A 70,939-nucleotide genomic window follows, 5' to 3' on the forward strand; every position below is an offset into this window, starting at 1 on the left:
TGAGCTATAGAAGCTATGGCAGTGGCCTTGAATGAATGAATGATGCAACCAGTTACAAAGTTCTTTAAAGGAACTTTGAGATCTCTTCCTCTGGGGCTCTGCTAGCCCCTGCTCATTGCATTTGGCAGACAGGGCTATGCACTGAGGATTGATAGAAAGTGATCCTGTGTGGCTCTACTTCTCCTTTGTAGCTCCCCTGACTGGTCTTTGAAGGAGAGGAGGAAGAGGATAGGACCGAAAAGACAACAATGGACTTTCCAAAAACAAAGTGGCAAAATTAAAAAAAAAAATAAGGCAAACCAGTAGGGGGTGTTAAAGATAAAATTACCGCACAAAAGTCAATGAAAATGTGGTTTTAGACAATTACTGTGTGTTCTCTGTGTCCCTTGTAAGCGGATTGACCTTTAAAAATAAGATTATTCTTGATTGTTTTTTAAATCTTGTTTTCTGTGCTTCTGAGCTTTTTCCCCATTATCTGTACATTTCCTAAATCTCTAAATGTGCCATTAAACAAAATAGTAACCATGATTTTCTGTACATTTTAAAATATTTATAATAATGAGTAAATAAGTCATATTACCATAAAATGAAATATTACACAGCCACGAGATAGTATATTTAAATGAATATTTTAAGACATTCAGAAGTACTCATTATATAATCTTATAAAAATAGGATAGAAAACCATGCATAGAGAATGCTCTTCAGTTGTGTCTAATTGTGTTTCAAACAGGGGTTGTGGGATTGGGATTGTAACTAGCAGTGAGTTTGCTTATGTAACTCTTTCTCATTTCTGAAGTCTCTTTAGTAAACAGGCCATTCTTAAGATCAAAAGCAATTTACACAAGTGCTCAGGCATATTCTTAATAGGCTCCTTTTTGATGCAGGTAGAGAACAGACATCATCTTTACATTTTAACATGGAAATACCTTGTCTCTAATCACCTAGTTTATGGCCTAAAATACATGGAATCTGAAAGAGAAACTGGCGTCTTGTGTTGGCAGGCTTTGTCCCCTACTCTGCTTACATAAACCTGGTGAGACATGCACAGGGCTGGTTTCTGAGGGGCCTAACCATGCTGGCTCTCCTGGCTGCTTTCCTCTCCGCACTTGCATGCACATGCAAGAGGCACGTGGCCTGAATCTGAGCCGCTCCTTCCGGGTCAGCTCCCCAGACACCTGCCTAAGCAAGGGGCAACCCCTGAAACAGATCTCTGGAGGAGGGCAACATTCAAATAGCTGAACCTATCTGGTTGAGATCGTTCCAAGTCCAGATGCTGTGGTCAAATAGAAATATTTTCTGTGTTCCCAAAGTGCTAGAAGCTCAACATCAGAATCATTGTGTCCTGCGCCACTGGGACATATCTTCAGAACAAAGGCCATGCCTATTCCTTTCTAGAGTCTCTTAGATGATTTCCCATGGCAGAAATGATATCCTTGCAAGAGTTTCATAAATATCTGTTAATTTATTTGTCACCTGCTGCAGAATATTGTCCCTGGAGGAATAGTTCCAATATGGTAGACAGCAAATCCACCATAACATTTTGTTGCCATGTGCTATGTCTTATTCTTCAGTGTGGGGATCTCCAGGTTTCCATTTGGTGATTCCACAAGCCATGTAACCCACTTTAAGTGGCTTTTTATATTTTTTGAAGTCACTTTTTTTTTCCCTTTCATACCAGCTTTTTGGAAAAACACTGATTACCTGAACCCATCTATAGAAAAATGGCTGTGACTAGCCCCGAGTGGCTCTCAGGCTTGTGTATTCTTTTCTCATCTCCTTTGACAATTGATGTTCAGCTGGAGTTGAGAGCTACTGATTTAAACTGTGAATCTTTGCCTCCAGGACATATTTAGTATCTGTGATTTATCTCATGCCAAAACTCTGGTCAAGAATGCAACATCCAATTATAACACAGATCCCACGGGTAAGACCAACTTTAGGATCTTCCACGGGGCTTCCAGAAAGGCGCTGCAGTGAGAATCAAGCACCACTGGATATTTTACATGTGTGCAATACCCCCATGCCCTCCAGAGAAATACTTAGGAAAAACTTCTTCTTCTTTAAATGTAGGGGTTGTAGGTAGCATCCAGAGAAAATCACAGGATAGGTTTGCTACAAACATTCAACCCTTTACTATCAGTGAGATGTGGTCAGAAGGGCAGCCTTGAAAAGCACAATGAGTATGCCTGAGGATTGTCTGCTGCTAGTGTTGATAGAAGTGTTGTTGCCAAGCTGACAGCCTTTACCTCGGGAGTTCTGGGACTCACAGGTGTATCTAGCCTCCAGCCTCCCTCCATCACCATCCAGTAACTGGACTCAGCACTGCTCCCTGCCCCTGCCTTCAAAGCACAGGGATCTGATTGTCCACACGTTGACAATGATCCAGGTGTGGGCGGGAGCCAGGAGGTGAAGAGATGTGGAAAAATGCATGCTGCAGTAGCAGAAAGAGAAAGCAACAAGAGTGGGCGAAGGAACAAGGAAAGTGGAACACTGTCCCTTTGGCAAGAAAGATGAGCACGAAGAGACAATAATGTCTTGCAGCTTAAGATGAATATTGAAAGAACCCTACTGGGCAGAAATCAGTTTTCAGGAGGAGGTTCGTGAACTTTAGAGCTTGAGGACAGGATGTGGATGAAATAATTTTACAGCATCTTTTCAAACGTAGGTTAGTGCCCTTTTATTAGATTAAGAAAAAGATCGAGAGGCTGAGAGAGTATAGGCAAGCCTGCTGGGAATTGGCATAAATCCTGGAAGGCTTTCAGCTACCTCCACTTTCTTACTTTCTACCCCTGGCCTTACCGCAGTCCTATTGCTAGGCTTGGGCCCCCAAGTCACTGTCACTCCACCCACTCCCGTGCCTTCAGTCCAGGATTCTCCTGTTGGCTCTTCTTGGAGCTAAGACAGCCACAGATCTGGCTGAGCAACGCCATTCAACAGCCTGGGGATCCCCCACGCGGGCGTGGGACAGGGCCCTGGCTTTGGGTTATCGGATGGACTAGTGGCTCCCCAGGGAAAGAAGCAGAGGAACCTCCTCCTAAGCCTGGGAACCTTACCAAAGATTTTTAACAAAGTCATGCTTCAATACTGTTTGAATGATGGTGGAATCTTCCTTAAACGCTCTCAAATTGGAAACATCAGTATGTGTGTCCTTGGATGTATGTGTGATGCCTGTGCGCACACACACACACACACACACACACACACACACATACAACTCTCCTGAGAAATGAGTGAACTAAGATTTATAAGATAAATGAATATCATTATCCAGAGCAACATGGAAAATTCTATTTTAAAAGAGTTTCTTCTTTAAATTACATACTTGGGATAACCCCCCTTTGTTTGCTTAGAAGGAAAACATTTCTATTCTCAGAGCTGATTATTTTCCAGCAGCTCTGAAGTTAAGGCAACAGCGCACCATGATGGGAAGAGAAGTGGCTGGGGTTTGACTTTGCACTGAGCAGTAGCTCTGACCCTGGGGAAGCAGATGTAGCCTGTCCATCTTAGCCCACCCTGTAAGTGAAGGGGTCTGCCCAAGTCTATCACTGGCATGAAATCCTCATTCCTTAAACAGAGTCCTCTGCAAGACCCTGACTGCCTGCAGCCAAGAGTTCTATCCACAGCATGGCCCCTTCCCAATTCAAGATTGAAATGTTGCCCAAGCAAAATTCCTAATATTACTAATTGCTACCTTTGACTTTCCGGATTGTAGGAGATGGACTCAAAGGAAAACCTCAACTTGCTCAAGAACACCTAAATTCAGAGCCGCCAACCCTTCCTCTTGCCATCAGCTCTGTCTGTGCACTTGGCCACTCCTGACTCTCTTTCCCTTGGTATGTGAGTGGCTGAACTGGAAACAGGACTGCAACCTCCACAAACCACTCATGCTGCAAACCCATTCCTTCCTTTGGAGACCAGCCGCGTCCATCAGCAGACAAAGCAGCAGAGAAAGGGCTTGGCATCAGCCTATGCAGAGATCCTTGACATTCCTTCTCAGCTGCTACCCTCTGCCTTCACTCCAAGGAGCTGGAAGGCCTCTGCCTCTGGAATCCTCTAGGAGAACAAGGTGATGTAAGTCATACATATTTCTACGACATGGATGTCCAAACAGGAAGCTAAAGGGAACTGGCTTTTCAGTTGTTGTTTTTATAAGGCAGCATGCAGCTAGGATTGGCCAAGAGCAACCATTAGCGTTGTAATTCTCAATGTTTGCAGCCTAGAAAATGCATCACGCATTGAGGTAACCCGATCTGAAACAGCTTTCAGGATTTAGAAATTAAGGTTTCTCCACTGGCCATGGAATTTGAGCCTGTATTTAGAAGTCCATGCTGGACCTTAGCTGACACTTCCATACCTGCCAAGAGCCGCTGATGGGAACCAGGTGGCCTGCCTCAAGCAGAATTCAATTATCCAGATGGCAACTGTTTCTTAATTCAAAACTTTCTCAGTGCGTTTTTTTTCTATTATGAAAAATGAGAGGGGGGAAAAATACATTGAGCTCAAGCACTTCTAGTTTATGAGATTAGAAGCATGGGTGGGGAGTGGGGCCCTGGCCTCAGCCAGCTCCCTGTAGCTCCAGTCTGGAGCAGAGCTGTCTGCCTGACATGCAGCTTATTCCTGGAACAGGAGGGATGGCCTGAAACTCAGCCTCCTCTTAGGTTTGTTCTTGGGAAGTTAGAATAACTCTCCTTCACTAATTGGTGATTGCATTAGCAGATGGTATCTTCTCCTTTCTTTTTAAGTAAGAAGGATGATTAAGAAAAGGTTTTAAATTGCATTTGGAGACAATGCTTTCTTTTTCCTGAGAGGCTGGACTGCATCAGTCCCTGCGGTTCCGATCACGAGTAGTCAGACTTCATTCTGAAGGGTGAAAAGCTCTGGCTGCAGTACAGCTGTGCTGTTTTAGTGGGCTTGTTTCCCCAGTCACCACCAGGCTGGGTACTAACCAAACCAGTTCAGGAACATGGAGTTTCAACTGGACCCTCTCTCCCAATTTTGCTCTGGGCTGGCTGTTGTTTTTCAATGGACACAGGAGATTGGTAGGAAAGAGGCAGGCAGCATAAAGTAGATCCTGCTCTCCATCCCTCTCCTCCAGATACACTTTTGTGGGTGCCTGCGTGGTTCATTGGCTCTTGTGTCTCCCAGGGTGCTAGGAATTTGGAATCAAGGCAAGCTCATGTTGAACCTGTAACTTTTGCTGGAGGACTATATAGTTGTAACACTTTGGAGGTGGGGGGAAGAGAAGGGTGGAAGGAGAAAGTGGGTGGGGGAGAGAAAAGAAGAAAAAGGGGTATCCCTATACCTATAAAACTGTATCATGGAAAATAATAAAAGTAATTTTTAAAAGAGTTAAATAGGAAAAAAAAAAAGAGAGAGAGAGAGAGACAAGCTCATTCCGTACACCTTCAATAATCCCTTCATGGCAGGCAATGGTCTGGTATTTCCAGCAGATTGAGTCAATTGATCGTCATGGCAGCCCCATGATATATTTATTAAATATATGGCTTTTATAGATTAAAAGGCTGTATATGGGTAAGAAAACACGACTGTCCAAAGAAGGTATTTGGATGAGGTTCTGCTGTTGGATTAAAAGGTTCTGGATCCCCCCAACCGCAATCACCTCCTAACACCTCTTCCATTACCACTACTTCTATCACCATGTTCATAATCAAGTGTCTAATGTCAAGTTGGCAGTGGCTTATCAAAAAAGCAAAATGCTGTGACTTGTTGGCACAGAGACATCTTTAACATAAGTTATTTGGACAATTGAAGATAAATTATTCATTAATTTGGCCTCCTCCTCCTTTCTCTTTATCCTCTCAATTCCAGTCATTACGTATGAGACTGGTTGCCAAGTGGCTTAAATTTTCTTTAGTCAGCGCTTGCTGGCTTCTTAGAGAAATGGAAGCCAAAAATGTCTTTGGATTATCTGGAATTGTTTAGAAAAAATAAAAAACTGGGAAACTGGATAAAATGCGTGGGCTTTCTCAGCAAACCAAACTATTTTCTGTGGGTATAGAATTACATTTCAATGGACTGTAAGAATTATAACTTGAATCCAGTACTTTCATCATACCCAATAATTCAAAAAAGCTTAGTTTGAGACAAATAGTAGATCATGAGACATTGAGACCTGTTGCTGTCTGTGTGTACAAAGAGTAGGAAAGGTAAATTAGCACGCTCGTGCAAAGTCTTACTGAAGACAGGGAAGTCCTGAGCATCTGGATCCAGGACTTGGTCAGATGAGTACAGATGGTGTTCTGCATGTGAAGGCTTACCCAACACGTTGGTGTCACCAGAGAAGTGTCACCAGGGTCTTCCACGCACCTGCTTGCCACCTGGGGTTGTGGCCGCCTGTGATCTGCAGGAGAAAGTCCAGGTCCTCAGATGGCCTCCCAGTCCTCCACAGTCTAAACTCTACCAGCCTCCCTAGGCTTGCCTCCTGCTGCTCTCACTCTCACAGCCATTTTAAAGGTCTAGTTCTCCAACAGTCTAAGTCATGTGCATCCTACATACCTTACTTCTGCTAGTGGTCCCCATCTCCCACCTCTAAACATGCTGCCCACTGGGTGAACTCCTATCCATCCTTCATGATGCAGTGTTAGCCAGGGAAAATCTTCCAATATTGTAGGCAGAGATGGCACTTTTTCTTTCATGCGTCAACATGACCTGTGGAGGTACAAACCCACTTGCTGTATTACAGATATTGATTTGTGTGTCTTTTGCATCAAATAGTAAGCTCTTGGAGGGGACAGAATGTGTCTTAGTTACCATGATACACCAGCACCAGGCCCTGTGCTAGGCTCAGGGAAATAAATGCCTAATGATGGCTATTAATAGGAGTATTTTGTGTGCACTAGCTTGTATTTCTGCTGATCAATGTAGAGTACCAGAGGAAGGAGTTGGAAAAGGTCCTTTATGGGATAGGAAGAAAAAGGAAGGGGATTATCTTAGGAGAAAAATAATGTGACATCTTCAACAGCCATTACCTGGAGAAAATATGCTTAAAAGCATAGTAAGAGGCTTTCAAACGAAATAAGACAGGAACAGAAAAGCGGTTTGGAAAGAAAGGCTATGAGTATCACAATGATCAAACCGACAGATTTGAATGAATTGTGCTTTTATTTTATTTGGTTGAGAGGCTAACTGACTGAGAGCTACAGAATAGTGGGAAGGGAAGAGAAAGAATTCCTATCACCTGATTCACTCCAAGTCAGCGGTGGAGGTGGAGAACCAGTCAGAGGCATCCCTGCCGTTTCCCCCACCACCCCCAGCACCTGCATTAGCAGGAGACTGGCGTCAGAAGCTGGAGCTGGGTATCGAACCCAGGCACTCCGACATGGGACATAGTATCCCTGCTACTAAACACCTGACCCTAGAACTGTACTTTAAAAGGAGGAGGAAACAGGAGGGTGTTTCAAAGTGTTTATGGAAAATGGAATTCCAAGATAACTTGTTTTTCCTCTTTAGTGCAACATTTTTTGAAATCCATGAATTTTAAAGAGTCCTCAAAAACTTGATGGAAAAATTACACAGATTTCAAAATTTTGCACTGAAATAAATGTATCTTGTAACGATCATGAACTTTTGGAAGCATCCTCACGTGCCTGCTGCTGAACAGGAGACAGGGAGTGGATTTGTGCTGGAGGGATGGACAGTGGCTAGGAGGAACTTTCAGGTAAGGAGGCAACTTGGTTTTCAGGTGGCAAAAGTGACCTTCAGGGGAACCTGTAATTAGGGAATGTGTATGCATGCTTTTGATCATTTCCATACTCAAACTCAGGGCAAGTTAGAGCAAAAACAAACAAACAAACAAAAAAACAAAACCTGTCTGTTCAGATCCCTTGTCCATTGATCCCCAATGTTAGCTTCCTTTGGAAAATGTTATCCTGGTGTGGGCTCCAACTCATATTCTAAAATCCTTAATTGCAGTGGTGTGTTGATTCAATTCAGCAAGTACTTAAAGTGCCAGCATTCTTGGCACACAATGCTGATTAGCATCAGATTTTTTCATACCTTTGCTGAGTCTAATTACAAAGACTGGGTCAACCCTCCACAGTTGTCATCAAATCCTCCTCAAGGTCTGCACTTGGCAGCCTCAAGGTCTATGAACGCTGAGTCTCGGGGCCAATCAGTTTAATTGTGCCCCGAGCTAAGAGCTTAAAAAGAGCTGACAGGGCAGGAAGCAGACAGACTATATAGGGGCATTCTTCTCTACCCTTTCCATTCCCCCCAGAATACCCGTCCTATCCTGCCCCTTTTTGTAAACTACAGCCATTCCCTGCAGTGATCTAGGAAGGAGAAAGATCTTCCAAAGTCCCGCCACTCTTTGGACTGACCGCACAGGGTTAATCCTTCCCTGGGGTGGGCACTGTCTTCTCCCTGAGTGCTTGGTCCGCGATGCCTACAGAGGCTGAGAAAGGAAGGAGCCTCTTCCAGGACGATGACTTTTGCATCTTCAGTCATCCGTGTCCCAAGGTGTTTCTATCACACTAGAGGTTCCTACACGCCAGGCCTGATCAACCCTCAGCTCTTTCTTGAATCCACTTGCAGGTCTAGGGCTGTACATTCCAAGGCAGGGATTCTTTCCCACAGGAATCTGGCTCTGTGGTCAGAGACTAAACTCTCTGAGTGGAAGATGGTTACTGTTTTTCCAAGTCGGAGGTCAGATTTTCCCACATCACTAGCAGGATGCGTTGTACATTTAAAGGCCCCAAGCCTCCAGTTTGTCAATCGTGGCCTTGTAAACTTGGAAGAGTTCAAGGCTACTGTCCATGTAAAAGTACCGCAAGAAGTCAAGAGGAAAATACAGAATATGGTTAACCTTTCCCCCCCCCTTAAGATTTAATCATTTTTATTGGAAAGATTTATCATGAGAAGGAGAGAGAAAGATCTTCCGACTGCTGGTTCACTTCCCAAGTGGCTGCAATGGCCAGAGTTGAGTCAATCCAAAGACAGGATCTTCCTCCAAGTCTCCCACATGGGTATAGGGTCCTGAGGCCTTGGGTCATCCTCTACTGCTTTTCCAGGCCACAGATAGGGGCTGGATGGGAAGTGGAGCAACTGGGACATGAATCAACACCCATATGGGATCCCAGCATTTGGGATTTAGCTATTGAGCCATTGAGCCAGGCCCTTGGTTAACATTTCTTATTTTTTTGGCCATTTCTCCACCCTAGAACATAGCTAGGACTGCGGGTTCTTCCCAAAAGGATCTTCAGCTAGCTGCCAACCAGACTGCTCCAGAGACAAACAGAAAAGCCTTGACCTGTCAGGGTTGTTTTGTTAAATGAATCAATTGTCATTTTACTTATCTGCAAGCAGGAGACTCCCACGTGGTCTAGACTCAAACTTTCTACATTTGGTGTTGCAGCTGCTGCAGTAGTGTCCCCATTCAGAGCAGGGTCCAAGCGGGGCCATTCATCTTACACAATGAGAGAGGATCTTGGGCAAGCAGAAGCCTCCCACAGGGTAGAAGCAACCAGGCTGCCAGGCACGTAAATGAAGCATTTTCTGGAAGCTTGCAGGTGAAGCCTGGGAAGCAACTCTCCAACCTTCTGTTGAATTCACAGTGTTAGGAATTTCGTTCTGGATCTAGGGACTTTCCCCTAGTGGTCCCCGTTTTGAGTTCTAATTACAATTCCTCTGCTTCCCGTGAGCTGATTGAATCCATCACCCCTTCTCCATGCCATTCTTGGGTAAGAGGAAGGGTTCTGGAGGGAACCGTTTTATTCTTAGAGGGGATGAACATTAGCTTGGTGATGTCATATGATAACACAGTCGCTAGTATTTACCTCCCCTCCATCTTTTCTGAGCTTCCTATCCTTATTTGTTCCTGCTAAATTTAATACCTGCAGAGGAGAGTGTTGGCTGTAGCTTGCTTAGGAAGTTGGATCTCCTTGTTTCTGGTAGGCATTCCCAGAGACGGGAGTGACTTTCTGCTGTCCATCTTGTACTTTTCCAGGGTGTGCTTGACTTCCCAGAAAAAAAAATGTTATTAATAATAATAATATACTTCGCGTTCGGAAGCCCTGCAGAGGCGGCTGGGCACTCAGAGGTAAGTGGGAGAATCCTGGACCCTCTGCTCCCACAGCACCCAGAACACATTCCTTTGAGGTGCAGGTTTTTCCTCTCCCAAAAGGAGTTGTCACACTGAGTAAGCAGGCTCCATTCACACTGGAGGGACATTTTAGGGTCTTGGGAGGAGGTGTGGAGAGCATTTGGGGTGTCTGGAGAGGCGAGTTCAGACTCATTCTAGTGAATGATCCAGCAGAGATAAGGGGACCCAGGTCTGAGCCGACAGACACACAGGTCACTACCCGCAGTGATCTGCTACAGAAAGGTGGAACCCCTCTGGCGCGCGCGCCCCTGCGTCCCAGAGAACGCAGACGGGCAGGGAACGCCCCCCGGCAGGAGGCTCCTGTTCCCTCTGGGCGATCCCTGGGGGAGACAGCCCCATCGCACCCGCACCGCACCCACCGCGGACCGTGCGCACCCCATGCAGTGCGCCCGGGTCACGCAGGGCGCGAGGCGCCATGGCTGCCGGGTCCTCGCCTCCCGGGCCGCAGGCGCGCCCCGCAGCCCTCCAGGGACGTGGGCACGCGCGCCGGCCGGCCGGGCGCCCTCCTGCCGGGAGCCGGGACTGGCCGCAACCGGCGCGGTCCCGGCCGGGGGTGGGACTTGCTCGGGGGAGGAGCCCCAGGACGCAGCCAGTGTCAGGTTGCTAGGTAACGGTGACGTCCTGGCGTGGGCGGGGCGAGCACGCAGGTTGCATATTTTAGGAAGTGAGGAGGCGCCGCGGGCTCGAGCTGCGGCGGGGTCTGGGGCGCGGAGCGGCGGCGGGAGGAGGCGGACACGTGGCAGCAGCAGCGGTAGCAGCCCCGGCAGCAGCGGCGGCGGCGGCGGCGTCGGCCCGAGCCGCCTGCCGCTCTCCTAACCTCCCGCCCGGTGCAGCCCTAGCTCCCAGCTCTCGGCTCCCCCGGCCCCTCGCTCGTCCGGCCGGGAGCTGCTCTTTTTTTTTTTTTCTCTTCTTACCACTCTACAGTCACAGGACCCGGCGCCGGGCTTGGAGCACCGCCACCATGGGGAAGGGGGTGAGTGTCGGAGCGAGCCGTGGCGGGTAGAGAAGGCAGAGGAACAAGTCGGGCGGGCGATTGCGGGGCGGCTAGGCGGCGTGCTGGGCTGACATGGAGGGCGCCCGGGGGCAGGGAGCGCCGAGGGGGCGCTGGGCTGCGGGGCCCGGGGCTGAGCGCGCTGCGCGCTCGGGGCCCCTTGGGGCGGCGCTCGGGCAGGCGTGGCGCGGCCCGGGACGGAGCTGGACGGCGGCATCCCCGCGCCCGGCTGCCCTCGCTCCGCCCGCCCTCGCCGCCGTCTCTCCTTCCTTCTTCCCTCCGCCCTCCGTGCCCAAAGGAAAGGCGCGCTCCTCCCCTTCCCCTGGGGCGTTCCTCGGGCCCCCTCCCGGGCCGCCGCGGCCCGGCGTCGGCAGGCCAGCCTCGGGATCGAACCTCCGTCCTGCAGCAGGCGCCGGGGCTGAGCCAGCTCCCGCGCGCGCGGGCGGCCGCCCTCCCCCAAGGGAAAAAGCTGGCTTTCCCCTTAACGGCGGAGTCGGTCGGGCTGGCTGGTGCCAGAAAGGGTGTGTCTTCACCGCCCCAAGATGGCCTTTAAGGTATACTTTTGAGAGCCGTGTCGGCCGCTTTTTTACAGCAGGAGGCGCCCCCGGCCACTTGCAGTTGTCATCCCGACGGCCCGAGCCGTGTGCGAGGCCGGACAGACCGGGCGGGTGAGGGGCTTGGCCGGTGCCGGCCGCCGGCGGCGGTGGGCATGCCTGGCTAGCTGCCAGCCCCGCAGGCTGGACTTGCTGGGAGCCACCCCGGAGGAAGCGAAGGGATGCGTCTGCTGCTGCGCAAAGCCTTCATTCTTATTACTTTGGTCTTACTGCAAAGAGTGAGGCCAGACCCCAAAGCAGCCCAGTTTACAGAGGCTGGGGGAGGAATCAGCAGGTCCAGGGATACAGGTGGGAGAGGAGCCTCCATTGTCTCCAGGGCTTAACACAGGACATTCCCTGCAGGTTTTTGCAGGTCCCTTAGAGCCTGGGGGGACTGCGTGGTGGGCGGGGTAGGTTTCAGGCATTCTTAGGGGGGACTCTAAATGTATTTTTAAAGGCTTGGGTCTGATAAGGAACATAGGGATGAGTGGAAAAGCACAGGCATTAAAGACCCGACCTGTTGAAAGCGGGGGGGGGGGGGGGGGGGGGGGGGGGGGTGTCACATCTTTCCCTCCCCCACCCCCCCAGAGCTCAGCCGCTGGGGTGAAAACTCCAGGTCATTCCTATACTATCCTGAAAATTCAATCTTTTATCTCTCCCTCTTTCATAAGTAAATAAATAAACAAATTCCTAAGCAGAGATATGCTAATTTTAGGTAGAGGTCATAGTGTACCCAAGGCCTAGGAAGGTGAAAGTGACTAGCGCAAGGTCAAAAGGTTGGTTCCTGACAAACCAGATGGCCCTGATTTCTGGAACAGCCTGTGGTCTCCCAAGCCAGAACTTGCACTTGAGCCCTTCACGTGCCTTAGATGCAGAAGGCATCTGCAGTTAATCCTCAGGTAGGGTTGGGGTGTTTGTGACCCTGCATGAACAGGTGAGGCAGATCTTTGGTTAAGTTATGTCCCTGTGTCTAGCTGTCTCTTACAGTCACAGTAGTACAGGCAGCGCACCTGAGTCCCAAGTGGAGACTAACTGTCCCCCTCTGCCGCGGATATCCTAACCAAAGTTCTAGTGGCTGTTGAGCAGAACATTTAGGCTAGCACGGGAAGAGAAGGCTGCTTGTCTAATGGATTGGTCCTGTTGTGTGTTCTGGGTTCACTGACATAGTGTCCAAGTGTTCGGCAGTGTTGGGATTTTTCCACACGAGGATTAAAATGTGGGTGGAGTGGTGACTAAAGCCCTCCTGATAATTGGTTAACCAGGAAGCTTGTGCTTGCAGGCAGCTAGTTTTTAAGGTCACTGTTCATTTCTTTGTCTTTCCTCAGTACTGTGTGGGGTCTAGGTTTTTTTTTTTTTTTTAATCTCAGGTGATGAAATGTGTGTTTTAAAAAAGAAAAGTTTAATTCCCAAGCATTTGGTAGGAAAATGAAAGAATAGCTCTTGCTGAATCATTCCTGGATGAAATGGGATTTTGTGTGTGTCCCCCCCCCCCCTTTTTTTTTCTTTGCCAGTGACTTGGCTAAAGTCCTCAGCAAGGCCTACCACCCACAACTGTTTAGCTCACCAACGTTGCACACCACAACTGTTTAGAAATGTAAGAAACTTTGTTTTCTCCAGTTTATGAAAGAGGGAGGGAGTAGGGTCTCATGGGTCCTTCCTGGTAGTTTGGGATTCGGTTTGATTATTAACTTGGTTCCCCAGAAGATCATCAGTAGCTTACGGGTGGTGTCTTAAAGAGAGGCAGGGAGAAAAGGCTTCAGCTGAAGGTCGCCCAAGGGCCCCGCATGTCAGCAGAAATCCTGGTTGTATGGTAACATTATCAAGTGCCCTTTTGGAGTTCAACTTCAAAGTGTGATTGAGTAGCCTCCGCTATAGTAGTACTTTAGACTCAAGCGGTAGTGAGGCCGAGTTCCCCAAGTAAAAAGTTGCCTAGGCCTGGGCAAGAGCAGACCGGGCAGTCCCTGCAGAAACTAGTGACCGGTCCTGCTGGGTCAGCAAGAGGGTGTGAGCTGCCCCCACTCCTGGCCCATCAGCCAGCAAAGTGCACTGGGTGCCACAGTTTCCTGGCCTGTTGAGTTTTTTCTGTACTCTGGGGATTGTGTATCTCCTTTTAGTAGCTCACTGCTGGCTAGTTTGTAGTGTTCTCTGCCAGTAAGTTTGTAGCACTGCAGTGACTCACCTTAGGGTGAGAAAGTGGCAGAGGGGGAGGTCACATAAAGCTGAGATGAATGCCGCAGCCCTTCCCCCCAGCAGCCCACCTCCCCAGGCCCTTAACCAGTGAGATGTTTATCCATCCAAACCCCTGGGAGTGTGACTCCCCAAGTCACATTTAAAAGTAAAAAGTGAATGCAGTGTCTGAAACACAATGCACATTGGCACTCAGCCATGCTCTGTCCTGGTAGCCTTCTGGATCCATTGTTTTGTGACTATTTTAGCAACAGATGAACAGAGCCCTGACTTTCTCTTCAAATAAGGCCATGGTCTTTGAAATATATCTAAATTTAAGAATGAAAACGAGGCTTTGAGTAATGGTGCTCTGAAGGGTGTGGTCTACAGCAAAGTGAGCTGAGTAGGTCTCCCCCAACTTGGAAACTGATTACTAAGAAAAAGGCCCTGACAGTTTCTCAGAAGGCCCAGGGTGGCAGGATAGACACCCTGAGGATTGCGCACACTAATCTGCGGTCTGCTTATAGAGTCAGCACAATGCCAGTGTGAGTTACGGCTGGCTATTGTTAGTGCTTACAAAGGAATGGGAACCAAAAGAAGAGGAGAAGATTGCATCTCTATAAATTAGGTTTACTGTTTTCCTTAAGCCTCCACATATAGTTAGAGGCGAAAATAGTATTGGTAGTTCTTCAGGGAAAAGTCTGCTAGAAGTGTCTGTCCTCGTTTGTGAGAACTGTTCTGCTTGTTCAGGCAGCCAAGATCCCCAGTTTTGGTAGACCTTTCAAGGGAGGAATTGACTTTCCTGATCATATTGACATTCAAAAAAAAAAAAAAAATATTACCAAGTCAAACAGGCTTTGGGCCCTCCTTGATGGAAGGGAGTCTGGACTCTGCCAGGCCACCTCTACGGAGCTGCCCAGGGCCATCCGCCAGCCCACAGGCCCAGAGCAGAAACATGAGTGTCAAATCAGATGGGCTCCCCAGTAATCAGACTGGCTGGGTTTGGACAGCTGAATCCTAGACAGGGCATCTGCCCAGCCCTGCCAGGCCTGCCTGCTCGGTTCTTGGGGACACCAAGAATCTGTGTCCTGTGGAGTAGAGAGAGCTCGGCCACGAGTCACTCCCTTTCAGATTCTGCTGCTGCACATGAACTTTCTCACATTGCTGGGAGCCGAGAGCGTGAGAGGAAGTGTGTTCTTTGGCCCGCACTGGCGAGAGGCTGCTGTGCGTGTGACGCACCTCCTGAGCTGTGCTGAGGCCCACCGCGGTCAGGAACCCACAGGCAGGGCCTCCTGTTGGCTTGATGGCTGGCGTGGTGGCGGCCACTATCCCCAAGGGGACCGGGCACCCTCCCCTTCCCACCCTCCACTTTCTCTCTGTTTTGTTTTCATCTGGGTCCTGAGCCAGGGATTTGGGACCAATAAACTGCCTTCCCCAGCTGCTTTGTGACTCGACAATGAAGTGCATTGGGACGTGATCTCTTGATCTGGTTTTTTATTCAAGCCCTGTTTAGTAACAGCTATGAGATATTCCCTCTTGATCGTCTGAAAAGTTGATTTCATGGTGGCTTATGCTTTGTCTTTGGGGCTGCTAATCAGGGCCGGATTTTGCGGATCCCTGGACGTGGTGTCGCTCTGTTACTGCGGGGTCACTGCTTTGAGGCATTCTGGGGTTTAGCCTCTCAGGTTTTCCCTTTCATCCTCACGTGATACTCCCTTATTTGTGGGACTTCAGCTCACGTTGGACTTCTCGGGGCCTGGGACTGCTTGTCCACCTAGCAGCCTGCTGTTCGCTCTTCTTCCCAGCCTAGCCTTTAGGGGAGGGACAGCTTGAGAATTGACTGGTTCCCCTTGATGGCCTGTGCCAGTTCCTCATCTGGTGTCTCCCAAAACCAGAGTGATTTGGCAAAGTGAAGAGAAAGACAGCAAGTGGCAGGTGTCATGGAGTACAAGGAAAGCCTTAACAGTTCATAACCCAGATGTCTGAGGTAGAGGGCCTTATTGAATAACCTGCAGTTTCCTTTGTGTTGGTTTGTTTTTAGAACCCAGAGACAAGATACATTGTTTTACAAGGGAGTAAATCTATTGTGCATTGTTTACACATTTTAAACATTATTTTTTGAGTGATCATAGATGTATACTAGACTGTTTATGGTGGGAGGTGACTAGCAGACTCCTTGGATTTCATCTTTTAAAGGGCAGAGTTAAAAAAGAGAGTGGGAGAGCTTCCATCTACTGGTTTACTTCCCAAATGACCGCAGAGGTCAGGACTAGGCAAGGTTGAAGCCAGAAGCTTCATCCAGGTCTCCTGTGTGGATGACATGTACTTGGCCCACCTCCTACTGCCTTCCTGGCACATTAGCAGGCAGCTGGGTCTGAAGTAGAGCAACCAGCACCACAGAGAGCTGCTTAACCAACTATGTCACCAAGCTGGCCCAGAAATTCTTCACATTCAGGCAGATGGGAGAGGAGAGTCAAGTCCTGTTCATGTTAGGATGTGGTTCCTCATAGGACTTGGTCTCCTGCTGGCTCATGGGCTACAGCTCAAGTGAGGCAACATGGAACTGGGCCCACACAGGGACCCACTGCTTTGGTCTTGCTCAGTGGCCTTGTGTGGTGTGTATGTTTGCGTTAGCAAGAGAAGGAATCTAAAGGCGAAGTAATGAGCCCAACTGAGGCCAGAGAGCAGCATAGTGCTGGGAGTCCAGCCCTGGCCAGCTCCTCGCCCCAGCTCCTTGGCTAGAAAACACCTTGTGCTTAAATCAGAAACTGCTGAAGCCACTTGGGAGCAAATGGAATGGCCTCAGTCATTTCTTTTTAAAGATTTATTTTTATTATTTTTTTATTGGAAAGGCGGATATACAGAGAGGAGTGACAGAGAGGAAAATCTTCCATCCGATGATTCACTCCCCAAGTGAGCGCAACGGCCAGTGCTATGCCGATCCGAAGCCAGGAGCCTCTTCCGGGTCTCCCACGTGGGTGCAGGGTCCCAAAGCCCTGGGCCATCCTCCACTGCCCTCCTGGGCCACAGGCAGGGAGCTGGATGGGAAGCAGGGCTGCCGGGTTAGAACCGGCGCCCATATGGGATCCCGGGTGTGCAAGACGAGGACCTTAACCACTGCGCCACGGCGCCGGGCCCCTCAGTCATTTCTTGACTGCTCTTTTCTTTAGGTGCTCATTGACAGGGTAAACTAAGGAGATAGTCCACATTGAGTTTTTCCTTCTAGGTTTGAAGGGTTTTTGTAGGTGAGTGTGGAATGGCAGTGCTCCATGTGTGGAAAGTCCACCTTTGTGGAACCTGTTGTGGAGTGCCCTCACAGCTGTGTTTGATGATGACTTCACAGCACAGCGCCCAGGAAAAGTTGGAACCCCCTGCTTCCAGGGGCAGTGAGACAAGCTTGCTTCTAGGCAACCAGCAGGCTCAGAGCCCAGCCCCCAGCTTCCCTGCTGGGCAGGATTTACTAAAACCTCTTGGCCAACTTTGAAATAGGCAGTTATTTTGCCTTTTGTGCATTGTGAATTCTGCAGCTCTTAAGTGCTTACTTTTCTGTTTTGATGGCAGTTTCTTGACTGTTTGGGGCTATCAAAATACCTGCTGTGGGTTCCTTCAACGTAAGGGAGGCCAAGTTTCACTTCCCCTTTAGGGACCAGGGAACTGAGGCTGAGGCTGACCATCCCAAGGTCATGTAGCAGCACGATGGTGACAGTGGGCTGACGTAGTAGAAGCCCTGGCAACAGCTAATAGGGGCATGAGGGTCTGACAACGCTTCAACTGGATCACTCTGGGGCAAGCCTGCCCTTGCTCTCACTTCCCAGTTTCTAAATTAGGGAGGAAAGAAAACCACCCAGCTTGCTAGATTGCACAAGTGGCCCTTGTGAGAATCGTGTGTAACCTGTTGAGTGTTCCTATGCTGGCTTTCCCAGGAGACACCTGAAGGGGTCATATTGCCAAGCTGTTTTGCCACTTGCTGAAGTAGGAGTTGGGTGTCTAGCACCCAAATGACCAGTAAGATCACTGGGGCTGATGGAGGAAATGCCCAGCCTAACATCTCCCTGGTCCCAGCCCAAAATACTTTAGGCGAAAATGTTGCTTTTACTTGTTTTTTTTTTGTTTGTGTTGCCATTGTTAGCTGTTCACCCAGCAAACACACACACAAGGCCTTTTCAGCTCTTGAGGCTGCAGTCACTGAAACTTAACAGGCACCTTGCCGATGCTTGCTTCTCACTAGGACAAGCTCGTATCAAATTATTGTTTTGCTGTAGGGAAGAACAACACTGTGTAAGCTGCCTGATTCTTCTAGACCAAGATAGGCTAACAGGAAAAAAAAATAGAATTCCGAAGAACAAGCAGTTTCACAGTTAATACTTTACGTGTCACTTTCACAAATGGCTTCATTAGAATGGTGCCTCTCATGGCATGCTTTGGTGAAGAACGCTGGGGGTTGCCATTGGGAACTGAAGCTGCACGCAAGATGCTTATTTTGTAAATGGAGATAAAAGTTTGGAACATGTCCAAGGCCCGGCTGCTCCAATAATTCCTCTCCCTCTCCTCTTTTGGAGTGGAAAATATTGGAAGTCTGGAGATAATCGAAGTGTGGGAATGGTGTGGCTGGGCGGGGCTTGAGGTCTGGTTTTCGTCTCTTTCAGTCTATGGGAATGACACTAGCTGTTTATGGAGAATTTGTAGGCTGTATTTTACACATGCGTGCATATTGACCGCATCATTCACAGGATCTGCCTGTCCATCTTCTCGGCGTGTCTGGTTGGCGCCGTTAAAATGAACGAAGTGCGGCTGGAGGCGGTGGCTCTTCTCCAGGAGCTCCGTTTGCCTGCAGCCGGTGCTTGTTTCTCGTAACTGGCACCAAGCGCGGTCCTCGAGAGACACTTAGAAATGCGGTGGCTGCACGCACGCGGTGGGAACATTGGCTATCTTTAGACCAGCGCTTCATTCCTCCTCCCAGGCAAGCTGGAGCCTCAAGTGCCCCTCTCCGGGAAGGCGTTACTCCTCAGGTGACACGGTGGGAGGCTGAGTAATGTGAGAAATAGCTCCACATTCTAACAAATAGTGTGTTTGCTTTGCAGCCAGTGGAAACAGGCGCTTTTCTTCTTCTCTTTACAGCACAGTAAGCTTAGGTTCTAGACACCATGAGTTCACAGTTACTGCTGTGCTAGCCGACAGGAGACTTCTCCAGGAGTGAAGGAGCACCACAGAGTCACTGGGACCTCACTCTGGGGCATGCATTTTAGGAAGATTGTGATCACGTGCCTTCTGCAGCTGTACCTGTGGCAGGCGAAAGGGCCTCTTGGGGTGCTCCTGGTCAGGGCTTTGAGCACTAGACTCAGGCTTTGTGAATAAGCCTTAGGCATTTTAGCCGGGTCGGGGAGTGGAACAATCTAAATTTAAACTGTAGATCAACATTGTCTCTAAAGATGGTTCCAGTTTTCAGGAGACGTGGGTGGATCCTGCGAATTACGTGGTGGTACTCACTCCTTTCCTACATCCTGCTTATGTCAAAACATTCCTAGTGACTTTCACTTTGGGGGTTTTATTTGGCTCTGGAATGGGGTGTGGGAACTCCTTCGCTATCTTAAAAATTTTTAGGGGACTTTAGGGAAGTGAGGTTTTCTTCACTGGATTTTTTTTGGTTTGTTTTTAGTAAGAGAAGGTGAAAAGGGCAGTGTTCTCACGTGAACACCATGGCATTGATAGTTAATGTCTTCTTGCAATGGACAGAATTCAAACAAAAGTAGCAAGATTTGAGATGCATTATGTCATCTAAGCATCCCAAAGCCGTGAGTGAGGTTGACACTCCTCTTGTACGTGATGTGGAAGAGAAAATGCACATTGTAGAGGCAACGGCCTGCCCAAGGATGCCCCGCAACCCAGTGTTGTACCTTGGGCCTCTCTCACTTGCATTGTGCTCTCCTCTAAGTGAATACTGTGAAGTCTCCTAGTGGTGCGAAAGGAGCTGCAGCGTGGGGATTTCGTTAGCTCTCTCTGTTCCCTAGATGGCAGTGACTGCACCAGGCCCTGGGTGGGAGAACCATGACAGGGCAGGCATGTGGCTCTGTGTACATAGCATGCCCTCGAAGCTGGGGTGTTTTCCTGGATGTCCTTCCACTTCCCATCCCTGATGATGGACAGCTGTCCTTAAGATCCTCTCCTTCAAATCACCGGTTTCCAAAGGCTGTTCATTATTCACCTCATGTGCCTTCCCCCATGTTCCCCTGCCCAGGTCGGACGTGATAAATATGAACCTGCCGCCGTTTCCGAACATGGCGATAAAAAGGGCAAGAGGGCCAAGAAGGAGAGGGACATGGATGAGCTGAAGAAAGAAGTTTCTATGGTAAGTACCGGCAGGAGGGTCAGAGTGAATTGTATCCTTCCTTGTTTTTGAGTCTGTGTTTCCCCTCTCCAAGCCCTCTGCTGCATCTTTCTGCAAGACAGTTGCTTGATTGTGGAGGAGGTCCCAGCATTTGTCTAGGTCCTAACCAGTTGTAGAAATTGCTGCTGAAGTTTCTTGCTGGGAAAGCCACTGGAGGGTTGGTGAACCACCTGGATTGCTTTGGGCTAACCGAAGCCCATACAGGAATCAGGGCTCTGCTGTGCTCTAGATTTGGGCAGTTGAGCCTCCTCTAGCTCTGTTCTCTGGCCTTCCTGGTGGCCAGAGAAGGCCAGGGAAATTTCTGCCACACCTTAGAATGTTTAATTCCTTGTTTCTCTGTTCCCCTAGGATGACCATAAGCTAAGCCTTGATGAACTGCATCGGAAATACGGCACAGACCTGAGCCGGGTATGTTCTCATTGGAAGCTCAGGTAGCATTCTGGCTTTCCCCGTGGAATTTTCCACCCCTTGGTCCCCTATGGAGGAGTGTGGTGACATCCACCCTCTGTGGATCTGCTGTGTGACATGCATGGGGCTCTTGCATGTTACTGTCTTGTTTTCCCTGAAGCTTTCTGAGAGGAGATGCTCTTGTTCCTACTTTCCCGTGGGGGAAGGATGACAAGTGAGAACAGTGGATTTCAATTGTTTCCAAAGCCATCCTCATCCCCTGACCTCCCGGTTACAGATCTGCCCTTTATTTTTCTGTATCTGCTATGTTGAGTCAGCAATTCAAATTCTTGAACTTTTCCCAGTTAGCTCATTATGGCATGTCAGGAACACTAAGAGTGTTGAGAGGTGCCCTGGGTGCCAGACTAGTCAGCAGTTGTTCAGAAAGACATCAGTGGGCTCTGGATTGTGGTGATGGCATGGACACCATGGGCTCCAATGGAAAGCTACTTGGAACAGCTTCCTGCCAATTGCTCCAGAGTGCCCAGTGGGCAGTCTCCGAGCACATGCACCTGTGTTAGCTTGCTGAGGTTTTCATTAGTCTTAGGAAGGAAGTGTATATTCAGTCATGACCCAGGACCACCGTGTACCTGCTAGGGATCTATTTCTTTAGTTGTGAACTAAGGCTAGTGGTACCTACCATGATTGTCCTGAGAAAAACAGGTGGGCTAGTTGACAGCCACTGGATTCCATGCCCAACACAGGCCACACTACCTAGTTAGCTCCACAAAAACAAACAAACAACAACAACAACAAAAAAAAACCCACACAAACCAAAAATACACAATAAACACACTTTCCAGTAAAAATGTATCCTGTCAAATTTTTTGGTACTTGAGTAGTACAAAAATAATCATGTTTTCCTCATTTCACAGGAACCAGATCATCTGGTGTCAGGCCCCTTAGAAAGTAACAGTGGACTTTTTCTTCACAGATGCTTTGCAGTTGCCAAGTGTGCTAGGGGTTAGCTGAAATAGGTGTGGTGCAAACATTTTTCCTACCCACCTAGTGTTTAATTGCCACCCAAGGAATAAAGTCCTATACTGAAACATTGGCTGCTGACCCAGTGAGATTGGTTACCTATGGAACTTTTTTCTTCTTTACATTTGCCTAGAGGGTTTTCCCCCACTTTCCTGACAAAAATCAATACCCAGGAAATGCCGAGCTGTTAATTTGCAAAACTGATTCAATCAGTTAATAGATTATTGCGGTTGTTAAAAATACAACTTGGCATGAATCCCTTGATCTGAAACAGAAGAGCAGAAAAGACCAGATTCATATTTGTGAACACAGATCAATTCAAAAAAAGCTCCAGTCTTGTCGCTCACACTTACGAGCTAGGTTTTGCCCTGGTGTTCTCAATGGGGAAGTTTTTATGCTTCCCAGAGTCCATTTTTGCAGCTGTCTGGTTGTCAGGTGAGGGATTCACTAGTGTGTGCTGGTGCATTCCGTCTCTATTTATGTCCCTTCTGCTTCTTAGGGCTTGACAACTGCTCGAGCTGCTGAGATCCTGGCCCGGGACGGCCCCAATGCCCTCACTCCCCCTCCCACCACTCCAGAATGGGTGAAGTTCTGCCGGCAACTGTTTGGGGGCTTCTCTATGCTACTGTGGATTGGAGCAGTTCTTTGTTTCTTGGCTCATGGCATCCGAGCTGCCACGGAGGAGGATTTTGACAACGATAATGTGAGTTCCCCTGTTCCACGTGTGCCTTAGAGGAACCTCTTCTTGCCTGTCTATGCCTCTTGCTTATCTTCCATCACCACTAGTAACAGGGGGGTTTATCACTGGCAGGCAATATCTGCAGCAGCTGGATTCTAAGTCTGTCCAGCCTGCACACCAGAGGTGTGCCTGCAGGCCAGTTGTCCACTCTCCATGCTGCTGCCTTGCTCAAGTGGCTCGGCCCAGCCCCTGGCCCTGCCTTGGCACAGGTATGGCTGCCACCCTCCAGAGGGCAGAGCACAGCATTTAACACCAACACATTACATCTGACTGAAAGTGCTTGGTAGCCATTCTTCAGAAAGTCACAGGATGTTTGAAAAATGCCTTTTTTTTTTTTTTTAATATAATAGAGGATATGGATTCATCTAGAGCAGGGGCTGGGACATCACTTGGTCTGGTCCTAGAGACCATTTTGTTCTGGCCTCTGCCAAAGAAGTCACAGGCAGGACTCAAAATTCAGCAGGGTGATTTTTTTTAAGTTGTTAATTTTATATGACCTGTGAATGATATTATAAATATCCAAATGGACATTGGCAGACAAAAGAATCCCCACCCCTGATCAAGAGAGCATGTTTAAGTTTAGTAACTAAGTATCTGTGACTGAGTTCCTTTCTGGCCCTCACATCTTCCGCCCTCTCCACACATGCGCACACATGCACATGGGGTTCTCGAAAGATACACGTGAAGCCTTGATCACTCTATTAGAAATCTGCTTTGATTTGGTCAAAAATTAACTGAATGTTCCCAGTTCTGAACCAAGGGCCACCCAGCCTGAACTTTGCTTGTTCTCACCCAGCTGTACCTTGGAGTGGTGCTGGCAGCTGTTGTCATCATAACTGGCTGTTTCTCCTACTATCAAGAAGCGAAAAGTTCAAAGATCATGGAATCCTTCAAAAACATGGTTCCTCAGGTACCTGGTGTTTGTCTTGCCGCACGGGGTGGGCTGGTCAGCAGTGTGTCTTGCCTGTCACACCCTGTGTGCAAGGGGTCAGTCTTACGTAACCTGAGACATCTTGTATTCCTTGAGCAGATCAAGTCTGTGCATTAAGATGATTAGAATTACAGATCATTTGTCATAGTGGGTGTTTTCCTTTTTTTGGGGTGCTATATCCTCTTCCTGTTCGTATCCCATTTTTGATCTGTTCTAACAATGGAAACTGTTTCTTCTTTCCCAAAGCAAGCCCTGGTAATTCGGAATGGTGAGAAGTTAAGCATCAACGCGGAGGAAGTGGTAGTTGGAGACCTGGTGGAAGTAAAGGGGGGTGACCGCATCCCTGCTGACCTCAGGATCATCTCGGCGAATGGCTGCAAGGTCAGCTTGGGAGCAGAGCCTCACCCACCTCTGCTGGCTGTGTGGGTGTGGGGGAGGCTCACCCCGGAGCCCATGGAAGAACTGGTGAATTCCCAACAGCAACACCTCTGTGTTCCTTTCAGGTGGATAACTCCTCGCTCACTGGGGAGTCAGAACCCCAGACAAGGTCTCCAGATTTCACAAACGAAAACCCGCTGGAGACGAGGAACATCGCCTTCTTCTCCACCAACTGCGTTGAAGGTAGGAACTTGCTGGAAGGCACTCTGTGCCAGCATGCTATTCATGTTAGGCATCCCCTCAGCAACTGGGAAATGCCCCTAGGCACCTCTCCCAGCAAACTTTCCCACCAAGCACAGGGTATGGGGGGTCCACTTGCAGGCAGGGTAAACCAAGAAGCCATGTTCCCTTTACCTCCACTGAGCCAAAATAGCACGGATCCTGGAGCTGCTGTCCTGCCACCAGGCGAAAATCCCCTTGCCAAAGTCTCTGTGACATAAGCACGTACAGAAATAGAGAGCTGTCCCTAAAACAGCTTGTGGTGCAGGCTCTGTCAGTTCCCTGCTCTTGGGTCTAATTCCCTCTCTCTGTTGCTTTGAAGGCACTGCACGTGGCATTGTTATATACACGGGAGATCGCACTGTGATGGGAAGAATTGCCACACTTGCCTCTGGCCTGGAAGGGGGCCAGACACCCATTGCTGCGGAAATTGAACATTTTATCCACATCATCACTGGTGTGGCTGTGTTCCTGGGCGTGTCTTTCTTCATTCTTTCCCTGATCCTTGAATACACCTGGCTTGAGGCCGTCATCTTCCTCATCGGCATCATCGTAGCCAACGTGCCGGAAGGCCTTCTGGCTACTGTCACGGTAAGAGGCACGGGGGTGGTGCCCACCTTCATTCCGAGGGGCACGTGCAAGTGTAAACCTCTCCTACTACCATCTTCTCCGGTTGATTTCATTGCCAAGTTACATGGTTCAACTTTCATGGTATGAAAATGTCCACTTGTGTTCATATAGAAACCCAAAAGCTTGCATGTCGTTCTTGTCACATAATCCAGAACAGTGTAATAAAGAAAGGGGAACTTGGAGATTAGTAGAGAAGTTGAATGTGTGATAAGTTCTGGCTATTGCTATTTTTCCTACAGAACTCATCCTATGCCTGTGGGGAGGAGGAAGGAAAGCTGTCAACTTGTCATCATTGTCACTACTTTTTTCAGAAAGCTGGAGAGTTTGTCTCTTGGGCATGTGTCTGCCTAACCATAGCTTTGTGTAGCAGGAATGTGAAGCAAATTCCGAACTTGCCCCATAATGTTTTGTTTCAGGTGTGTCTGACGCTTACTGCAAAGCGCATGGCACGGAAAAACTGCTTGGTGAAGAACTTGGAAGCGGTGGAGACCTTGGGGTCCACATCCACCATCTGCTCAGATAAAACTGGAACTCTAACCCAGAACCGGATGACGGTGGCTCACATGTGGTTTGACAATCAGATCCACGAAGCTGACACAACAGAAAACCAGAGCGGTAAGGCAGCCTCACATTTTAGCTGTGTTCCCCTTGCTGGCTTTTACTGTCATTTGGGAAGAAGTCCAGGATACTCTATACATTCTATGCATTTTGGAACTTATTTTCAATAGGAAACTTAATTTAGCAAAAAAAAAAAAGCCCAAACCCTGGTTTGTTTCTTTACCTGGAAAATAAGGTGTTATCATTTCCAGTTTGTTATGGGTCTTCAGGTGGCCTGAGAATGTAACATCCTATTCCTGTCTTCCTGCCTTCATCAGGTGTCTCGTTCGACAAGACATCCGCCACCTGGCTCGCTTTGTCCAGAATCGCAGGTCTCTGTAACAGGGCGGTGTTTCAGGCTAACCAGGAAAACGTACCTATTCTTAAGGTAGGATCGGAACTCCCTGGTAGCCGGGAGTGTATGTGATCTCACCTAAGTCAGCAAGCTGCAGGGAAGCCTTTAGTAACTTGATAGTTGTGTTTGCCTGTTAGGCTACAGCAGTTTCCACCAAGCCATCTGTCTTCTCAGAAGAACTACTTCTATAGTTTGAGCTCAGCTTGTTTGCTTATGATGGCAGCCCAAGACCAGCCCGTGGGACGCTCGGGCAGTTTGAAGGGACTGGGATCCTAGTGAGCTGGCCGAGTGCAGATGCAGGTACAGGTGCAGTCCCACATTGGACCTGGTTGCACCAAGAACTTGAGAGGATACGGGGCTGTGTGGGTCTTCCTGGCCATTCTGGATGCAAGCTTGATGGCCCTAAGAGACCAAAGCTCCATGTAGTGGAGATGGCTCCTGCATGAAGCCAGAGGCTTTCTTGATGTTAATTTGAGGGCATTGTTGTTTTCTTGGGGATAACTTGATATGCCACATCTTGTGTTTCTCTTCACTGGGTAGTAGAAATTGTCTAGCCCCTGATAATCAGTGACTCCTAAGCATCGAGCCTGCCATGATTTACAACTCCCGGACAGGCAGCAGATGTACTCCGAGTATTTCAGGAGTGGTATCATGTCCAGCATTATTAAAAATGATTTCTACTTTGACTTTCTTAACCAAACCTGGTCACCTGTGTTACTGATCAAGGCGGCTGTATGAGTGTTAATTTGCTCATGTGCGTATTCAGCCTTGAGTGTCAGCGTTACATTGTGTTTGCGGGGTGAAAGTTATATATAACTGGAAATGTATTTAGTATGCCTCTTAGGTTTATCAGCCATAATGTGAGTGTATATTACCTGAAATGTACACTTAGCTAAAATGTTAGCTAATGATACCATTGTTGGGATTACTGATCATTTGGCCTGTGGCATCCCACAATCCCACATCACTTCAGGTGAATGAGTTCTGTTGAAGGGTACAAAGCCCTCTATTTTGTCCTGTACCCAGTTTACTCCTGGTCCTGAGATCCTAAGGCATTTTCTTTTGCAATTCCACGGCAACCAAGTGTGCTGTAAATGTTTTCTTTCCCACTTGGCATTTACAGATTGATAACCAGAAATAAGTAGTTGGGATTAGTGCTGTTTTTAAGGCTTTTTTTCTCCTCCAAGAGGCTGGGGGGAAGGAAAAAAATAGCTCAAGGTGGGTTGAAGGTATGTCAGGCCTCTCCTGGTGTGGGTGACATCTTCTTGCACCCTTCTCTTGCCAGACTGCTGACAGGTAGAGATCTAGAAGATGGTGGATAGCAGAGCTCTGGGCTTCTGCCACTCCTAACACCACCACTTCATTCTTCCTTCCCTTGCTGAGATTGGCTTGCTTACAGAGTGGTTGGATGATGCTCAGTGGAGTTTTCCAGGGTAGGTAATGTGCAATGTGTCTATCCGCAGCGAGCAGTTGCAGGCGATGCATCTGAATCGGCACTCCTGAAATGCATCGAGCTGTGCTGTGGTTCCGTGAAGGAGATGAGGGAGAGATACACCAAAATCGTCGAGATACCCTTCAACTCCACCAACAAATACCAGGTGTGGGGCCTACACGGCTTGTCATGCAGGCTAGGGATGCAAAGAAGGAGGGGTGTACACCAGCTAGGAGGAGAAGCATTCTCCTTTTTGCTGGAGCTATGCTTGTCGGGTTGAATTGTAGATTTGACCCTAGATGTGTGGTATAGGAGGATCTTTTATTTGACCATCAGTAGCTGGCATAAGTGAATCCTCTTCCAGATAGTGTGTGTGGGTTCTCTTGAAATTTTCACTTGTGAGTTGGGCTGTGGGGGAGGTGCCAGGAGTGTGGGAGTGCTATCAAGTCCTTTGTTTTCAGATTTTCTAAAGGGGGGTTTTCTATGTGGACATGTATCAGGAACTTGGCACCATCAAAGTGCTCATGGGCTCGGTAGCAGCCACGGTGCATTGCTGTTATTCAGCATTCGAATAGTGTCACAGGGTTGGTTGGGGTTTGTTTCATCTTGTTGTTTGGGGGAGTTGCAATTATTTTCCTTCCCCATTTTCTCCCGTGTTACCACAGTATTGTAACCCTTTAGTAACAGTTAAAAGTTTAACATTCTGATCTTTCAGTTATCATGGCGTGGTAGGTGTAGGCAAAAGTACATCTTCCTGTCATTGGGAGTCTCACTTTTATCGGGGGTTATAGACACATACTGCAGTGTGTATTCACTTGAGTACCACACAGTGAGTGGAGCTTCGGATCCTTGGACTGCCCCGGCCGGCCCACTAATTGAGCACCTCTGACTGATCCTTCCCAGCTGTCCATTCACAAGAATGTCACTCCCAATGAGCCACGGCACCTGCTGGTGATGAAGGGTGCTCCGGAGAGGATCCTTGACCGGTGCAGCTCTATCCTCCTCCATGGCAAGGAGCAGCCCCTGGACGAGGAGCTGAAGGACGCCTTTCAGAATGCCTACCTGGAGCTGGGGGGCCTCGGCGAGCGAGTGCTAGGTACGCAGGGGAACCCACGAGCACAGCCATCTAGACCGTCCTGTGACATGGGAGGGAACCAGTGTCTTGAGGTTCCTGCCTTGGCTTCGCTCTGACCTGAGGCAATAACCTTGTGCAGAAGGCACCTGCTCTTTGCTTAGCCTCGGAATGTCCAGCACTCTCATGCTCAGGGATGTATTTTGGCTAAATAACAAGTAAGTAGAGATGGGGCCCAGGTAATTACAACATTTGCCAGACCTACATCCTCCTAGTCAGCGGGCAGGTCTCAAGCCTGATAGCCTGGTGTTCAAAATCCTGGCTTTTAGACTTTTTTTTTTCTTGGTGGACTATCGTTTATAAATGTGAAACAAGTTACTCATTGAAAGCCAGGTTGTTGGGGCCAGTATTGTGGTACTCTGGGTTAAGGCTCTGCCAGTGATGCTGACATCCCATATTTCTAGCACCAGTTGAAGTCCCAGCTGGTCCACTTCTTATCCAGCTTCCTGTTAATGTGCCTTGAAAAGCAACATAAAATGGCCCAAGGACTTGGTCCTTGCCACCCATGTGGAAAACCTGGATGGAATTGCAGCCTCTGGGCTTTGGCCTGCTCCTGTCCCGGTCACAGGACAATAAAACACATATCCCCATCACAGAGTCCATGTTGTAGGGGTGGGGCTGTGAACCGGTTGTATCTCACAATGGGCGGATGTAAAAGATAGCCACTGCCAGCACCATGCCACCTGCAGTGCAGAGCTGCTCACGGGGCCTTGCTCTCTTGCAGGGTTCTGCCACCTCCTTCTGCCAGATGAGCAGTTTCCCGAAGGGTTCCAGTTTGACACAGATGAAGTGAACTTTCCTGTGGATAACCTGTGCTTTATTGGGCTCATCTCCATGATCGACCCTCCCCGAGCTGCCGTCCCCGATGCTGTGGGCAAGTGCCGTAGCGCTGGAATTAAGGTAGTACCCAGAGCTTCCTGGGCACCATCCCTGGTGCTGCCACTTGAGGTCTGCATGTCTGCTATTTTCTCACCTGCCTGTGTTTCCCAAAGCCTTGACTGTAAGCAGAAAAGCCAAATGGTGTTAAAGTGTTGGTCTAAAGAGCAGGTGAGGAATTAAAGAAAGGCCGCATTCTAAGGGAAAAGAACAAAGGACTTGAAGTTCCACAGTTTGAGATAGTCCGTGGCAGTGGCACTTCTTCTCAGTTTAATGGCTTGTCACCCGGTGCCTGTTGTGCTCCATGAATCTGAGTCCAGCAGCTGCACATTACTCAGGTGCACGGCTGCCTCCTTGCTGGATATCTGACATTACCAAGATTTCATACTCAGGAGTAACATTGCCCTGGAAAGCTTGGTAGAAAGCCTCTCCCTATCATTGTGCTGTGTAAGAATGTTCTGCTAAGTGTAGTCATTAGATCAAAAAGAATAGCAAATTGAAATTTTTGTTATCTACTGCTCTTCCTCTCCTCCCACCCAAACTAGCATCAGAATCTTATTTCTTGCTGGTTTCAGTGAATTTGAGTGTTTTTCATGTGTCTGTGAAAGGAAAAGCAGACAGTCTTTGTACTTACCAAGTCTTGCTGTTTTCTTTCTGTGCACACGTATGCTTGTGTTTTTGATTCACTGGGGCTGATCAGTTTCGTGTTAGCATTTTACTCATGCTATTCCCAAGCCAAATCATCCTTGTTGCTCATTCTTGCCCGCTTACAGATATGTTTCATACTGTCCTGTTTCTTATTGCAGGTCATCATGGTCACAGGAGATCATCCAATCACAGCCAAAGCCATTGCCAAAGGTGTAGGCATCATCTCTGAAGGCAACGAGACCGTGGAAGACATTGCTGCCCGCCTCAACATCCCAGTGAGCCAGGTGAACCCCAGGTGAGGCAGGAAGCTCCAAGAACATGCTGAGAGCTACAGCTTACATTCTTTCTCCTGGTTCTGTCGCAGTTTGCCTCTACACTTGCTCCTAGTAGGGAATGCATGTGCATTGCATAGAGCAACCTTTTGAACCCTGGGGAGATTTTTGAGTCAGAACAAGTCACAGTGACATGTGGGTGGCATGGGCTGCCCCAAATGCTTGGTGTATTGGTGGCTCCCCACTGTGCGGGGTAGGGAAGTGGAGGCCTTAGAGAAGTTCCAGCTCGGACCTGGTCAAGGCATGTACTGCATCCAGCGTCTGCTTCCAGCTGTTGGCCCCCGAGCTGTGCTCCCTGTCACTCAGCACCTTTTCAACTTCGATATCTGTGCTAAAAGTCAGAAAAGGAAGAGGGTTGAGGTAATTCAGCACAGAAAGTGGGTGGGGGAGAAGTAACAGCCATGGTTTACTTTTGTGTTTATCACGTTTAGAGCCCCTTCCCTCTTCTTTGGGGTCATGGGAAGGTGAGACCTGGCATCAGCACCGTTACTTTCTAATTCTCACTCGTATGACTTCCGTCATAATGACATCCACAGTGATGGGAAGGAGCTATAAAGACAGGGCTGCCACACAAGTGCCTGTGACACTTGGCACGAGGTCATGGACATGCAGGTGTGCCATGGCCAGAGAAATGCATGGGGCACAGCCTGTATGGCAGGGAAAGGCTGCTGTGCCCTTGGACCCTCCGACCCTCCTGTGGTGACGTGAAGGGTGACCCTCTACATCTGTGACCCTGATTGCAGAGACGCCAAGGCCTGCGTCGTGCATGGCAGTGACCTGAAGGACATGACCTCTGAGCAGCTGGATGACATCCTGAAGTACCACACAGAGATCGTGTTTGCCCGGACCTCGCCACAACAGAAGCTCATCATCGTGGAAGGCTGCCAGAGACAGGTCAGCAGGCACAGTACACACTGGGCGGAGTCCTTGGTCATGATGCGAGCCCACAGCACAGCACAACGGTGTGGCACCTCACGCCTACAGTACCAGTGGCAATGGCCAGCACAGTCTGGGCCCTGGCCTTGCACGGACAAGGGGACATGTAACTAAGACAGGATTTTCCCCTGTCCAGAGTCACCAGCCTGTTAACATAGAGGCCAGAGGATGTGAGGTTGTTGATTCTCCGTTTGTCAGTTGAAGGCCTGGTGGCTGAGCCTCTGTGGGCAAGGAGGGGCAGGGTGCTCCAACCTTGTTTCCCACCTCCTGCTCTCTGCGGCCAGGGTGCTATTGTGGCTGTCACTGGTGATGGTGTCAATGACTCACCGGCGCTGAAGAAGGCAGACATTGGAGTGGCCATGGGCATTGCAGGCTCAGACGTGTCCAAGCAGGCCGCGGACATGATCCTTTTGGACGACAACTTTGCTTCCATTGTGACAGGAGTAGAGGAAGGTGAGAGCTCTGTCCCAGATCTGGGACGCATTTTCCGTCATTGCATCGGTTCCTAGCTGACCTATCTGTTCCAGCTGTATGGTAAACTTTCCTTATCATCATCATGTTGCCTTCCTAGGTCGTCTGATCTTCGATAACTTGAAGAAATCCATTGCATACACCCTGACCAGTAACATTCCAGAGATCACCCCCTTCCTGATATTTATTATTGCAAACATTCCACTACCACTGGGGACCGTCACCATCCTCTGCATCGACTTGGGCACTGACATGGTAGGTGGCATCATCACGCTGCATCTGCACACCTGGCGTGAAGCAGTAAGGTCATTTTTATGGGACACCTGTAAGATCTCACTGGCTAAAATAATCAGGCAGGCGAGAGCCTCATAAGATACTTGCAGCTTCCTTGCTTGTGATGACTTGAAATCCCTTCTCCCCTCCCCAGGTTCCTGCCATCTCCCTGGCTTATGAACAGGCGGAGAGTGACATCATGAAGAGGCAGCCCAGAAACCCCAAAACAGACAAGCTGGTGAATGAGCGGCTCATCAGCATGGCCTACGGGCAGATCGGTGAGCCTCTGCCAGGGATCGGCAGCCAGGGGTCTCCGTGGGCCCCTAGGCATGGCTCCAGCCCCATATCCGGGTGACTTTTAATAAGGCTTCAGTGACTGTCAAACCCAGCCCTCATGTAGAGCATGAGACAATAGTTTTTCAGAATTCTGTTCCAGGGTGAGAAGAAACCTTGCTGTCTGCCCAGTTCATTTTTTTTTTGAGGTGGGCTCCACTCTTCCCTGGCAATCAAACCTAAGAAGCTGTGAGCAACATGGAGCACCAGGCACAGCACTAAGGAACTAGCACAGCAGTGCCTTCTCTGTCCATCTGACTTGGAGGGCCATGGGCAGTCCACCTTTTAAGTCCTCTGCCTGGTCCCTTCCCAAGGGAACCCAGTGTGGCCACTGTGTGCACCCCTGGGTCTTCTGTGGGTGGTGTCCTTGTGTGAATGTCTGTATGCAGATCCCTGCCTCATGGAAACCATGGCAGAGCCTCATTAGCCAGTTGTCCTTCCTGCCCACAAGGAAGTCCTAGTTGAGAAAGGAAGGCAGGTGCAACCTCTGGAGGCAGAGGACGAGTCACTATCTTTGAGGAGCACTGTGGCTGGGAACTCGTTGCCATGGGAGCAGGGTTCCCAGGAGAGGAGGAGAGTGGGGTCAGAAGACGTCAGAAATGGCAGCATGTGGGAGTCGCGTGAGATGGAAAAGAAGTCATCATTTTCCATAAGTGGAAAAGTGACTTTTCCCTTGGGTCATGGCCTTACACAAGTAGATAATCAAGTAATAGTGGAGGTGGGTGATTGAAGAACAAAGTCACATTTGCCAGTGTTAGAAAAGTAGAGAAGGCCCCAAGATTGGACTGCACCCCAGGTGTTGGGCATTCCATGCATGGCTCGGAACCCATTGAGTGGCCAGGTGGCTTTGCACCGTGCCCGCCTCAGCCCGTGATGATGTCCCTTCAGTGTCTCTTCTCCATCCCACCGTAGAGCAGCATTGAAGTTGTTTTCTTAACTCTGTAGGTATGATCCAGGCCCTCGGAGGCTTCTTCACATACTTCGTGATTCTCGCTGAGAATGGCTTCCTCCCCTTCCACCTATTGGGCATCCGAGTGGACTGGGATGACCGCTGGATCAACGACGTGGAAGATAGCTATGGGCAGCAGTGGGTGAGTGAGCCCTCCAAGGTGGCAGCCACGCCGCCAGCAGCCACCCGGGCCAGGAGCCTGGGCTCAGCTGGGTCTGCCTTCTGCCTTCTTTCCAGACCTATGAGCAGAGGAAGATCGTGGAGTTCACCTGCCACACGGCCTTCTTTGTCAGCATTGTGGTGGTGCAGTGGGCTGACTTGGTCATCTGCAAGACCAGGAGGAACTCAGTTTTCCAGCAGGGGATGAAGTGAGTAGGAAAGGACATGGTCAAGGGCCCTGGCTCAGAGAAGGGCTTGGCTAGTTACCCTCATTGCCGGAAGCCCAGTGTTAACACACGGGGAGCTTGTCTCTGGATACTCTCTAGTTATATTTTTTAGGAGGAGAGGGGACTTAGTAATTTTCACCTGACTTCTTGGGTGCTTTAGTACCAGTGATAATGACATTGATCTACCTATTTAACACAAAGTGTTAGATATTTTTATTGTATTTTTTAAACTTTTTTCTTTCCTTTCTCTAAAACTTTAGGAACAAGATCTTGATCTTCGGCCTCTTTGAAGAGACAGCCCTGGCTGCCTTCCTCTCCTACTGCCCCGGCATGGGCGTCGCCCTGAGGATGTATCCTCTCAAGTGAGTTGCCCTTTCCGTCACGTGTATTCATGGCTATTCTTTCCAGCGTTTTGAGTGAGGGGGTCTGTGATCTGTGAGACAGTCAGATCAGAGAACCCCAACTTGGATGACTGTAGTCTCTGTGTGGGTTGTGGCCCAACATGAGGTCCGTCAGGCTCTACGACTTTCAGATTGCTCTGCCATAGTCTGGTTGTCTGAGGATCCAGGCTCACATCCTGATGGGCTTATCAGGTTGTCATGTGTCTTACTGGAAGCCTGCCTCCTTTCTGAGATCTGCTGTCTCTATAGGAGAGCCTTCCCGGAGCATGTTGAGAAGCAGATGTGCTGGAATGAAGCGTGTAGCTGCAGGGGTGTGGGGGAGGGCAGAGCTCTGGTCGGGGAAAGCAGGCCACCCGTCCTTGGTCAGCAACTGACCATCCTTAAACACAGTGAATGTGATTGTACTTTTGGACAATATGAATTTTCACATGCGGGGTCGGCCTCGAACTTGGGGCAGCTTTGTGTAACACAGAGCCCTGTCTTGTGGTCTGTAGTAACTGGATGAAGAGCAGATCCTGTGGTTGATGCAAGTTATTTCAAGAAAGCTTTAGATTGGGAGCAGCTCCTTTGCATTCTCACTGCACCCACCCCATCCCTACCCCCGGCTCAGTCCTTGCTTTAACGCTGCTGGCCTGTTGCCAGCCCTTTGCTTCCATTGATTCCAAAGCAGTCAAACCCACAGCCTCACTGACAGTACTGAATGTGTGTAAACACTGTGTGCAGCGTTAGGTGAAAACAGCACCCAGGGTCTGCCTCAGTGGCCGGCTTGTCTGATCCTGTGCTCCTCCCTTCCCCCTCCCAGGCTGTACTAGGGAAAACTCAGTATTCTCTTTCTTTGGTAAGAAGTGTTCCCACAGTCTCCCTTCCATAGCCTCCCGATGCAGTGAGGACTGATCTCCTTAGAGCTCGTCTCCATGTTCCGGTGTCCCCCTGCCCTCCATACATCTGTTCTTTGCTGATACCTGTCCTCTCTGTTCCTGTTAGAGTGTGGTCTGGAAGGCAGGGCCACCGTGTCTTTTGCCTTTGTTCAACCCTTCATTCTGCATGGAGCAGGTGGCAGGGGTTAAGCAAGGTCACGTCCAAGTTTGCTGCTTTCAGCTTGGGCCATTGTGTATTAAGAGGAAGTGACTAGGAGAGGTTACAGCATTGTGAAAGGCTAGAATGAGGAATACAAAAAGAGGGTGGCGCTTCAGGTCATGCCCCTTTCGTGGGTCCTTGAGTCTTTTGCTGCTCCTGGAGAATTTGTTCCTGAGAGGTCCTGCCCAGGTCTGGAAGGTTTCTTGCTTTCTTGGTGGCTGACATCATCCTTGAGCTGCTTGGAGGACACGGAGGAAGTGGAGGGGAGGCAGCCAAGAGCTCTGCCAGGGACAGCCTTGCTCACTGCCCACTGTGGGGATCCAGTAGTGCTCACCATGGCACTGCCCAGGGCCTGCTTTCAGGCCCCCGGAGGCCCTTGTGATGTGCTAGGGCTTGGCTGGTTGTCCCCAAGTGCCAGGGTCCAAGACCAAATAAAGGGGCTGTGCAAATTCATCTTGGCCTTCCCTGGCAGCCCCTTTTCTTCTGACACCAGGACATTTAGACAGACATGATCGAAAGCTTCTTAAATACTTCAATGTTCGCTTGCTCTGGGATTATCAATAGAAAGTGACTTCTGCCCCCTCAGTAAACCGATTTCTTAAGAAAGCCTGACTGAAGGGGCAGGGCTTACTTGATCTAAGAGGCCTGTGTGCTGGCACTGCACACTGGGCATCCTTGCTAGGCACTTGCAGTGGTCTGGCTGAAGGCAGGCCCATTCATCCTGCTACCAACTCGGCCATCAGCTGTGCCTGCACTTGGCATCTTGCCTCTAAGCTGGTGATGACTTCCTTGTTGTTATGGTGATGTGCAGTTTCTCTTTCTTCCTTTGAATTGTGATCGTGTGAACATAACCTGGCCCATGGTTCTCTCTGCAGACCTACCTGGTGGTTCTGTGCCTTCCCCTACTCTCTTCTCATCTTCGTGTACGATGAAATCAGAAAACTCATCATCAGGCGACGTCCTGGCGGTAATTGCAGCTATTTTATCTTTTTGGGGGATTGAGGGTCGGGGTTTGAGTGGGGGGGTGGCACTTTGCTAGTCTGGTCTGATTGGCTGAGGTCACTGGGCCAGCAGACTGTGAACTGAAAACTGTCACAGCCTCAGCGTCGTGCTTTAAGTCAGGCCTTAAAAGGCAGAGCAAACATAATGCCCTGGAAACATTGTCAAAAGGCTCAGCCATTTTCCCAAGTGACGTGGTACCCCTACCTAGTGGCCCATACGTAATAACTCCAGGTGATGTCCCCCATTTTTCCTGGGTGGGCTTGAATCTGGCCCTCCTCCCGTTTTTCCTGGGTGGTTTCCACCCTGGGCCCCCTCCGCTCTGCTGGAGTGGTGTGAGGAGGACTCCGGAATGACCTGTTCTCTGTATCCTTGCTGCCCACAGGCTGGGTGGAGAAGGAAACCTACTACTAGTGGCCCTGTCCTGCACGCCGTGGATCACCATGCCACACCCTCTGCATCCATCACCCACCCCCTTTGTGTACTTCGGCCTTGGGATTCAGAACCCCACCCGGGTAGGAGAGCCCCGGAGCATGTCGGGAAGCAGACGTCCTGGAATGAAGCATGTAGCTGTAGGGGGGAGGGGGGAGGGCTGCCTGAAAAACACCGTGTAGGGAATGACGACAGCGGGGAAGGTTTTTATGTGCCTTTTTGTTTTTGTAAAAAAGGAGAACCTGGAAAGACTGAAAGAATACATTTTATATCTGGATTTTTACAAATAAAGATGGCTATTATAACGGAGCTCGTTGTGTGTGTTCATCTCTTTGATCTGTGCGTGTGAGAGACAGGGGAGTCCCCAGATGCCAGCTCAGGATCATCACCTGGGAGCTGGTTAGGAAGGGAGGCAGAGAGCAACCGCCATGTGGCTTTTACACTCTGTGACTTCCACATTCAAGTCCAAGAACCTGGTTAAGAGGAAACTTGTATCTTTTTTGATTCAAAGCAGGTAAGTTTACCCAGTTATCTGTAAGTGTCTGTTTTTTTTGAGAGGTAGAGAAACAGATCATTTTTCCGGTTCACTCCCCCAAATGCCTGCAATAAGCTGCGGCTGGGCTAGGCTGAAGCTGGACACTCAGAACTCACTCTGGATCTCTCATGTGAGTGGCAGAGACCTCAGGTATCTGAACCATCACCTGCTGCCTCCAAGGGCACACTTTTAGTAGTAGGGTGCTGGGAGTGCAGTTGGGGTTTGAACCCAGCAATTCTGGTAACGAGGTGGCTTCTCCAGGAACTCCCCAACCCCAGCCCTCCAGGCCCTGGAGTGTAATGAGCTGTCACAAGGCCCTTGCTGCCCCTTTTGCCATCCTGCCTTCTCTCCAGAGATCAGCACAGTAATCTCAAAAGTGAGAGCAGCAACTTGTACACAGCGTGAGACATTGTCAACCTGCAGTTCCCTCTGTGTAACTTGTTCCAGGTCAGATGGTACCATGTCTGCAGGTGCAGCAGCTGGCTGGCTGGTCAGGGTCAGATCAGCAACCATCTCATAGAAGGCTCTGGTAGATCCCAGCTACTCCTATTTCTAAGTGCTATCATCTGCACATCACTGAAGCGGTCTTTCTTCACAGAACAAAGCGCCCTCCCCTGATCTGTGCCTGTCAAGTTTGATTCCACATATCTCTTCTTGAAGAATGGTTCACATCCAAGCTATGTGGGATGGGGGCAGAGCCCCAGCATGCCTCCAGCCAGTCATAGGTCCTGGGAGGACCAAGGCAAGCTATGACAACCCAGCTCTGCTTGCAGCACGTCTCTGGTGTGACCTGTGCCGCTGCTTCCTTCCATTGCAAGGAAGCTGAGATGAAATGCACAAAATGGAAAGCCCCTGGCTTTAGAGCACCGTGGGCCCCCAGGAAGTCATCAGATCCCACTGACTGATGGGGCGACACGACTACAGCCACCCCATGTGCTTGGGCCTATGTGGATCTCCCTTGGCTTGCTGGGCTCCTCACCACTGAACTTCCTGTGTCCAGGAAGGTCCCCCTGCAGAGGCCACCTGTGAACAGCCAACTAGGATGAAGGTCCTGGCTATTTCTTGATTGAGAATGAAAGCTTAAAGTCTTAGATCCTGAAGATGACCCCAAAGGAAGGCTCCCAAGTCAGGACCTATCTCAACTGCTCTAATAGGATGGGGAGGAGTTCACCACCAGACTGAATCTGGCTTTCCACCTGGCAGTCGTTTGCAGATAAAGTTGTCTGCAGTTCAGGGGTAGAGCTGGTGCCTAAGCCACGCCTCCCCAGGGGCTGCAGTTCCCAAAGCCAGAATGAGCACTGGGTTCATGTATCCACCCCTCCACTGAGTCTTGCCAAGCCCTGACAAGTCCTGGCTCCTGTGCACTTCCTGCAGCTTGGGCCTTGGAGTGATTTGTTTTAAGCCTCTCCCAGGCCTGGCAGCACACTCAACCCTAATTGCCACAATGCTTGGTTTCCATGTCTTCCCTGCAGACCTCGAGTGATCACCTGACTTCCCTCCTGGTCCTCACTGTTGGCACCAAGTGCAAGTCTCCATGCTGCCACTCTGGCCCCACCCAAGTATGCTTTCCCAGGAGGAGTCACTGTCACTACCCTGTTATTGCTCACCTCCCAACTCCCACAAACACCAGTCTACCAGCGTTGTCTGGCTGAGATCACTGACACAGCTGTCAATTTAATGGACACTCAGGCCTTCCTTGGCCTCTGTGGCCCTGCTGTGTTGTCCACTAGCCCCTCCTGAGACAATTCCCTGTCTCTCTGTCCCCTGGGCCCATTTCTGGGTCTGCAACCTCTCCCGACATGCACCTTCACCCCTGGGCCCACAGCCTCTCCCCAGCTCGCCCCACACCCTTCCTCCCTCAGCAAGGGCTTCGCCCTCTCTCCCTACTTCATATACTTCACAGGATGATTTCCAGCTCTGATCTGGTCCACCTTCTGGAGCCTCAGGCCCAGCCATGCAGCAGTGGGTGCCCCAGACACCGCACTGAGCACAGCTTCACCCCTTTGGAACTCCTGCGAAATGGACATGCTCTAATCAGAGCTGCTCAACCTGGGGCTCAGTCCCCAATCCTGAAGTTACCCAGTGTCTTCTTGTCCTTATAGTGGTCCCAACCAGCACCCAGTCATGACTGGAACACCAGCATGAGATCCATTGTGATGGCTGGGAACGTGGGCTTTATTTCTGAACAGCCTTAGGAACAACTGTGGGCACATGGCCTCTTCGGACTTCATGGACACTGTGTTGCTAGAAGGACTGTTAGGCAGAAAGGGATCCACACCACAGCTGGTGCTCAGATCACTCTACTGCCAAATCTGAACACCTGCAAGAGCTCCCCCCGCCCCCCACCCACTCTCTCTGCCTCTCTTTGCATCTTGCCTGGCTCCAATCCATGGCTCCCAAAGAGTTGCCTCACCATCAAATGGGAACTTACTAGAAATGCAAGGCCTGATATGGTAGTCAAAGTCCTCGCCTTGCATGTGCCGCTGGAATCCCATATGGTCGCCAGTTCATATCCTGGCTGCTCCACCTCCCATCCTGCTCTCTGCTTGCAGCTTGGGAAAGCAGTAGAGGACAGCCCAAGGCTTTGGAACCCTGCACCTACATGGGAGACCTGGAGAAGGCTCCTGACTCCTGGCTTTGGATCAATTCAACTCCACTTGGGGAGTAAACCAACAGATTGAAGATCTTTCTGTCCTCCTCTGTGTAAATCTGGCTTTCTAATAAGAATGAATACTCTTAAAAAAAAAAAATGAGGATTCTGGTGTAGGCCTATAGAATCAAAATGCTAGAAGTGGATCTGTTGTAGTAGGTTTTCCAGATTATTTGGGTATACTCCAAAAATCTAGGAACCACTGCTACTAGACCCCAGCATATCACCCCAACTCTGTTCAAACACTGCAACTCCAGTGTGGTCCCTAATGGGACATGCAGGCCTCCCTCCACCTGTCTGCAGTCCCCTGGAATCCACCCATTCTCCCTTACTCTTCTCGCCTGGCTAATCAGCTCACCTTTCTGAATACTGCTCAGGTCTTTCCTCGTGGTGGGAGGAGTGGGGGGGACTCACTTGTTATAAATCCACTTAACACCTCTGCTTACATGCATGTTCTTAGACACCATGAGCTCCATGGATGATGCAGATCAGGTTTAACCCTCCCCAGCCTCTAGCACATCTCTGATGTATGGAGGGTGAATGCTCACCCTCCCCTCGGAGTTTATTAACCTGTTGCTCAAGCAGCCATACTTGTTAATATCTCACTCTCGCTTTGAGTCTCTCTGTTTCTTGGCTTAGCGCTTTGACTTCACCCAAGGGGAATCCATGCCCAGGCTTGCCATCAACCTGTGACTTAAGGCCTCTCCACTCTAAAGACTCTAAAGTTTGAGAGCATTGTGAGTGAGTCATGCATGAAGCTGGCATTCTCCAGAACTGAATGAGGGAGCAGGGAGAGTAAAGGCGTTGGGTAGGAAGCTGGGGAGTGCTACCAGAGACAAAGACAGAGAGCATCTCTGCTCCCTGCCTTGGATCCAGAGCACTTCCACTGCCATCCTGCATCTCAAATAATCTCACAAGGAGACAGAATTTGGACTCTCCATAGCTGGTTAGTATTATCTACTCAAAGAACTCTTAGTTCTTTTTTTATTTTTTATATAAAAAGGAGAGACAGAGAAGAAGATTTTCTATCTGCTGGTTCACTCTCTAAGTGGCCACAAAGTCTGGAGCCAAGCCAATCCGAAGCCAGGAGCCAGGAGTATCTTCTAGGGTGCCCATATGCAGGTGCAGGGTCCCAAGGTTTTGGGCCATCCTCTACTGCCTTCCCAGGCCACAAGCAGGAAGCTGGATGGGAAATGGAGCAGCTAGAATACAAACCAGCACCCATGTGGGATCCCAACAGCACATGTAAGGCGAGGACTTTAGGCTACTGCACTAGGCCCAGAACTCTCAGTTCTAATGACTGCACTGTTCGATAGCTCTGTGATAACTGCCTTCATGTGCATGTTCTGTCCCCTGCTGTCCAGTATGTTAGAGGATTCCCCTGGAAATTACCCCCGATGCTCCACTCAAAGACACATACACACAGCCAACAGTCCCCGGCACAGCGATCAGCACTCTCTACTAAAAGACAAGGATGAAGAGGGAATGGGTCTTGTCTGTGATGTCATGCGAGTTCAGAAGAGAAGCTGAGGCTCAGATGGGGGAAAGAGGGAACCACAAGTGTCTGCATGCTGCCCTCTGGACAGATTGCTGCTGGTGGGCAGGGTCTTCACCAGGCTGGGCTTGGGCTGAGGCCATGAAGGATGTGGTACCCTTCGGGTCCTGAATTTCTTTTCAACCCCAGCCCCTCTCCCATATGCCTGGAGAGAGGTAGTGGCTTTGGAAGCCTGGTGTCTTAGCTCACAAAGGCTGGTGATGTGGGCAAGCCATTCACTATCCCAGGGCATCTCTCACTGTCACAAAGATGGTGGCAACTGCCACACACCTACCACCACAGGAGGCTGTTGTGAAGATTAAGCAAAGAAAATGTGGATAGAATGTGGCATCCTCTGGTTTCCTTCCTCTCCCTCTTCCCCACCACAATCACCCCAACGGTCCCCTCAAGATACCACTAGTAGAGCAAGCTCTGTGTTCCCATGCAGTGGATCAGCTCCTGATTATACAGTGACTACCATGTTACAATTGAGAAATAGAGGCTCGAGATATGAAGCAGCTTGCCTGAAGCCACACAGCCGAGGAGGCAGTTGGGCTCCCTAATGTTTTGTTTGCTGGCCATAATACCTGCTGGGGAAGTGTAGGCTTTGGTGGCAGAAAGCCAGCGCCAACAGAGGCCAAGCACCTGAAAAGAGTGATGTGTTTTTAAGAGAAACAAAGTACAGTGAAGGTTGGGAGTTGGTGTGAAAGTACAGGATCATGGAAAATTTCTTGGAAATTAAGCATAGGCTGTTGTTGAACAGTTACTCAAATGGATTTGCCCCCAGGAGCTGCTGGGTGATCAAGCTGCAACTTGCATGACCGAGAAGCAGGAAGGCAGGCAGCACTAATCCCGGGCAAGTTCTGGGCCACCTCTCCCGTTAGGTTACCTAACGGGCAGATCCCTTCTCAGGCTGCCACGGGGCCGTGAGCAGAGCCGCAGGGTGCCAAGTCCCTTAGCACGGGGGCTGTGGAGACCCCCTGACTGCCTTCCCGATTGTTCTGTGGGAGTCCAAGGCTGTCGGTCCCGGTTCTGCCTTCTATACACAACAGGAACCATCGCTTTCCTTCTTTCCTATCCTTTTCTATACTTGGGCTATAACTCAGTAGAGTTAATGGGCATGCAAGAAAACAGAACTGTTCAAAGAAAAGTCATTCGGGTATATGAAGAAGTTATCTGTAGCATGAATATCTACTGTGTTTTTTCTTTTCTTTAAAGATTTATTTAGGTTTTTTTTTTCTTTTTGAAAAGCAGATTTACAAAGAGGAGATACAGAGAGAGAGAGGTCTTTCATTCACTAGTTCACTCCAAAATGGCCACAACAGCCAGAGGTGAGTCAATCTAGAGTCAGGAGATAGGAGCCTGTTCAGGGTCTCCCACGTGGCTGCAGGGTCCCAAGGCTTTGGGCTGTCCTCCACTGCTTTCCCAGGCCACAAGCAGGGAGCTGGATGGGAAGTGGAGCAGCTGGGACATGAACCAGTGCCTATACGGGATCCTGGTATATGCAATTTGAGGATTAGCCAGTTAAGCCTTTGCACTGGGCAGGGCGGGAACTTGTAAAAGTGACAAGGGGCTATTTCAGCACAGGCCTGTAAGCCTTGGATCTTTCCATGACATCAAGTCCTCCCTGAGGGACTGATGATCTTCCCTTTTCTGTACACACACTGACACTAAAGACGCATTCACTAGGGTGGACTCCCAGATCCTTGGGGGTCTGTTCATGCAGACACCCACCTGGGTGGTAAGGAGCTGGTGTGGCAGCAGCTCCTGGCAGCTCAAGACACCGGCCCTTGCCTCCGGAGCACCCATGACGGCTGACCACAGGGGCAGTCACGTGGCCGTGCGGACAGTGGAACATGGAGCCAACCTGAGGCACCTACTCTCTCTAGGCCTGGCCCATAAGCCCTTTCTCTCAAAATCACTTCCCATCTGTCCTCCAGCTCAGCGATGGGAGAAATGGCAGGGTCCTAAGCAGTGGTTCTTATCCTCGGTTGCACCACTGGAACCACACGCCGGCTCTGCATCCTAGGCCAGCTCATCCACCACAGTCTCAGAAAGTGGGATGTGGGTGTCGGCACTTCTTAAACTCCCTGGGTGACGGGTGTGCTCTGAGGCCGGTGATGCTCAGCCCGTGCTTCTGGGCTGGCAGCACCCACAAATGCCTAGAAGCTGTCAGAACAAGCACATTCTCACGCTGAGTCAGAAGCTCAGAGCGTGGCCTGAGGAGCTCCTTGGGTGATTCTGCCACAGGCTGAAGTGTGAGAAAATAGAGCCCTAGAGGAAGAGAATCCACAGTACGCAAGGAGCCTGGGCCCCGAGAGCCTGCCTGGAGGAGGGCCAGGCAGGAAAGCTGTGTCAGAAGTACCCACGTTAAGCTACTGTGTGAGAAATCAGCTTTTCTTATGCTGAGCTACCGAATCAGTAGGTTAGCACTTACTTGTGTGGCTCATGGACAGCTAGAAGTAAGGGGACTGAGCAGTGGTTTGTGGGAGCTGGCCCAGACCAGGTCACTGGTCACATTTTCAGGAATTTGGCAAGCACCTGACATCACCTTGGTAACACATGAAACTGACCAAGGTTGGAATAGTTACGCCATGGGTAACGTCAAAAGCCACCAACCAAAGGTTCATTTTCCCAGAAATCTAGTTATGAAACATCATTCAGCACAAGGCAGGCTGGGCATGAGAGTAGAAAGGAAGCATGGTGCAATGGCCCTGTGCCAGAAGCCCCCATCACAGGGACTGGAGTGGGCCCAGGCAGCACTCCAACTTCTCTGGACACTATCCTGTCTTTGCCAAGTGCCTGCATTTGGAGCTTCTGGAAGCAGCGTGGGCGAGCAGTCAGTACAGCATCACAGGTGAAGGACTGCCGGGTGCAGGGCAGAGTTTATTAACCTTGGCATCGCTGACACGGGGGCTGAACCACGGAGCAGCTGCATTCAGGGACTCTACCCACTGGATGCTCCTAGTTGCCCCTCTCTCCACAGCAGTAACAACGACAAGTGTTCTCAGCCAAAGTGATTGAACAAGGACAATACTCTGTTTCTGTAATTGCTGCCTTGTTTTTACATTGTTCCTCATTCTGCCACACAGAAATTCCCATTTTTCTTTAGCCCCTTGCACACACATAACCTCGTCTTTCAGTTACTTTTCAACGTTTATGTTGTCTCAGCCTTTGTATGCTTTCTAAGGTTTTCTTTTTTATTAATAGAATGTATAGTAGCTGTGTAATAAAGACTATCATATCCAGATTTGAAGCAACAATGCAGTATGCGTCTCCACCTCCAAATCAAAGATGGACTCCCAATGAAACTGCTGGGTATGTCCTCATGATAGGATGCTGGACTATCTGCCATTATCTGTACCCGCAATGTCAGGATAAAACTTAATAACAGAATGCTGGACTTATGACTGCTTATGAAGGACTATACTACAGTAATAATATGAGGGAAATCAGTTGGAGCAAGGAATTTAGGGAAGGAGTAAGGGAATTCCCAGAGCCCATGGAATTGTATCATAAAACTAAAAATAAGATAGAAGAAGGAAAAAAAATGTATTTTTCAGGGCTTACATTGTGGCACATCAGGTTAAGCCACTGCCTGAGACACTGGCATTCATATGGCTACTGGATTAAGTCGCTTCAATTCTGCTCTATTGCTAACGTGCCCGGCAAAGCAGCAGAAGAAAGATCAAGTGCTCGGGCACCTGACGCTCCCGTGGGAGAATCAGATGGAGCTGTTGGCTCCTAGCTTTGGCCACTGCAACCACATGGGGAGTGAGCCAGCACTCAGAAGATTTCTTTCTCTCTGCTTCTCCCTGTGTGCAACTTTGCCTTTCATCTTCTTTTTTTGAAGATTTTATTTGTTTTTATTGGAAAGTCAGATATAGAGCGATAAGGAGACAGAGAGGAAGATCCTCCATCCGATGATTCACTTCCCAAATGACCACAACAGCGAGAGCTGAGCCAATCTGAAGCCAGGAACCAGGAGCTTTGTCCAGGTCTCCCATGCAAGTGCAGGGTCCCAAGGACTTGGGCCACCATCGACTGCTTTCCCAGGACACAAGCAGGGAGTTGGATGGGAAGCGGGGCCACCAGGATTAGAACTAGTGCCCATATGGGATCCTGGTGCATCCAAGGCAAGGTCTTATACTGCTAGGCTACAGTGCTAGCTAGCCTACCACTTTGCCTTGTAAATAAATAAATAAATATTTTTAGAAAGAGAAACAGAAGAAAACAGGCAAACACAGTTGGACCAGGCTATAATGAGGAGCCAGCAGCTTCATCCTGGTCTTGCCTCTGTGTGTGCCAGAGACCTAACCAACCTGAGCTATTATCTCCTACCTCAGTTGGTTGTATACGTCAGTAGGAAGCTGGAATGGGAGGGGAACTGGGACTTGAATCCAGACACTCCAATGTGAATGCAGGTATACTGAGTATCATCTCCCTTGGTTTGCCACACTTGGCTCAAGACTTTAAAAAAAAAAGTTTAAACATACAAGTGTAAACAAAAACAAACGAAGAAACAAAAGTATACACAGGTAGCCCGGCACTGTAGCCTAGTGGCTAAAGATCACGCCTTGCATGTGTGGGAATCCCATGTGGGCGCCAGCTTTGTCCTGGCTGCTCCACTTCCCATCTGGCTCCATGCTTGTGGCCTAGAGAAGCAGTCGAGGACAGCCCAAGGCCTTGGGACCCTGCACCCATTGGGAGACCCTGAAGAGGCTCCTGGCTCCTGGCTTTGGATTGGCTAAAATTTGGCCATTGTGGATGCTTGGGGAGTGAACCAGAAGATGAAGGATCTTGCTCTCTGTATCTCCTTCTCTCTGTATATCTGCCTTTCCAATAATAACAAATAAATCTTCTTTAAAGTACACACAGATATACACAACCACCTATATTATAAAAGACAAACAGTAAAAGGTTGGTTATGAGTCACAAGAAGCAATGGGGAGCTAGGGATGGCAGGGACAAAAAAGGGGAAAGAAAAGAGCGAAAGGGTTTGGTGCTCCGCCAGGAAGACCCTGACAGCCTGGGACTCCCCTGTGGAGCACAGTTGGAATAAAGGGGAGCGGGGTGTATGTTTGGCAAGCAGCCAGTAGGATCTGAGCAGTGCCCATCTCTGGAGAAGCCACTTGCTACACCCTAGGCGTGGCTAGGCTCTGCCACGGTTGTCTGTAGTCCCAGGAACTTTCTGAGATCCTGGCACTGAGCACACCTTTTTAAGGCCTTTTCATTGTGCTGTCTTCACCACCAGATGGGAGGAGCAGGGGCTGGCCCCGTGTGATGTGTTTTTCCAGACAGGCTGTCGTGGTGTCCACTGGAGTGGGTACACGTTCCATGTGAAGCAATCACCAGACATTGTTGCTTACGATCCTATTTTACTCTCACAGCAACTCTAAGAGGAAGGAGATGCAGCTTTCCCCATGTGAGCAGTAGGGAAGTGGAGGCTCAGAGAGATTAAAAAACTTGGTCCATGGGCCCGGCACGATAGCATAGTGGTTAAAATCCTCATCTTGCACGCCCAGCATCCCATATAGGAACCGGTTCTAATCCCAGTGGCCCTGATTCTCATCCAGCTCCCTGCTTCTGGCCTGGGAAAGCAGTTGAGGACAGCCCAAGGCCTTGGGACCCTGCACCCGTGTGGGAGACCCAGAAGAGCTCCTGGCTTTGGATTGGTTCAGCTCCAGTTGCTGTGGTCACTTGGGGAGTGAACCATCGGACAGAAGATCTTCCTGTCTCTCCTCCTCTTCGTATATCTGCCTTTCCAATAAAAATAAATCTTTTTTAAAAAATCTTGGTCCACATCACACAGCTTATGTGCAGCCGAACCAGGATCTGGCGAGGGGAATTGCCATCAGGAGCAACATTCCTGCTCACTGCACAGTGGCGTCCTGAGAGAGGGCTCGGGGCCTGTGGCTAACACACATAAGGCGCTGTGGGAGCCCCATCAAGCCCTGCCAAACCTACAGCGTGAACAACGAGAGTGGGAACACAGCCACAGGAAACCAACAGGTGACTGGGGTTGAACCCACGGGCACCTTCCTCAATGAGAATGGGCCTGAGATAGTAGGCCAAGGTCCTGCCTTCTGCCATGGGTGTCTCTTCTAGGGCATTCATAACCAGTGGTTCTCCACTGGGGTGACTTGGCCCTCTAGGGGACATTTGGTTGGTGGGATTGAATGAGGGCTCTTTCAGCTAATATGCTCAGTCTCCATCCTATCTCTTGTGTGTTTTATACCTCACCAATGGGATTCTACATTCTCACCAATGGGATCCCATATAGGAACCGGTTCATGTCCTGGCTACTCCACATTCGATCCAGTTCCCTGTTTGTGGCCTGGGAAAGCAGTAAAGGATGACCCAAGGCCTGAGAACCTGCAGCCCTTGCATAGAAGACCCAGAAGAAGCCCCGACTCCTGGTTTTGGGTCGGTTCAGCTCTAGCTCTTATGGTCTCTGGGAGTGAATGAATCAACAGACAAAAGATCTTTCTGTATCTCCTTCTTGCATCTGCCTTTCCAATAAAAATAAATAAATCTTAGAGAGAGAGATGTATTTATCTGCTTGAAAGGAAGTTAGAGACAGAACTTTCATTCCCTACATGGCTGAAAGGCCCAGGGCTGGGTCAAGCCAGAGCCAGTAGAAGCTGCCTCTGGGTCTCTTACATGCGGGCAGGAGCCCAAATACTCGAGCAATGTTCCGCTGCCCTCCCAGGTGTATGGTCAGGGAACCAAATGGGGATTGTAGCAGCCAGGACTCAAACCAACACTCCATATGAGATGCTGTGCGTCTTAACCCATGGTGCCACAACACTGGCCCCTCCCATCTCTTGCCTAAATGAATGACACAAGCTACTAATTGTGTCCTGACTTGCAGTTTGGAAAACACTGCTACAGGTCTCTGCCGCCCCAAGCTGCAAGCAGAAAGGATGATAGGCCACAGTGAGGCAGGATAGAAAGCTGGCAGGGCGTTGGCAGAGAGCAGAACACAGAGGGTGTTTTCTACAACACTGTGCAGAGCCCTCACTGGGGCAGAGCCAATTATTACACACTTGTCTCTGCAAACGATGACCTCACAGGGAGCCCCTGATAAACCTCTGTTGATTAGCCGTGTCTCCTACAGCTCTTCTCCCACAACGCCTTTCTGCAGCCTTATTCCACAATGCACTGAAGCCAGGGCCCTTATCTGCCCTCTGCCTGGCCCTTGGCACTCAGAGCCCTGAAGCCTGTTAATTAGAGATGGCTGGGAGGATTACCCAGGCCCTGCGGTGGCAGCCATGCCCAGGTCTGAATTCAATACCCCGTACCTCACAGGCTAAGGGCTCACCTTGATAAGCCCCGGGACAAAGCCAGCAGACAGATGGGGTGTGTTCTCTGCAGAACCCTCATCCTCTGAATGCAGGTTTTGTCTGAGCCCCGAGACTGGAAGCACCCCACAGCCTGGCAGATTCCCTCTCTGCTCAAGGTCAGCCCTCCCTGGACATTCCTCTGGGGGAACGTCTCCCACGTCTGGCCCTGATCCTGCCCCTTGACTTTGGGGGCAGTTATATAACCCTGAGGGAGACCAACAAGGGCAAACACACGGTGTCCTTGATTCCTGGCACAGACTGGCTGCTCTACAGTTTTGGTTCAAGCCGAGAGACTGGCTTTCACACACAGACACATGCTCATACACTCATACATGTTCCTGACTCCCAACTACATTCCTGCTGCACTACTGCAGACTTTAAAAAGAAATAAGTCCAATGTCTGGAGTCACACAACAGGTGGATCACGTAGGATACTCTGTCCCAAGAACGGTGAGAGTAAGTGTGTTGCTTAGGCCAGGTGGCTTGAAATAGAGACAGCATGCAGGTGGTCACAGCACCACAATGCCATTTGACTTGCACCCTTGACTTGGCCCAGTGGCCAGGCGTGGCAGCAGGTGACCAGCAGCTAAACGTGCTCACCAAAGCTACCTACTCACAGGTACAACATGCATCCACTCTGCATGAGCAGTGAACAGGTCAGGGAAAGAAGCCTGATTTCGGAAGGTGGGAGGTATGCAGAAAATGTGTTTCATACGGGGGTCGGCATCATGGTTCAACAGGCTAATCTTCCACCTTCAAGTGCCAGCATCCTAGGCAAGTACTGGCTGGTGTGGCAGCTGCTCCTCTTCTGATCCAGCGTCCTGCTCAAGGCCTGAGAAAACAGCAGAGGATGGCTCAAATCCTTGGGATCCAGCAGCCATCTGGGAGATCCAGAAGAAGCTCCTGGCTCCTGACTTTGGATTGGCTCAGCTCTAGCAATTGCAGCCATTTGGGGAGTGAACCACTGGATGGAAGATCTTTTCTTGGTCGCTCCTTATCTCTGTAAACCCGCCTTTTCAATAAAATAAGTAAATATCATTTTAAAAAAAGAAAGGAAGAATGAGAGAAAAAGAAAAGAAAATATGTTTCATAAGCGAAGGACATTAAAGTTCACCCAGTGGGGCCAGGACCATGGAATATTAAGTTCTTGGGCTCCTGCATCCACGTGGGAGACTCAGAAGAAGCTCCTGGCTCCTAATCAGTTCAGCTTCAGCTATTGTGGCCTTTTGGGGAGTGAAACAATAGGTAGATCTCTCCTTCCTTCTCTCTTTCCTATCAGTAACTCCACCTTTCAAATAAAAACAAATCCTCAAAAACCAGACACACAGAGCATTTTACTCAGAGAAGAAAATGCCATAAATATTGCCACAGGAGTGCAGCTGTGGAAGGCACTTTTTAGTCCAGAGCGATCCACACACACACTCTGGCTCTGCCACTTGCCAGTTCTGAGTTTGACACATCTCTCTAAACCTCTGGTCTCACCTGTCCAGTAGGTAAAATGGGTTGAACATTGTGAAGGTGACCATGAGGATTAAACGAGAGGTCAGAACAGGAGGCACCAAGACTACAAAGAGTTCTGTGAATGCGGCTGGTACTCCAAGTCCTCTTCAGCGCCAGCCAGACACCTTTCACTGGGACAACGGAAGACTTACGTCCATATGCTTCTCACTGGAGGAAGGGCACGCCCCTGAGCTTCTCTAGAAGCTAAGGGAAAAGTGCCCCACTTACTGGTGGCTGTGGGACCTTGGCATGCCAGCATGGCTGCCTTGGAGGGATGTTGTTATTGGTGTACGCCATGCTGTGCTTGCTCCGCTCCATCAGTGCAAGCTCTACTCGAGCTCTTGGCTTCCCAGATGCAGAACTGATGGACATCGCAAAGGCAAGCAAGCAGACAAGGCAGAGGGCAGGCTCACCATCCCCAGGTTCGCTTGCTGGGGCCTGGCTGCCTCCCCTGGGGTGTTGTCTTCCTACACACCATCTACCTTCTCCCTGTCACCTGACCACAGAGCTTGTCCTGAAGGTACTTTCCACCATGGTGCAACTTCCATACCAACTCAATGAAGAGCTGCTACTGTTTCCTAAGTCATAGTTAGATACCAGACTCTGCATGTTTGCAAGTGAGTCCTCACAACACCTCATTCCTGCTTGTGGAGTCCCAGACATCCAACTGTTTGGGGCGTTTTTTTTTTTTAAAGATTTTTAAATTTTTATTTATAAGTCAGATTTTACAGAGTCACTCCCCAGATAGCCGCAATGGCCTGAGCTGAGCTGGTCCAAAGCCAGCAACCAGGAACCTCTTTCAGGTCTCCCACACAGGTGCAGGGTCCCAAGGTTTTGGGCCATCCTCCTCTGCTTTCCCAGGCCACAAGCAGGGAGCTGGATGGGAAGTGGAGCTTCCAGGACACACACCCGCAGCCACGTAGGATGCTGGCAGCACAGGATGGAGCATTAGCTTGAAGCGCCATTGCACGGGCCCCCCACTCAGTTCAGTTCCGTGACTCCCTAAAGGTCTGTGGCTGTGGGAACAGAACCCACTTCGACATAAGCCACTGAGCCCTCAGATACAAGCTTATCGAGTCCCTTAAACTCCCCCGGATTCTAGTCTGTTTCCTGCAGTCCACACTGTCCCCTGCCGGGTTACCGGTCCAGCAGTGCACCCCCATAGCTGGACCGCAGCCTCTCCGACAGAGGTGCCCCGGAAACTCCGATTAGCAGAGCAGTAGTGCGACAAAGTTTCATTACTGAGTATAGCTGGCTTCATCCACTCACACTGGCCCACCTCCCAGGCGAGGGGGCCCGCAGGCGACGCCGATTCCCCGAGCCGTCCATGTCTCCCATGTGGGTGCGACTGCGCAGTTGGCGCAGAGCCCAGGGGCGCACGGAGACTACGGCGGCTGCCGAGGGTCAGTGCCCGCAGCCCCCGCGCTTCGCGGCGATCCTGGAACTGAAGATGCCCGAAAGCTGTGCAACATAGCCAGGCCTCCCTCGGCCCGCAGAGAAAAGAAAAAGTATCTTCCCGGGCGCCGTCCGGTTCACTTGCAGGGTCTCTGGTCCCGACCCAGCGCTCCCCGGGCGCCCCAGTGGCCGCGGCTGCAATTGGTCGGTTTAGCGCCTCGGAACTGAAAACCACAGCTAGGTAGTGTCACCCCACGACATTTTAAGAATCTCCTACCAAGAGTACTACTAAACAAATCGTGGTGACCATGTAGTCGGAAACATCTTTACATAGCCGAGATGAAATTCACAGATGAAAATCCAGACATGTTTTGCGCTGACATCCACCGTTTTCCGTGTTATCACAGTCTCCCCGAGCTATGACTAACAGCACTTTGTTTTCCCCACCAGATGCGTATACTATCATTTAGACCTAAGCGCCTTCCACATGTTGAACATTCCAGTGGCTTCCAAGGTTTGGCCATCGTGTTTCTTTGGTAAACATTCTTGTGTGTAAGGTTTTTGTGGTATTCAGACCAATGTCCTTAGTTTATATGCACAGGAGTGCAATTCCTGGGTTCCAGAATTTTCCCACCATGTTGCCAGGCAGTTTTCCATGGAAGGCATAGAAAGATATTGCCTCTTGACTCCGTATGACTTCAAGTCATGAGATTTTCTTTTGTGAACATATCTAAAGCATATTTACAGGGCTGGTGTTTGGTACAGCAATTAAGTTACTGCTAGGGGCACCTGCCTCCCATGCCCCCGGGGCCTGGCTCCACTTGGATTCCAAGTGATGCCTCAGGAACTTGGGTCCTTGCTACCACGTGAAACACCTGGATTATTCCTAGATCCTGGCTTCAGCCTGACCTAGCTCTGGCTGTTACAGGTATTCAGGGAGAGAAGATCTGTCGAGGTCTTTCTCTCTAGCTTTCAAATACAGTAAGTAAATAAGATGTCTCTTTAGGACCAGCACATAGTAGGTTGAGCCTGCATGAGTGCTGCTTTCTCATAAGGGTGCTAATTGGTATGGCAGCTGCTCCACTTCCCATCCAACTCCCTGCTCCTGACCTGGAAAAACAGTAGAGGATGATTCAAGGCCTTGGGCCTCTGCACCCATGTGGGAGACCAGGAAGAAGCTCCTGGCTCCTGGCTTCAGATTGGCTCAGCCATTGCAGCCACTTGGAGAGTCAATCAACAGATAGGCGAACTTTCTCTCTGTCTCTCTTCTCTGTAAATCTGTCTTTCCAATAAAAATAAATCTTAAAAAAGTCTTTTCATGGAGATATCATAACCTTTCTTGAGAGTGTCTGCATTTAAATTGGGATCAGAGCTTGCCACTTGGAATTTTGTGTTTTGGTTGGTATTCAGATTAGGAGAGTTTTTTCATGAGAATTTGTTCTGGTGACCTTGAGTGGCTGGCCCCTCTTTACTCCCAGCGCCTGTGTAAAGTTCTGAGGGAGGCCATGATCACAAGGAAGTTGGGAACGAATTCACTTTGGGAGAAATGAAATAATTCATGGATCCACAGGCTCGCAGTAATCACATCCTTCCTTCTCCAAATGACAGGGTAACAAAAAGGAATCATGAGATGTGGTCAGGGACAACACTTTCAAGTAACCAAATTGTCGGCTGACAGTGTCTTGGTTTCTAAGGGTGGAGATCATGTTGCTGGTCCAACTTCTTGTTTACTTGGTGTAAATTTACTAATGATCCGGAGTCTTTTGGACATTTGACCAACACACTTTCCATCAGTGATTCCCAGGGCTGAGCTGGAGCCGACCATCGTCAGGTAGGCTGTCTCCCGCTGGACACGTGGCCCAAGAGTCTTGAAGGGACTGAGATGCAATAGAGATGTCAAATAACTCAACTCTTTGTCTTGCTGTGGAAACCCTGGCATCTCTTCCTACACTGTCTCTGCTCTGGTGTCTTCCTTTCCCCCAAGTCTTGAGAACTCCTACCTTCTCTGACTAGCCCCCTGTGCCAGAATCCTTAAGAATCTATAAGAATCCCAGAATCTATAAGAGGGCATTTTGGTGCACTAGTCAAATTCCTCTTTAAAACTGATGGGCTTGGTCTTCCAGGCAACTGGAGACCCTTCCTGGGGCTGTTCACATACAATGGAGTATGAAATTCTGGCTCCTTCACCCCACCCTCGCAGCTCCCTACAGGGTCAGCTGAGACTTCTTTGCAGCTCAGCTTCTTCTGCCCAAGCAGTTCCTCGCTTGCCTTCTTTTCCAAAGGTACTGATCCCAAGAGTTCTCCCTACTTCATGCTTTGTATAAACATCTCCACTCCTGAGCCTGCTTCTGGGAAAGCCAACCTGTGTTACCTGTATCATCAATCCTACCTGCTACTCTTTAGAAACCTGAGCCTCTCACCCCTCCAGGTTACCAAGTGACAACTCTCCACCATTGGAGTCAGAAAGGCATTGCCTACAGAAAGAACCCTTCACTCTTCAGATTGCTTTCATTGAGTCTGAGACTCCCATCATGTGTTTTGAAGCCTCTTTTCAAATCAGGTTCTAACAATATCTCTGGCTTTTGAAATTGTACTTTTCTGTGTTTCATAGTAGATAAACAAATGCAGTATTTTGCCATCAACGAGCTCTTAGATGTGAAGATACTTAGGAGAATAAGAAAAAAATTAATCCATGAGCACTCTTGAAAGATGAAGTTCTCAAGAAATTAGAAAGTTCAGAGTAAAACTTAATTGAGAGACTGTACATGTGAAAAATGTTTCACTTACCATACGTGTGCATGTATGTACTCCTATGCATGTGAAAGGCAGGGTCTCCACACTGTGAAGGATCAGATAAACCAAAGGCAAGCAAGAGGAAAAGCTAAGGGGATCTGGGAAATGTTTTGCAAGGTTACATGAAGTTCATCTTCTAATAAGAATGTAAATACATTAGCATACTCATTAGTGCTTGTAATCAAGCAATATTCCAAAAATGATTCAGAGTCTATGTGAATGGCATTCCTTACTTCAGTCTGTTTGATCAAATAAGCACTAGAGACAGCATTTCAAGCATATATGTGACTTCTTCATCCCACAAAATGGGATCAACAGACCAATCATTCTGTGCAATGGCTTGAGATCAGATCACAGCTAAAGTGACACATAGAAAAACAATGCGTCAGCTTGATATGCACTTGCTCTTCTGGCTCATTTGGTTAACAGAATCTGGAATTCATGTAACCAGAGTCTTCTGCCTTAATCAGAGGGTAATAGCCCAAAGGTGTTCATTTCAGGATGATATTTAAGATCCACGAAATAAATGTATACTTGGAGATATGGATATGCATTCATCAATTAATGACTAGGACTAAGACAGGAGTGTGGTGTTCAGATAATTCTGTTTGGGAACAGAAGGGGAAACCAACATTGCCATCCAGGGACTTGTTATTTTATCTTCCCTACTGCAAAAATTAGCTCTCACTTGGTGTCCAGCCAGCGCCGTGAGGTCCCACTTTGCTTTGCCTTTCATTATTAATTTGGAGATGTGCTCCTCTGGAAAGCAAATTGGCACTAGCGTATGATAAAATTCTGTGCAAAAGGACAACAGACCTTTAAAAAATCCCATAGAGCAAAAAAAAACAACAGCTCTCTGCTGAACGATTCATCACGTTACTTTGTGCAATTCACCAATATAGATGCACATGGGTGGAATATTTTTAAGCTTGGCAGAATAACATAAAGGTCTCAAGAAGAAATATTACTGATGGCCAACTGAACGGAACACTGTGAACTGAAATCTCTCAGCTTTTGTGACTCCTTCTCCATCCCTTACAGCTCTCCCAATGACATGCCTAGGGAACTCTGGAGCTGCTGGTATTTAGCAAAATCTGGACCACCAGTGGGAGGTACCAAGAGGCACTGAACTGCAGAGAGGACCTCTGACTGCAGTCCTAAAGGGAGCCAATGGAGCCAGGAAGATAAAGATCATGCAAACAGGTGTTCTCTTTGAAATTAATTTCCACATTCAAACTCATCAATAATGACCTCCTGGACACTGACAGTTTTCGGGACATAAGCCACTGGATTATAAAACCCATGTCATCACTCTTCAGAGTCATTGCATAGGGCGCCATGAAGGATGCAAGTGGCACCACAAAGGGTACTTGCCCTCAAGGAGCTCACCAGCCATGGGCAAGACAGAAAAACTCACTGCAGGCACATAGGCAGGATGGTGGTACGCAGCTGATATCGGGCAGAGTGAGAATCACAAAAGAGGAAGAGACGCAATTCAATACTTGACTGTGAAAAGAAAGGAGACATTGCATTGGATGTGTGGTTGGTCAAGGGAGGCACATTTAACTCAGCTCTTGGAGGCAGAGTTTTAATAGGGAATGGTGAACAAGAGTTATATAGGGAAAAAACTGAGCAGAGGAATGGAGCCAAAAAACAATCAGAGGCATTCTGAGGAGCAGGAAGACACTTGGAATGATGGTGTTAAGGAAAGGAGGCTGGGCTAGATTGTACTGGGAAGCCCTGATGTCACCTGCAGGAGTGAAAAATTGGGGTGGAGCAGAGGAGTGTCCCATTAGGTCCCACCGCCCACCTGTCTTTGCCACCAGTGCCACACTAGCAGGGTTTGCAGAGGGAGGAGCCTATGGGAACCTGGTTTCTAGCAGGGGTGGGAATCACTGTTCTGTATGTGGTCTGACCTCATGCTGTGCCTGTCATCTGAAGAAACCCAGGGCTTGATTGTAATCTAGCAGCCACTACAACAAACCCCTCCAAGCCACAGCACCCCCTGCACCACCAGCATAAGGAAGCACCGAGGATGGAGGCTGGTCTACTGAGGAATGCTTCATCCCGCAATGGAACTGGTGAGGTTGAACCCATTCATTCTTGTGGTACAATTATGTTGAGAGCACTTTCATCTCTACCAAAAGAAGCCCCGTTTCCCACAGCCCCCTGGCCCTTCCCATCTGAATCCCAGGCAACCACTGATGTAGAACCTGCGTATAGATACCTGTAGAGAATTGACTGTTTAGGACATCCCATGAAGTGGGGTTATTTACTGAGTCCTTTCATGTCTGGCTTCCTTCCTTTGGCACATTGTATTTAAGGTTTGTCCATACTATAGAGTGTATCAATGTTTTACCCCTTTTTATGGGTGAATGATAATCCATTGCAAATAAACCATGTCTTATTTCTCCATTCATCAGTAGGTGGATGTTTAAGCTGTGTCTAAATTTTAGCTATTATGAAAAATGCTACCATGTCCCTGCTTTTGTGTGGGCATATGCTTTTAATTATCTTAAGCATCTATATAAGTTCCTTCTCTATTTGTCCCCATTTCATGTAGGAGTTAGCATGAATAAATAGCTATTGAATGGATGATTAAAGGTATCTTATTTTCATAGAAGATTTTTCAGAGGTTACTACAAAATACAATAACCCTAACAATGCTTATCAGTCATAAAATTTTATCACAGCTTCTCTCCTTGACTTATCTAGGCTCACACAAGGTTGGAGTTCATCAGTTCACCTGCCTGACCTTTCTTCTGAACATGGGCAACCTGCAAAAGTGTGGGGCTAGAAGACCAAGTGTGTCCTGACTTGGCAGGTTCTCAGAACAATGCTGGTCTCACACTCTGGTGCCAGGAGCCCAGTCATGTAGGCTGGGACTTCAGAGAGCTAGCACCACCAACCCAGACTATGGGATAAGAATGGAGGCCACATTCCCACTGACCCAGATGAGATGGGATGAGAATGAAGGCTGCATTCCCACTGACCCACCAGTCCAGGGGATGCTCAAGAGGACAAGGTCCTAGCTGGGTGTGTATGGAGAGAAGCGGGTACGAGTGGCATCCTGGCTTATACATGCTATGGTGTGCTATATTCTAAGGAGCGAGTGCTGCCCGGAGCCCTGAGTTATCATCAGTAACAATGAGCCACATGGGATTTAGAGTTCTTACCTGGATACCAAATGTGTGGTGAGGTCTGAGGACTGATGTCCAGCCACCCCCCATCATATTCCCATGCCAAACGTGTCCTGCCATGGCCATCCAGGCAAGCACAAGCACATGGTCTGCTCTCACAACTGTCTCTCAGACTCATTAAGGGTGGTGGGCAGTTGGGCAGGAAGCCTCCGAGCCAGTGCTGGGCAGGCCCCTGGCCCTTTGGGAGCACCCTTACAGCAGGCTAGGCTGGGTCTATTCCTTACAGGTAATCAGAGAGATGTGCTATAACCTGTGCTCATCAGGCTAACAGGCAGCTTGGGCTGCTGGAGAAGGAGCAGAGGGCAAGCCTTCACCCCACATAGGCAAGATCCACCCTCCGCCTTCCTCCTCAGGTGGATTTTCTACCTGCCCTGCAAGGCCCAGCTCCCCATGCCCAGATCTGGCCTCTGAGTACATGGTCACTCCTTCCATTTCATGCAGACACGTGATTTGATGGGCTTTTTCCTCCCCAGTAAAACTGCAGTCCTCAAGGAGAAGCATTCTCCCACAAAGATTTCTGGAAGATTCAGAACACAACTTTTAATTGAGAAAGCAGCAAAAGCATTCCTTCTGCCTCAGCAAGTCGTGGTCATATGTAAGTTCGTACTATAAGCTTTACCCAGCACCTCTGCAGACTTTTCACATGTGGTTAATATTCTGGTCTAAACAATATTCAAGCATCTGTTGTTTAAATTTCTATAACCACATAGGCTCAATGTACAAAATTTTAAAAAGCATACGAAAAGTAATAAATGGTTCCTATTAGCTGCTGCTATATAGTCTCCTTTTTAAATTTATATTTATGTATTTTTTTCAAAATTGTGTTTAGAACATGTATGCTGTTTTAGAAACTTTTTAGCATATAGAACAGAATGCTATTTGATTTTTTTTTTGCAACTTCAATGATTACATAACATGACATCACATTGACAATATATTTTATCAATATCATGATCAGGGAGCATGATTCTCTGTTCCTTCTATTGTCTGTGTCTATCATTCCCTATATTGACTGCCTCCAATTTTTTACAGTTATAAAACAATGCTGTGCTACACAGTCTGAGCTAGACAGAAATGTTTTCCTGGGTATTTTCTTAGGATGCAACCCAGAAATGGGGTTGTGAGGTCAAAAGTTAAGAACATTTTTAAAGCTTCTTAATCTCACTGCCTAACCAACCCTCAGAAGGGTTGTAGCAATCTCACACTCCTTTGCTGGACTTGCCAAGAACAATTTGGAATAACTATCTTCCAATTGGAAGCTTTGAAATACAGAGGATGAGGGCTGTGGTGAGCAGGCCCAGTAACATCGGGAGGCAGAGCAAGAAAAACCGGTAAACAGGCTCAACGCCAGGCAGAACAGAAGGCTGTGTGTTCCCCAAAATACCCTTATTCATCAAGAAAGCGGTACACCGCACCACCCACTCCCTATCCATAGTCTCCTCTGCTTCTGAAGGGAAGGCTCTCATACGTTGGAGCGAGTGCCTTCCCAAGACGCCACGAAGCAAGCAGAAGACCACGACCTCCAGGCCCAGATCACCACAAACTCTACAGTATGGTGAGTAGGTTTCCCTGAGTGAGGGTCACTCTGGGGCCGGAGTCATCTGAAAGAACATGAGAAGCTGCCCAGTGGAGTTCATGTGTGTATCAAGCCCTCTGTAACAGTCAAGTGCCAACTTCCCCACTAAAACTATGCACATGCTCCCTTCTTAAGGGCTGATTGCTTCCTTGGATATGCGTGATTGCAGCTCTCTGCTGGTTCCCCCAGCAAGGGCCCTGCACATTGGGAATGGTGATCCACGCTGGAGTGACAGCACCAACTCGCTGTCAGTCCCGAGAGAAGAAGGGAATGGCTTTCTCCTGTTGACTTTCTAACCCGCAAGGTTGGGCTCTGGAAACAGCCTGGCCCACTGCAGACTACTCCACCCTTAGGATGATGGCGATTTAAGAGCTCCACATTTGCTCCGAGCTTAATTGGCTCCGTTGCTACAGGCTGCAAGTTGCTGCCATTTCCCTTTGCACTCATGGCTGGCCTCGGAGGAGAAACTGGAAATAATAAGGTCCCAGGGGGAGGTGAGCTGACAAGCCAGAACTCGCCTGGAAGAGTGGAGATGACCTTGCGAGATCAGGGCAGCATTCCCACGTGTGGGTGATGAAAGGGCGAGCTGTTTGAGAGTGTGCGCAGCACAGCATGGAGCATGTGCCGAGACTGTGACCTGTGCTAAGGCCCTGGTGTACAGTGATGGATCCACCTTGGCCGCCCTTTGTAATTACCGCGTGTTTTCCTCTGTGTGTAATGACTGCCTCCCTCCACTAGAATGCCGGCTCTACAGGGCAAGGACTACCTTCTCAGCAAGAGATCCCAACACAAAGAACAGTGCCTGGCTCCACCGCAGTCTGGCAAAGGTATGGGGACGCTGGCATACTCTTGTATGTGGCAAGGAAGGCTGGGTGTCAGGAACAAAGGTGAAGAGTCATGGGTGTGTTAGTCCCAGAGGAGGGAATGGCAGGGTCAGGCTGGAGTTAGGAGCTTCCTCCAGGTCTCCCATGTGGGTTCAGGGGACCAAGCACTTGAACCATCCATCTTATGTTACTTTTCAGCAGGGAGTTGCATAGGAAGTGGAGCAGCTCAGAGTCAAACTGGCACCCATAAGGGGTGCTGGAGGCATAGTAGATAACTTAATGTGCTAAGCCACAAAGCCATCGTCCCTCTTTGCCATCTTCACAGCCACTCTATAAAGTGTGAGTGCTACAGAAAGTTAGAAATTAGGCTGTGTGTCTAAGAGGGAACTACAGGAAGGAAGACATCTTGGAAAGGAAAGGAATGGAGCAGCCTGTAGCATATGTTGGAAGCCGTCCAGGGTTCTACAGTACAAAGTCTGGCCACACCCCCAATAACTTTACAGCTGGTCCCAGCCTTCCTCCAAGGCAGGCACCCAAGGGAAATTCTCTGCTCAGTATCAATATTAACACTGAGTAATTAAACCCTGGGAAGAGTTTTAATTTTTTTTTTTTTTGAAAAATTTATTTATGGAGAATTACAGAGATTGGTCATCCACCCACTGGCTCACTCCTCAAATGGTTGCAACATCCCAGAACTAGACCAGGCCAAAGTCAGGGCCATGAGCATCTTTCTGGTCTCCCATGTGGTTGGAGGGGTCCAAACACTTGAGCCATCCTCCACTCCTTTCCCAGGAACAAACTGGAACTGCAGACAGTGGCGTCAGGAATTTTACCTATTTCACACCTAGCAAGTACTTTGTCCAGAAGAAGGAGGGGTAGAAGAGGGAATGGCAGAAAGAACTGCACCTGTTTCCCTTATAAGCCCTGTGGGGCCTATCATGTGTATTTCAACCTTGAGCTTTCCTTTATTGGCTGAGTTGGCCACCTAGCCTATTAAGGGGCTTCTTTCCTTGCAACCAAGTAGCCTTGCTTACTGTAGTCTGAATGATGAGGCTCTCTGTATTTCTCCAACTCCAACTGGAGAGGTGCTCGCCCATCCTGATCGAGGCCCTAACCCATGAAACCTTGCTACCTTTCTTACCACTTTCCTCTGTCTCATGCCTGAATTCCTTCTTACACAAAGGAATTTTCACCCCTTTCCACTAACAGAACCATTGTGTCTGTGAATCTCAGGCGGTTTACTAAAGAATCACCCCAGGGGCTGGCATTGTGGTACAGAGTCAAGCTGCATCTGCAGTGCCAGCATTCCGTATGAGCTTTGGATCAAGACAGGGAGTGTGGATTGAATGCCTGCGATATGGTACAGGAACTGCCAGGAAACAACTTGAAAGAGAGATAGCACATTCAACAAAAGGTCTTGGACATATGATTGAGGGGCTGGAATTAATGCCCCCAGGCCCGAGTTTTTCCATTACAAAAATGAAATTAATTTATTTAAAGTCCTGAAAGATTTATAACTCCAACTTTATAAGGGCGGGCAAGGAAGAACCTGCTCAGTGGTGATTCATGTAATTAATTGACTGTACTATAACACTTAACCTATTGTACTCATTACCCAAGGGGGAGCAGCAAGGGCAGGAAACGATCAGGTATGAGATCAAAGGGATTAACTTTGGAACTGTCCCCAAGGTCAGCTGTTGAAGTTGCAGCATCCCTCCTACTTTCTAGGTGCATGGAGACAATGCAGTTCCTACCAGATAAAAGCTGCTCCTTTCTTACAGAGGTGTAGTCAGGATGACGTGAAATAATAAATAGAGGTACAAGTGTTTGGCCTAGTGGGTAAGACATGGTCACATCTCATATCAGAATACATGGGTTTAAGTCCCAGCTTCACTATGATTTTTGGCTTCCTGGTGATGTACATCCCAGTGGGCTGTAGTGATGGCTTAAGCATTTGGGATCCTGTCACCCAGGCAGAACTCTGGGTTGAACCACCTGCACAGTAGGGCCTTTGCAGGCATTTACGTAGGCAAGCAGCAGGTGGAAGCTATATCTTCTATCTCTTCAATTAGTGAGTCAATAGGCACATAAAGCCACTTACAAATTCGTAAAGGAAATATAGAAACCTTAATGGTACTTTGTACATACTAAAACCTTAAGAAATATTGGTCAATGCTATTCTTTTGAAATTTTCCTTATTATAAATTTCTCCAATATACATATAATGTGCTTTCCTATTCAAATTCTCAAAGTGAGATTCCTGAATGAAAGAGTATAGACACGCTTCCCTCTTCATGCTGCACACATGTTGTCAAATTATTATGTTAAATAATTTTGACAACAAAGACCATGAATAGCCACAGAGGAAACAGTATCTGCACTGGGGTTAGGATTAGATTTATTTTTATATTTTATTTCATTTTAATTATTATTTATTTGAGGAGAGAGAAATAGACACAGAGAATTCTTTTTTTTTACTTTTGCTTCTTATTTATTATTATCATTTTATGATACAGTTCCATAAGTCCTGAATTTCCTTTACCACCTCCCCAAGTCCCCTCCCTCTCCACTGAGTTCGCCTATATTATTACAATAGTATAGTTCTTAATAAGCAGTCAAATGTCCGTCATTGCAGACATGGACAATGGCAAAGAGTCCAGCATTCTATTGTCAAGATATAGTTAACAGTTTCACTGGGAGTCCATCTTTGGTCTGGAAGTAGAGATGTATACTGCATTGTATCCTCACATCTGGATATGATAGTCTCCGTTACACAGTTACTACACATCCCCTTAAATGAAAAGCCACAAAACAAAACCAACAAAAGGAAGAAAAAAAAAAGAAATTAAAAACACCATGAAGTTAAATAACATGCTACTGAATGACTAATGTATTGTTGAAGAAATGAAAAAGAAAATCAAGAACCTTCTTGAAGAAAATGATGCTACTGCATGATCTATGAGTCAATGAAGAATTTAATGAAAAAGAAAGTGTTTTGAAGAGATTAAACTGACCAAAAAAAAAAAAAAAAACCTCCATGAGATATAATTTCCACTGATCTTCGTTGGCGAAATGTGTCTCCTGTAGACAACAAATAAACGGGTTTTTTAAAATCCAGTCTACTAATCTATGACATTTGATTGATGAGCTTAATCCATTTACACTCAGGGTTAATATGAATGGGTGGTAATTTGGTCCTGTCATTTTAGGAATGGGTTGCTAATTGATTTAGTCTTCTGTTGTTATTTTACTGGGATGTTCTTCACATTTGCCTTTGGTTTTGGTGGATGCTATTCCTCTTCTCTGTCATGAGAACATCTTTAAGTATCATTTGTAAGGCAGGTTTGGAAGAGGCATATTCTTATAACTTTTCTTTACTGTGAAAAAATTATATTTTATTTTCAAAGACAAAGGAAATCTTTGCTGGGTATGTTATTCTGGGCTGACAATCTTTTGCTTTTAGAATCTGGAATATGTCACTCCATCCTCTTCTGGCCTGTGGAGTTTCCTGTGAGCAGTCTCCTGTGAATTTGCTTGCCATTGTTCTATATGTCAATTGATCTTCTCACATGCACATTAAGAATCTTTTCCTTATGTTCAATTGAAGAGAGCTTGATAATCATGTGCTGTGGTGAAGATCGCTTTTGGTCAACCCTGTTGGGAGTTCTGTGCCCCCTCCTGGATATTGTTTCACAATTCATTCTCCAGTTTAGGGAAATTTCATCATATTATTTCATTAAATACATTTTTAAATCCCTCTTCTCTTTCTGCAGCTTCTGGGACTCCCATAACTCTTATATTTTGTAATTTAATAGTGTCTTTTAATTCCTGAATACTTTTTTCAGCTTGACCTAGCTCTGCTTCCAGCTTTCTGTTTGTTTTCTCCTGGTGACAGGAAATGTCTTCTGATTTTGAGATTCTTCTGCTTCATTCTTTTTATTTTGGAGACTCTCCACTGTACTTTTCATTTGTTCCACTGTATTCTTCATTCTTCATTTCTGATATATCAGCTTTCATTTGATTCATTTCTAGTGTGACATATTCCTTAAATATCTTGAACTCCTGCATTATGTGCTTCTCATCATTGATAAGAAGCATTATAACAAGTGTTTTGAATTCTGTATCCCCCATTTTCTCTATGTCTTCCTGAGTTAACTCTGAGGTTGGCAAAGGCTTTTGCTCCTTTGCAGGGAACTCTTCAGTAATATTCATTGTGCCTCTGTCTCTTGTTTTGCTCTTGGTCATTGTATTTCTGGTTATCAGATTCTTCTTCTTCTTGGAGCAGGTTTCTAAGCTGTATCACCCACAGGTCTACACTTAAGTTTTACTTATTGTGATTGGTACATGGTTCTTTGTTTGCAGTCAGTTGTGCCACTCCCTCCAGCCAGTTCCAGGTGGATTCTTATGTTAGACTTTCGCCATGGTCTCTGTAGTCCCAACTCCTTACCCTATTCTACCATCTTGATTCAGAAGTGTCACATAAAATGGAGCTTGATAATCCACTGGTTTATTTTCCAGTTGCTCATAACAGCCAATACTAGGCCAGGCTGAAGTCGGGAGCCAAGAAATCAATTCAGGGACCCGAGTACTTGAGCCATCACCTGCTGCTTCCCAGGATCTGTATTAGCAGAAAGATGGAGTCTGGGACCAGAGATGAGGCTGGAACCTATATACTCTGATATGGGATGCAAATGTCTTAACCACTAAGTTAATGCTCAATTTGTGATTTCTACACAAAGTTCATCAGTGCTTCAAAGCTAAAGCAATGAGCCACCTTCTGCTCCATTTTAAAAATTATTATTATTATTATATTTTAATTGAGAAAGGATTAACCTCCACACACCAGAATTATCATTCATAAAAAAGTAGATAACATTATAGAATTGATCCTGTACAAAAACCCACCCAGAGAAGAGATTGGGTGAGGGTGAACTGATTACAGGGCATGTGGAATGAACTCTAAGGTGGAGTTGGGCCTTTGAGGTCAGGGGGCACTGAGATAAGGGAATGATCTGAGGTGCTCAGGGCAGGAAGGAGTGGGAGACTAAGGTATAGGTTTGCCTCCCAGGAATGCCACAGGTCAGCACCAGTTACACAAGCCCTCTCTGAGGCCTGGGCAACCTGTGACTGTGAAACAGAACTGAAGGACAGGTGACAGGCAAGGAAGGCTCTGGACACCCCAGATGGGACCACTGGCAATGTGTCCATGTGCTGGTAATAAAAAAGCAGGTATTCGGGCCCGGCGCGGTGGCGCAAGTGGTTAAGTCCTCACCTTGCACGCCCGGGATCCCATATGGGCGTGGGTTCTAATCCCGGCAGCCCTGCTTCCCTTCCAGCTCCCTGCCTGTGGCCCGGGAAAGCAGTCGAGGATGGCCCAAAGCTTTGGGACCCTGCACCCGCGTGGGAGACCCGGAGGAGTCTCCTGGCTTCGGACCGGCATAGCAACGGCCATTGCGCTCACTTGGGGAGTGAATCATCGGACGGAAGATCTTCCTCTCTGTCTCTCCTCTCTGTATATCCGCCTTTCCAATACACAAAATAATAAAAATAAATCTTTAAAAAAAAATTTAAAAAAAAGCAGGTACTCACATTAAGTTTTCCTGTCAAGGAAGTGGACTAAGTTAACCAGGGTCAAGGACCCACCAATGTGCATAAAATCTGCCACTGGGAGGAGATCTGATAGAGGAGTTTGGGGAGCTCCTTTGTTTGGAAGCAGTCCCTGCAGGTGAGCTTAAGAACCAAGGCAAAGAGCAGTTCAGACCAGGCCAGGTTACAGTACCCACCAGTATACATGTGGCTCAGGTCTGAGGGTGGGCCAGGGTGGGCCAGGGTGGGCCACTTCATAACATCCACTTTCAAATCTGAAAACCAGGACAGGGTACGAGATGAGCTGGGCCAGGCTACAGTACCAGCCAGTAAACATTAGGGGGCTAGCTGGGCTGGGTTAGGCAGCAGCACCCACAAGTGTGAGGTGGTACTGGGGGCAGACCAGGTCAGGCCAGGCTATAGCACCGCTGGCACATGCCAACGTGAGATGGACCATGCCAGACTGTGCTGTACAGATGGGCGCACACACAAGAGACAGGTCTGAGAACACCTCAAACTTCTTTGAGGGTTCCCCCAACTAAACTAGTAGACTCATAACTCCAACTATGGAAAGAGTGGCAGGACTGTGGTCTGACAATGCAGTGTATCTGTCAAAACTGGACCTCCTCAGTGGCTTGGACAGAACAGTGAATGACATAACCAGAGGCAGATGGAGGATATGTCAGACAATTGCAGCCTGCAGAAGATACCTGGTACCATGGCAGAGGAAGGACAGAACAAATTAATCAACTACCCCAGTGAGGCATGACAGCAAACATCTGAGCAAATGGAGACTCAGAGGTGGACTGTATCAACCAATGGAACTTGGAAAGATACCCTCATCTTTGCATCTGCAAGATCGGCAGCATTTCAGAACTATTGAAACCACTTGAGCAGAATCCCTGAGGCATGCTCCACATTGGGGACTTTGGGGTGACATTGAGTGGCCATTCCACAACCCCAGTTGCTGAGGTGGTTGGGAGGCTGGGTGTGGCTTCTAGCCTTGTCTCTCCCTTTCCCCCAGAGAGAGGAAGAAGGAAAAGAAAATGTGGATACAAAGGTCTCAAGCATTTTCCCCTGATCCTGACTCTTCCCATCCTAATCAACTATGTAAACATCATCAAAAATCAAATTAAAAATAAAAGTCTTTCTGTCAAGTGATGAATAGAGTAAACCTGTGGGAGAGTCAGTGTGTTTGTACACGGGATGGACCGTTCATATTGCTCTGGTGGGTAGCCCCCAGCAAACTGATCCACAGTCTCTTCCTGATCTGGTCCCTCATCCACTTAATCTCAACTCTTAGTACTGCCCCCACCCTACCCTGCCAACACCCAGCCCAGCACCCTTGGCCTCCTTGGGTCCTGCTGGCACAGCAGTCACACTCCCTGCATGGGACTCTGCCCATTCATCCTCTGCCTGGAATCTTCCCCCAGGAATATGCCCGGTGCCCTCCCTCTTCTGCTTACAGTGTCTATGTCAATGCCATCCTCTCTGTCGGGCTTTTCCTGCCTGTTCTTCCTCGTCTCTCGCCTTCTGATTTCTCTTACTCTGCTCTGTGTGTTTTCTCAATAGCCTCCTCATCTTCAAAGCTTCCAGACACTCTCCCTATTGCCTCTTTTAGTTCATATCTGTCTTTCTCCAGTAGAAGTCGCATTCCATGATAATAAGGATTTTTATCTTTTTTAAAAGTTATTTATTTTTGTGAAAGGTGAGGTGAGAGAGATAGAGAGAGAGGAGAGAGAGAGGTCTTCCATCCTCTGATATACTCTCCAAATGGCTGCAACGGCTGAAGATGAACCAGGTCAAAACTGGGAACCTGAAACTCCATCCTGGTTTCCTAAATGGGTAGCTGCAGCCCAAGGACTTGGGTCATTTTCATATGCTTTCTTGAGCACATTAGCTGGATCAGAAGTGGAGCAGCTGGGACTCAAGCCAGTGCGCTAATATACACTGCCAGTGTCACACATGATGGTTAACCTGCTGCAACATTATCTTGTCTATTTGTCCCAATTGTCTAGCACAATGTCTAACATTTAGAAGGTTCTTGGGACTAACTCTGGCATAGTGGGCTAAGTTGCCATCTGCAATGCCAGCATCCTATATGAGTGACAGTTTATGTCCTGGACACTCCACTTCCTATCCAGCTAATGCACCTAGAAAAGCAAAAGACTGACCACATGCTTGGGCCCCTATCATCCATGTGAGAGACTCAAATGAAGCTACTGGTTCCTGGATTTGGTTGGCCCATCTCTGGCTATTGCAATCATTTGGAGAGTAAACCATTGGAAGGAAGACTCTTCTCCCCACCCCGTACCTCAACCTGATAACTCTGACTTCCCATAAGTAAACAAGTCCTGTACAAAGAAGGTGTTCAGTATCTGATACTCAAATGCAGGATGCTCCATGGCAGGTGCATGGTGTGCATGCCAGTGTATGTACTCTTTCAGTGCTATTGTAAGTCCACTCAATGCCTGAGTGCTCAAGGAAGGTTCTTAGTAACCCCTACAGGGTGAGAGTTATTATCCTTGTTTTTCATAAACAGAGAAACTAAGACTCACCTGCACTCCTGCACCCAGCAGGTTGGAGTACATAGTCATGTCCCAGGCTATCTCTCCTAATGCCATCCTGACTGTTTGCTGAGTATGGGGCAGGGACTCTGTCCAGGAGAATGTCCCTTGCCCTGTTTCCTAGGCATCAGGGTGCTGTGCCAGGGCAGCTGCTGCTCCGCTGGCCGCCGGAGGAAAGGACTGTCCTTGTGCCATGGCTGGCACTGCCCAGTGGGTAATCACTCCAGCTTCTAGATCTTGGCACTAAAGCAATCAGCAGGGTCCAGATCACCCCGGATCTGCCACTCACACGTGTGTCTGGGAGGGCAGGAGAAATAGAAGACGAGAGAGGGCAGTAAATGAGGGCAGTGAGAAGCAGGCTATTGAAATTCAAGACTCATTAGAAGCCAAGTGGGCTGGGAAGCTGGCGTTACTGGCTGTGCTCAGCGGGCACCCAGTGGGCAGAGTTCCCATTGCCCAGCTCTCCTGGGGCGGGGGTTGAAGGGCAGACTGTAACTCTGTAGTTTTATTGTGATGGTGAAGGAGGAAACAAGAGCAGCTGATCCAGCCTGGATCGGGAGTGCCCACGTGCACACAGATCGGCCTTTGTGTCCTGGGCTGGGACAACAGGCCACATTCTTCCCCCACCTCGGTGACGTCCTTCACAGACATGTCCCCAGAGCACATTGTCAAAGGATTAAACAGTTACAGATCAGATGACATGGCATTCCCTCTGTATCCACTCTCTACCCGGGCTGTGCATTCTCTTGTCTTGGAACACTGGGTGGGCTGCGGGCCTCACTCCTGGCCTTGGGTGCGCTCACAGGGGTCCCTAGGCAGCTGTGGGTCTCAGTCATCTCAGGTGTGGGGCTCTCCAAATATGGAAGCTGGAAGAGCCCTGAGAGCGAGTCCAGGTCTCACATTTGGCCAGAAGGAATAAGGTTGATGATAGAGCCATCCCTGGGACCCAGCAGCCCCATCACTCACCAATAGTGCTCTTTCTGGTAGGAGTGTTCAGCTGCCCCAGAGGGCAAGAGCACCTGCCAAAGAAGCCTGAGGGAGACAGGCTTCCCCAGAAGGGGAACTGAATCTCACCAGGGTCATTTTCAGTCTAGCCAGGCCAGTTTCCAAAGCAAATGGCTCAACTTACCTGTTGCACCTGCATCCCATATGGACACAAATTCAAGTTCTGTTTTGATCCACCTCCTTGCTGATGTACCTGGGAAAACAGTGGAGAATAATCTAGGTGCTTGGGCCCCTGCACCCACATGGGAGACCTGGAAGAAGCTCCTGGGTACTTGCAGTCATTTGAGAGCGATCCAGTGGATGAGAGATTTCTGTATCTCCTTTTCTCTCAGTTGTAATTCTGCCTTTCAAGTAAAAGTAAATACATTCTTAAAAGAGAGAGAGGAGTCTACCCATACTGTTGCTGATCATCGTCCTTCCCTCTTTCTGATGTTCCAAGGTTCCTTCTGTTATCGAAGTCCCTCTCCCCAAGCCCTTGTGTTCTAGTCTTGCTTCACCTGGTCATGTTTTCATTTTTCTTACATTTCTTAAAGGTATTGTATTAGTCGGCTGAAATACCTGAGGGAAGTTGCTTAAGAAGTAAAGGAGGTTTTATTTTTGTTTTTAGATTTTTTTTTGACAGTTTTAGAAGTTCACAGTTCATAACTGGGCAATCTCATCAGTCTGAAATGTTTGTGAGGAGATCACTTGGCAAGCATGAGAACAGAGAGCCCTGGGAGCCCACATCTCTCCACCTTCTGTATGGTCTCTCCTTAACACAGAGCACCGCTGTGGCTCAGTCACGGGGCTGCACACTAGCAATACACTCCAATCCAATCACTTCCCAGAGATCCCACCTTGGCACCTTAGCCGGAAAGTGTCCATGATGACACATGAACCATTGATCCACTGGCTATCAACATAAGAATTGGGGAATTAAACATCTGTATGATTCGAGGAGCCTAAGGCTGTTCAAACCATGACAGATGCTTTGCTTGGATATATGATTTCAGCGATTGAAAAATGTTATACCACTGACTTACGACCTCCGCGGCTTCTGATGAGAAATCCCCTGCCATTTGAATTGTTTTGCCTCTTTAGGTAAGGCATAGTTTCTCTCTCTTCATACGTTCAAGATTTTGTGTTTATTTCCTTTTAATTGTTCTAGTTTTCTGAAGCATGACCCACACACATCTTAACACTGATTTTTTTTTTCTTTTGTTTTCTCCTGTTCGGGATTCTCTCATCTTTCCGATTGTGTAGGTTTTCGATGTTTTAACAAATTTGGAACATTTTCACCTATAATTCCTTTGAGTGTCTCTTCAGCCTTACCTCTTTCTCCCTCCTTCTGGGATTCCACTGGTGAAATTCATGGAATATTAGATCCTTTATTTTGGTCTCACAAGTCCTGAAGCCCTTGTTCATTTTGTTTCTTGTTCATGTGTATTTTCTTTGTTGTTCAGATCTGATAATAATTTAAGGAATGACTCTGTTTTCAAGTCACTAATTTTTTCCTCCACTGCTTTCTCCTTGACTTCAGCCATTTATTTGAGTTATTGTATTTTTCAGTTCTAAAATTTGATTCCTCTGTAGTTGTTCTGCTTATTGACATTCATTTATTTGCTGAGATATTCTATATTTAATTTGCTTCTAGTGTGTTCATAATTGCTATTTTATAATGGTGATTTAAAATCTTTTTTGGATAATTATAGCATCTCTATGCTGAAAGTGTAATGAGGAATGAAGCAGAAATTGCTCATGGACTCAAAGTTTATAGAACAAGGCTTAGAACCAAGTAGGTATTCAAGTCATGTATATTTTAAATTTCTTTTCATATTAAAAAAGTTCTGCCCAGAAGCAAATGGGTTTTTTAAATGCTTTGTTCTATATTTTTGGTTACTCTTTTGCTTCTTTCAATTGTTTCCCAGCAACAACCACACCAAATTTCTACCAATTTTTTTCATGTGTTCTAACACATATGCATCAGTTTCTCCAGGATACTGCCTGATCTTACTGAAACCTCCCTATATTCTTTTCTTTTCTCTGTTTTTAAAGGTTTATTTTATCTATTTGGAAAGGAGAGTATGAGAAAGAGGGAGAGACAGCTCTGGTTTTCTGCTGGCTTATTGCCCAAAAGGCCACTGTGACTAGGGTTGGGCCAGGCCAAAGCCAGGAGC

At 48.3% G+C, this 70,939-nt stretch overlaps 1 protein-coding gene across 2 annotated transcripts; it reads left to right on the forward strand.

The window, feature by feature from the left end:
- Window positions 1–10,764: 10,764 nt before the first annotated feature.
- Window positions 10,765–36,581, forward strand: ATP1A1 (ATPase Na+/K+ transporting subunit alpha 1). Of its 2 annotated transcripts, none has more exons than XM_040999248.1 (23): window positions 10,765–11,096; window positions 20,109–20,219; window positions 20,607–20,666; window positions 22,186–22,389; window positions 23,222–23,335; window positions 23,603–23,737; window positions 23,860–23,977; window positions 24,336–24,604; window positions 25,060–25,258; window positions 25,519–25,628; window positions 27,059–27,193; window positions 27,931–28,123; window positions 28,884–29,059; window positions 29,842–29,978; window positions 30,759–30,909; window positions 31,236–31,404; window positions 31,523–31,677; window positions 31,850–31,973; window positions 32,974–33,119; window positions 33,215–33,345; window positions 33,624–33,725; window positions 35,717–35,808; window positions 36,226–36,581. In XM_040999248.1, exons 1-23 carry the CDS (start codon window positions 11,085–11,087, stop codon window positions 36,252–36,254), a joined length of 3,072 nt encoding a protein of 1,023 aa, XP_040855182.1. In that variant the 5' UTR covers window positions 10,765–11,084; the 3' UTR covers window positions 36,255–36,581. The 2 variants fall into 2 exon arrangements, with proteins under 2 accessions (XP_040855182.1, XP_040855183.1); XM_040999249.1 differs by lacking the exon at window positions 10,765–11,096 and adding an exon at window positions 11,306–11,668.
- Window positions 36,582–70,939: the final 34,358 nt, after the last annotated feature.

Source organism: Ochotona curzoniae, unplaced genomic scaffold, assembly GCF_017591425.1.
Source record: "Ochotona curzoniae isolate NIBS_2020 unplaced genomic scaffold, NIBS_Ocur_1.0 scaffold_1037, whole genome shotgun sequence".
Classification (NCBI taxonomy): Eukaryota; Metazoa; Chordata; class Mammalia; order Lagomorpha; family Ochotonidae; genus Ochotona; species Ochotona curzoniae.

What these genes read in the sequence shown, in the direction of transcription:
- ATP1A1 (XM_040999248.1), top strand. An exon ending in GTGAGCCAGGTGAACCCCAG is followed by an intron (nt 29,979 to 30,758) that starts GTGAGGCAGGAA and finishes CCCTGATTGCAG; the next exon opens with AGACGCCAAGGCCTGCGTCG. An exon ending in CATCAGGCGACGTCCTGGCG is followed by an intron (nt 35,809 to 36,225) that starts GTAATTGCAGCT and finishes TGCTGCCCACAG; the next exon opens with GCTGGGTGGAGAAGGAAACC.